A 72,089-nucleotide genomic window follows, 5' to 3' on the forward strand; every position below is an offset into this window, starting at 1 on the left:
TGAGATATTGTGGGATGAAATGCTTAATTACAGTATTATTTTTACATTCATAGAGGACAAAACTACTGTATTACAGTAATGAAAATCTAATGAGAATTACCATCCAGACAAATTATGCCCAATTTAATATATATATATATATATATATATATACAATATCTAATATTAATTACAATTTTAATTATTATTAAATTAATACAAAATGCCTTTCCCGCCACAGAAGAAAAAATTTAAATAACTTTTTCTCTCACATTTCTGACTTTCAAAATTGTGAGTTTATATTTCGCAATTGTGATTCTTTTTCTCATAATAGTGCGATACAAACTTACAATTTTTTTTTTAACTTCTCAGAATTGACTTTATATCTTGCCATTCTGTCTTTATTTCTCGCAATTGCGAGTTTGTCAATTCTAAGAAAAAAAATAATGAAAAAAAGAATTACAAGTTCGTATCGCACAATTCTCAGAAAAAAGTCAGACTAGCCAGATGTAAACCCACAACTGCGAGAAAAAAGTAAGAATTGTGAGTTTAAATCACGCAATTGTGACTTTTTTCTCATAATTGTGAGTTTATATCTGTACATCTTTAAAACACACATTTGCGAGTTATTAACTTAGAATTATGAGATATAAACGTGCAATTCTGAGAATTTTTTTTCTTTTCTCCCCTCAGAATTGGACCTTATAATTCACAACTGTAAAAAAAAAAAGTCAGAATTGCAAGATATAAACTCGCAACTGCGAGAAAAAAAGTCAGAACTGCCCATTTATTTCTCGCAATTCTGACTTAATTTCTCAGAATTGAGTTTATATTTCACAATTCTGAGAAAAAAAAGTCTGAATTGGAAGATGTAAACTCGCAACTGAGAAAAAAAGTTTTTTTTATTTTGTTTATTTTTTGCAATTCTGACTTAATTTCTCTGAATTGAGTTTTCATATCTTGCCATTCTGACTTTATTTCTTGTAATTTCTTGCAATCTCACATTTCTGAGAAAAAAAATTGCAAGATATAAACTTGCAACTTCAAGAAAAAAGCATTTCTCAGATTTGCAACATTACATCTCACAATTCAGAGAAAAAAGGTCAGAATTGCAAGTTTATATCAAGCAATTCTGAGAAAAAGTGTCAGATTTGTGAGACGTAAACTCGCAATTGCGAGAAAAAGAATTGTGAGATCTTTGTGAGCAATTACCTTGTTTTATTTTTATTCAGTGGTGGAAATGGGCTTTCATAAAAAACACAATCAATCAAGAGAACTAGAATCCATTTTCCTTAATAACTATTGAAATTTCTGGAATCACAAAATTAATTATGGAAATTAATATACCTATATTGACAGTTCCCCAGTTTTTGTTAATAATATAGTGAAATGAAACATAGTACTTGAAGCCCCCTACATAGTATAATATTAACAGAACTATATTATACTACGTAGGAGGTATTAAACTCAAAACATCAGAGAACCTCTGCATTATGCTAATAAGATTTTGAGGAGAAACTGCATTTAACTTAATGTTTTCATGTAACGTCACAAAAATCTTTTGATTGTAGGGTGAAAGTGATCTACATTTTATCTCTGTGCATCATGTTATATAGGTATTTTTAATGCACAGAAATATTCTCTCAATATAATTCATCATACCATATTATAAAAGGACATATGAAGAGATTCAGTCACATGATGTGTCAGTGCTAGTTAAAATGGCTCCGCGTTGAGTGCTTGTCCACCATCCAATCCACAGCACTTCTCAGCATCAAAGCCTGTCATGGTGAGCTCACGATTGCGTCGTGACAAAGCGTCGGCATCCCCTTTTCGCCACCAATATGAGCCAACGTGTGACAAGCTCTCAACGGTTATTTTTAATGCACTATTCCGCAGTCCCCTCACTGACGGCCCTTGAGCAAAAGCTGCCAATGTGGCAAAACTACTCACAATGACAAAGGACAAAAACTCCCTTGAGAGTTCCCTCCGAGGTGTCTGAGACAGGTCGGTGGGAAGGAAATAAGCGTGACGTAATGGGAGACCTCTGGAACTACCCATGGCGACAGATGCAAACACGCACACATCCGCCATTAATATTCATTACGGTAGTTAGCCTAGTTTCTACGGCATTCGCTCAGTCAGAATCAACCAGGCCCTGAACTGCAAGCACAGTCAGCAAGAAAGTCTCACGTCACAGCGGCTAAATATATCACAGTCATATTTTCCCATACTACTGCAAATGACTTTCTCCTTCAGAAACATGCTCGTAACATTCAACGAGGGAAAGAAAAAAAAAATCAATCCATATGCTGCGCACTTTGAATTCAGCACAGAAATAAACCCACACGCTGCAAGGCCTACAACAGTCAGCGAAAGCTCCCAGCCGAATGGATGCTGATTCATCAATAGATTGCCAACGCAAAAGGTCATCCCATTTCCCATAATGGCATTTCCTGCTCAGAAACGGACAGAGGGCCTGAGAGGAACCTGCAAGAACCAGTTCAGCAAGATTATAAGGATTAGAAGGGGTTCTCAAGAAAAAGGGCACGGTACTCACCAGAGTTGCAGAAAGTTGTGGATCTCAGGACATAAATGGAGATTGGACAGACGAAGAGGGGAAGAGAGCGCAGCTGTGTCGCTGTGCGGATCAGTTCATCAGCCTTTAGACTTCTTTCCAGGTTGATAACCGGCCCATTCTGCAGGCAGAAGGGCAAATCAAAACAACACACTGTGTCGTCATGTCAGTTTAAGCCACGTTCGTCAGTCATGCGAGGCTGCCATACTTTACACCTTCTCCACATCAGGGTCTCTCTGTAGCGAAAGGGGGTTTGCCTCAAGAGCACGGGTGAAATCACACAAGCCATATGTGTGCTGATTTACTTATCTCACGGTTAACTGAATCCCTCATTAGGAGCATCTTGTAAAAAAGAGGCCAAATGCATCGGCTTCTAGATAAGTGGTTGAATTTCTCTGAATACAAACGCAAAAAGAGTGTTTTGAAATGTATAAAATGCTGTCACTAACCAGAGAGGGATCCTAGAAGTCTCTTGGGTTTTCTCTTCCAGGTCATGTGACCACGTGCTGCCACGCTTCCAGAAGACTTGGGAGAGTTCCGTCTGTCCAGTGTACCTCACCCTTTTCAGAAGATGTAGATGTGTGAGAAAACACTCTAAAATTACAATTACTTACAACTGAATGCAATCAGTGCATTACCTGAGCAACCCACTGCTTCTCTGCACAAGAGCTGTACTTTTTACTTTTATTTAAAGGTTTTCTTTTGCTCTTCCAAACCAAGATTCTGTAAGAAGGAACGGGACAATTTTAGCAGATTATTTTAAGTAATAACTAAATGTTGGAATTTATACTACTACTACCAGTCAAAAGTTTTTGAACAGTATGTTTTTTTTTTTTTTTTTTTTTAAAGAAGTCTCTTCTGCTCACCAAGCCTCTATTTATTTGATTCAAAATACAGCAAAAGCAGTAATATTGTGAAATATCTGTACTATTTAAAATAACTGATTTTTATTTGGATATTTATTAAATGTAATTTATTCCTGTGAACAAAGCTAAATTTTCAGCATCATTACATCAAAGTCTTCAGTGTCACATGATCCTTCAGGAATCATTCTAATATGCTGGTTTGCTGTTTAAGAATTATTTTTTTTTTTTTTATCAGTATTTAAAACAGTTGAGCACATTTTTTTCAGGATTCTTTGATGAATAGACTTGGAGTCAGTATAATTTTTTTTTTTTTTTGGAAAGAAATTATAGAAATTACTGCTTTTATTTAGCAAGGAACGCTTTCAATTGATCAAAAGTGACGATTAGGGCTGTCGCGATAACCGCAATATCGCAATACCGCGCTATTGACGTGCATAACCGCAGAGGAATGCAACAACCGCAGCATTTGCCTGTTTTCTTTTTTCCTAAGGATTTGCCCTTCTCACTTAATGCCTGTGTGCTGAATATTAAATTAGTAATAAGTTAGTAATGATAACATAATGTGTTTATTATGAGGCTCAGTAGATATGCACTTAACATGCCTAAACAGACAGCGAATGAGAAAGAGATCGACTGAGCTTGTGCGATTACCTGCATCTGTCTTTCAGATCGAGTCAGGTATGTATGTGAAACTAGCTCGTCATGTCCAAGGAAAGTGAAATCTCTGTCTTAACATCGATGCTCTGGTCAGCTGAGCCTTTAAAAGTGGCGATTAAAGTTAAAATTATTTCAACATCGTGTTTCATTACATCTCTCTTTGAATAAATAAGCGTTTTTGAACGTGTAGTTGAATGAACGGTTTAAAGACTTACTCAAAGATAGTCTCTTGCCTCCATCTTGTGGCGTAACAACGAAACTGCAGTGACTGACAGCTCGTCTAGATTAGAACACGCAGGTGAAATACTAACAGAAAGTCTCTCATCCAGTCAGACCCGAGGTTGCGCGCTAACTGTTATTTACACGAAGATTTCAGATGCAAAGCCCCTAAGTATGTCTGACATTTTTCTTAAAAATTTGAATTTCTTTCAGGCTAGGTTTCTATGTAAGTACTGTTTACTTCACTTCATGTTTCAACGCGATTTGGTTTCGGTTTATTGATTTCTGAATATGACCTTACATTGTAACAGCCTACACACAATTATATATATATATATATATATATATATATATATATATATATATGGCGGTAATACCGCATACCGCGCTACTGAGCCACTCAAAATTACCGCAAGGGAAATTCCTTAACCGCGACAGCCCTAGTGACGATAAAGAGATTTATAATGTTACAAAATATTAGAAGATCTCTGAAGGATCATGTGGAGTAATGATGCTAAAAATTCTGCTTTGAAATCACTGGAGTAAATTACATTTAAAACTTCAAACAGAAATATAAATTTTTATATTCAAACAGAAAACAGTTATTTAAAATAGTGAACATTTTTCAAAATGTTATTGTTTTTGCTGTACTCTAAATCAAATAAATGCAGGCTTGATGAGCAGAAGAGACTTCTTTAAAAAAAAACATTACAAATCTTACTGTTCAAAAACTTTTGACTGGTAATATATACACATATATGTGACCCTGGACCACAAAACCAGTCTTAAGTAGCAAGGGTATATTTATAGCAATAGCCAAAAATACATTGTATGGGTCAAAATTATCGATTTTTCTTTTATGCCAAAAATCATTAGCATTTTACGTAAAGATCATGTTCCATAAAGATATTTTGTAAATTTTCTACCATAAATATATAAAAACTTGATTTTTGATTAGTAATATGCATTGCTAAGAACTTCATTTGGACAACTTTTAAGGTGATTTCCTCAATATTTAGATTTTTTTGCACCCTCAGATTCCAGGTTTTCAAATAGTTGTATCTCAGACAAACATTGTCCTATTTTAACAAACAATATATCAATGGAAAGCTTATTTGCACAGCTTTCAGATGACGTAAGAATCTCACTTTCGACAACTTTACACTTATGACTGGTTTTGTGGTCCAGGGTCTCACACACACACACACACACACACACACACACACACACACACACACACACAATACTTAAAAATATAATTACATATTTTAATCACATGAACATAACAGTAAATATTTAATTGCTTTGAGCAGATGTTATTTTTGACAGTCCTATTGTCCTATGTTTGTCAGATGCCTCACAAAATAAAAAATAAATATTTAGATATATTTCTGGGTTATTTTACATTTCTAGAAATGTTGTTTTAAACCAAACATGCATGTACTGGTAGGATATTAAATGTAATACAAACAAATTTTAAAAATTGTTTATTATCATAATAATTCTTACAATATTGTATATTATAATAACAATAATTATTATTATTATTATTAATTATTTGGTAACACTTTACAATAAGGTTCATTAGTTAGGATTAGAACATGAACAAAGAATGAACGATACTTCTACAGCATTTTTTAATCTTACTTAATGCTAATTTCAGCATTTACTAATGCATTATTAAAATCACAAGTTGTGTTTGTTAACATTAGTTAATAAACTGAACTAACATGAACAAACAATGAACGACTGTATTTTTATTAACGAACAATAACAAAGATTAATAAATAGTATAATAAATGTATTGTCCATTATTCATTTATGTCACCTTATTGTAAAGAGTTACCTATTATACTTTTTCACTAATAAAATTTGATCTTGAATTTAAGAGAATATTGTAACTCGGTTACAATATCAGAAGTCAGAAGTGGTTTTCCAAAAAAAAAAAAAAAATCTTGCTGAATAGGTTGACATTTTCCTGATACATATTATTGTAACAGTGACTATCTCTTACGTCTGTGACTGCACTGCCAAATCCGGTCTTCAACTCCAAGCAATGAGAAATCCCTTCAAAAAGACAAGGACACATTTATCAGTGCAAGTAAATGAACGTCAGTCAGTGTGAAAAGTGCTCCCTCTAACGGTCATCTTTTGCACTGTTTGACAAGACTGTGATAAATGTGCTCTCTGGCTCTGTGTGACATAGTAGAGTTGATCAAATATGACATCTATTATAAAACTGAAAGCTCAGACTTAATTTTGCTGGGACTGCTGTAAAATGCCAGTAAATGGACATTCTATATTAATTTACCAAGTAACTACATTAATCATAGTTAACACAGAATCAAACAACAATATAACTGGTGAGATATAATTATCCTGACAGGGCATGGTAGAGAAGGTAAACATTAAAAAAATGTCTTCAACTGAAACTGAACCTTGACCTGAAAAGGCGTACAGAAACACACACATCTGCAGAATTTAGGAAAGACTGCCATCTACTGGCAAACTCAACTACTGACATCGACTGTCAATCATTTTCCAGTTTGATGACCATTATGGAAAAAAAGCAGACATGTAACGTACTGGCAGAAGAAAAACCTGTTAAATATTTGCCCAGTCTGGACTCGGCTGGACCGAAAACCAATTTAGCCAATTTATTTAGGGGCTCCAAGCGGATGCAGATAAATCACTTCGTTCTTCGGCCTGTGAGCGATTGTGCAAACCAGAAGTTAATCAGTTCCTCTAAAGGCGCTTACAATCTGATCTCCTGTTTGACATGGAGCCACTTCAGAGGGTCCCAGAGATGAAATTCTATAATGATGTAGACCGAAATTCAGCACAAGGGCTCGACACACAAATCACACTGTATTAATGTTTAATGATCACTAAAAGCTTATATTCCTTTTTCGCTTTCTCAGGGTCCCGCGTCCCGGCATTACAGATTATCACCTGACCCCTGCTCAAGGACTGTCCCAATGCGATGGCCACCACACATCAGTGAGATTAAAGATCTCTGTTGTGATGGCGGTTACAGTGCTCAAAAGATCCATAAAACACAGAAGTTATCTCCTTACGACACACAGTCCAGAAAGCCAACCATACTCTCTCACGCAAGGCATCATCCAAGTGCATGTTTAACACAGCCGTTGGTTTCTTTTGTTAAGTATCTCACACATGTGGTGTTTGCATGTTTACATTTCCTTTCCTAGGGGCGATTTTTCCTATGAACTGTCTTTATAATATATTTACACATTTTCCAATACTGTAGCAGTCACTCAAATCTTTTTTCTAGCATAAATGAAATATTAATAAGATCTAAACTATTTATATTGTGAGCATTAATAATGAATTACAGCCCTTTCAACATTGTGCTTCAAAACGTAATATCAAGCCTGAGAGGAAAGCAGATATTTTTCCATTTTCATTTAGCCGGGGGGTTATAAATTAAGAGAGTCCATGCTTTGCTAAATATTGTAAAAGCACCTAATGCATTAATCAAATAAGTAAATCTTTGTGGGCGCTCGGAAGGCAATAAAGCCAGAGCAGCACAAAACGGCGCTATTGAAAAGTGTTTAAGCGTTTCATTACGTTCATTTACTAATAAATAAATGAAGCAACTCGGAGACACTCGGCTGGCTGTAAAATTTTAGAATCAAATGGCTTTTTCTTGGAGACGTTAAAAGGGGGAAAGATCTCCACAGGGCTTTTAGAGAAAGTGCAGACTCTTAACTCCGTCATGGAAAAAGTCAGCTCACTTCTGCCGGTGTGCAATTTCATTAACGCTTACATGCAGGCAGTCATTGATTTGCAAAGAAACCTCTCTGAAATGCAGGTCTAATCAATCAAACGTCTCCATTAATTTCAGCCGGGCCTGTCGCTTGAATTCACAGGGCCTCGGATGAAATTTTTATGGGTGGGCCCATGGAGGTTTATAATACCTGGAGAAAGCTATCCGTTAGCTTTACCATTCATCTCAATGACAGATGTTTGGCTAGTGAAAGACCTCCCGGAAGTATGGCCGCCAATGGAAAAATACCAAGATACAGCATCTATTTTAATTATGTGTGATTATATGGTTAGTTGGGTATTATTATTTGTGTTGTTCTTCCCTGACTATAGCATTTAGCAGTGGTTCTCAACTGTAACATTACACAATTATGAAAAAAAAAGTATTAAAAAAAGTATTAAATGCATCATTTTTAAGATACAAACAAAATTTTATTTGTAAAATATAACTTTAAATATCAACAAACGATTAACGACACATTATCATTTATTAATCTTTGTTAATGTTAGTTAATAAAAACAGTTGTTTAGTGTTTGTTCATGAACATGCATTATCAAATGTTAAATGCAATTTGGGATTTTAATAATGCATTAGTAAATGCTGAAATTAATATTAAGATGAATAAATACTGTAGAAGTATTGTTCATTCTTAGTTCATGTTAACTAATGTAGTTAACTAATGAAACTCTTTGTAAAGTGTTACCATAATAACATAATACAATTATCAATATAAATAATATAAATATATCTGTATATAATTGACTCTTTTTATTATAGAAACATACTGAATTATAAACATTAAATATTCAATTATTATTATCATATGTATATATAACACATATAAACTGATAAACCATCAATATAACTGATATAAATACAGTAAAAGTCAAAAGTTTACACTTTGCAGAATCTGAAAAAAAAGTTAATTATTGTACCAAAATAAGAGGGATCATATGAAATGCATGTTATTTTTTATTTAGTACTGACCTGAATAAGATATTTCACATAAAAGACAATTTACATATAGTCAACAAGAGTAAATAATTGAATTCAATTAAATAGTTGAATTTTTAAACTTACCCTGTTTAAAAGTTTACATACACTTGGTTCTTAATACTGTGTTGTTACCTGAATGATCCACAGCTGGGTTTTGTTGTTTTGTTTATCCTGAGCCTGCTGTTCTTCAGGAAAAAAAACATTCAGGTCCCACAAATTCTTTGGTTTTTCAGCATTTTTGTGAATTTGAACCCTTTCCAGCAATGACTGTATGATTCTGAGATCCATCTTTTTACACTGAGGACAACTGAGGGACTCATATGCAACTATTACAGAAGGTAAAAATGCTCACTGATGCACCAGAAGGAAAAACGATGCAAAAATGATGAGCCAGGGGTGTAAACTTTTGAACAGAATCAAGATATGTACATTTTTCTTATTCATAGAAACTACAGAAGATACTTACATGTTTCCCAGAAGACAAAATGACTTTAAATTTACCCTAAACTTCAAATTCAATTTTCACTCTCCGGCCCTTTTTCCTTCTGGAGCATCAGTGACTAGTGAGTGCTTGAACCTTCTCTAATACTTGCATACTAATATGAATCCCTCAGTTGTCCTCAGTGTGAAAAAATGGATCACAAAATCATAGTAATTGTTGGAAAGTGTTCAAGTATTTTTATGAAGAACAGCAGGCAGTTTAACTGCTCAGGACAAACAAGGGACTCATGAACAACACAACACAGTGTTAAGAACCAAGTGTATGTAAACTTTTGAACGGGGTCATTTTTATAAATTCAACTATTATTTTCTCTTGTGGACTGTATGTAAATGTCTTTCATGTGAAATATCTTATTCAGGTCAGTACTAAATAAATAAATAACGTGCATTTTGTATGATCCCTCTTATTTTGGTCAAATAAATAACATTTTGCAAGTTCTGCAAGGCGTATGTAAACTTTTGACTTCAACTGTCTGTCTATATCATTTGTGATTTAAGAAAAATATACATTTGTACATCAACATGCAATATTTAATTATATAGTATGAAGAAGAAACAATGACATAATTTATGATTCGTATATAAACATTAAAAAAAATTATAAAATGTATATTATTCTTATATTTTCCAGCCGTCTGTGACACAATCAAAACAGACCTGTGACCCATTTTTGGATCTCACACCAACAGAGAAATACTCACAGTTTGTCCCCCCAGCTGATTTAAACTGAGATAAAAAAAGAAAGAGATCATAAAAGCCACACAGAGGCAAGAAAAATAGACAGTAAATAAGATGTTATTTTGATGTATTACTGAATAAATTTCAATCTGAGTATTTAGCTGACACAAAGCAACTTCTGAATAATGTTTTTCGTAATACCAGGACTATACATCAAGTATAAATTCTCCCAGGAACATTAAAATCGTTGCTAACTGTATGCCACCGTGCAATAAAGAAAACACTGATGAAAGCTTTTTTTTTTTTTTGACCAGCAATGAAAATAATGCGGGTGTGATGTGTGAGAGAGTTTGGCGGTTTGCTTTCTCATGACAAGACGCTTTGAAAGTCAGTTTGAGAAGTTGAGCAAGGTTTAAAAGCGAGCTGCAGTTTCAGCAGCCCGAGCAGAGCGAATGGAGCCGACCAAGTGCGGAGGGATTACACAGGAACAAAACAAGTCAAGAAGCAGTAAGCATAATGTTAGGAGAACTGCTTATGTGCAGAAACAGTCTGACAGGGCTGTGAGAGCCTGTCACTTACACACAAACACCCAGCAAAGGAGCTTATCGAGGATCCCTTAAAAGCATTTCATCAACACCAGCGAGTATGACTTTGCCACCTCTTTTCATTCACTGCAATACAAACATGTTCAAAATGCAGATATTATTGCATAATCATGCCTTGAGTCACAAATGTAGAATACAATATCGCTACTGTTCACACAAATAACTTTCTAGGTATTATAACTGTAAGATTCAGTAAAAAAAAATAGAGACCTATTGTATATGGGTAAAAGACAATTATCCATCAACACAAAATTTGATTTAATTACTCTAAACATGCCAAGTGGAACTTGCTGGGAGATAATATAGCTTTGATTATAGACTTTGCGATTTGACTATTGTTTAAATCTACTGTATGTACATTCCAGCTACATGTCTTTAAATTCTCTTAAACAGCCATTTACTATTCAATTACAAGCCTAATTCTGATTAGTAAAATTGAGAGCAACCTTATTATGATTGAAAAACATAATCGATTTTATGAAATATTAAATATTTGACACAAATATGGTGGTACATGCCAGTATATTTTCACAGGGCTTGATCTTTTAGCCGTAATTTGCCCAGCACAACAAATAGAAACATGAAATTAATTAGGAAACTGTCTCGACAAATTACTAAATCTCTAAAGGCATCAAAACTAAGGTGTAAATGTACTCTTGAGGGACTGCCTCTGAAAAACTGAGAAGTGTGACAACCTAATCTAAAGTTTGTGAAAAAAGTAAATGCTGAAAGCTCCATTAATTCTTGAAACCATAACTTTCTTAGTTAATACATACTATTGTTAAAACATTTGGGGCCAGGTTTTTTTTTTTTTGGGGGGGGGGGGAAAGATATTAATATTGTTATTCAGCAACGGCACATTAACTCAGTTAAGTTTTAGAAAACCCTTTTGCACTGTTACAAAAAAATCTAATAGACTGTTCCTTTAGACTTAAAAAAATACATTTTTAAAACTGAAAAGATTAATTGCAATTCCCACAAAATATTAAGCAGACCAATGGTTTTCTACTTTGATATTAATTAGAAAGATTAATTTTAAAGGATCATATGACACGTATTCATAATAGGAATAAATAAAACTTTAGAATATATTAAAGTACGAAAAACTGTAATAAAAAATGTGTAATACTATTTCACAATATTATTGTTTTTACTGTATTTTAAAAAATGCAAGCCTTGGTGAGCATAAGAGGCTTCTTTCAAACGCATAAAAAACCCTCTTCAATAGTAGTCTAAATACTAAAACGCATTAAATTAATAGACATTTCACTGTGCAAGTCAAAAAAATAATACAACAGCTATAAAAGGATTAATTTAATATGAAAATGGCTAAAAACATGCTCACAGCCACACAAATACAGTCTTTCCTCACCCCTCTCAATGTGCTCTACATGCAAATAAGATAAAAGGCTTGTGCGCCAATTTTCAATAGCTGTATCAGCTATCCGGACACACGCGTATTACCCAGACGAGTCATTATACTTTATATGCCCTTGGCATTAATTGAGAGCTAAGAGCATTTCATAGATATCCTTTATTTGACCCCTTTTGTGCTGAGCGGCTTTTGTATATTGCGGTTTGTGCTGAGCCTCAGACAAGATTCGGTCCCCCAGAAGCCCCTTATTCCACCTGGGTATCTATGCCTGAGGGACACAGTTGTCCCATAATACCCTTCACAGTGTGTGTGTTCTTAACATATGGGTGGAGTTCTTCTGAAGTCGCTCGCACAATCTGTGAAAGGGCAAAGCTAAGGACTCAGGCCAAGAGCCACGCAGAAAAACTCTATGAAATGCTATTGTAAAACACAGAGCATGAAGGAAGTAGCCGCCCACGTCACAAAACATTAGTTATTGTAGTATTTACGATTATGATATCACATATATTATTGATCATCGACAGCTGATTTAAAAACTTCAAATGCTTAAATGTGCATCTCATTGAATCAATATGACTGCATTTGACTATAGCTGATTAATTATGACATTGCAGTTACACAAACTGACACGCTTGTTTTGTTGAAATCCATATGGCATCGTTTAATAAACACTGCAATCAGTCGGGCCTTTAATTCTTGAACAAATAGTTTAAGAACTAATAATTTATCTACCCTTGAGCCATTTCAAACCTGTATTGTTTTCTTTCTTCTGTCAAACAAAAAAAGCAGATGTTTGGTGGGATGTTGTTTTTATACTGTGGTTTTCTATGCAATGAAAGTGAATGGGGGTTGTCAAGCTCTAAAACTAACAAAAAAGCACTATAAAACTAGTATACACTGGATGAAACATGCAATATCACAAGCCTCATGAAGACATATGATACATTTATGTGGTAGACACCAAAATAAGTCGCTATTTTCAAATGTGCTATAAGTTATTTGTACAATTTAAATATCCACATATACATACACACACATTTTTATCAGGTCAGTGATATATATATATATACCTTGTGTGTGTGAGAGAAAGACAGGGGCATTTTCTTCTGAGGAGGCAAGGGAGGCGGTCTCTCTTTAAAATATTGGATGAGAAAAAAATTTGTAGTACAAAAATAAAACAACGGCAATATTACAAAATATAACAATAAAAAGTGTACAAATCATTTGGTTTACTAAAGAAACATTGTCCAACAGCAACACCAGCAAGTAAAGTTACAGCAGGAGTCTGCGTCTCTCTCGCCTCCCTTGAGCCCAATTTGAACAGACCCCATAAAGCGTGCAGTGAGTTTGGTGGGGGGTAATTGAGAATGAACTGGGGAAAGTCACATCACGTTGTTTTCGTCAGCATTCCACATTCACAAATTAGTCTGAATGAACAATATAATGGCGTTAATGGGAAGAATAATTTTAAAAAGCAAGTAAACAACTCACTAAGATATAACCACTTTGTTATGTCAAAATAAGACTCAAAATGGCATGAAAACATAATCAGTGGGAGTTTTTTGTAAGAAATCATTTTTGTGAAATTTTAAGTAAATCTTCATGTCTGTGACCAATATTTACCGAGCTTTGGTGACAAAAATAGTTCAACGTTAACAGCATAATTCACAAATAAAATATATTGTTTAAATTGTTACTGCCTTGATTATTATTTTGGAATTAATGTAAAACAGATTTTGACATGAATTTACTTTTTTTTTTTTAAACTTCGCCATATCATTTCAGAACACCACCCCATATCACTGGTTGGTGTGTGTGCGTGCGCGTGTGTGCGTGTGTGTGTGTGTGTGTGTGTGTGTGTGTGTACCTGGTATTCATCACGTTGTGGGGACCAAATGGTTACTATCCCCACAAGGATAGTAATACCAGTAGATTTTGACCTTGTGGGGGCATTTCTCAGGTCCCCATGAGGAAACAGGCTTATAAATCATGAACAAGGAGTTTTTTTGATGAAGTAAAAGTATGCACAATCTCCTGTGAGGGCTAGGTTTAGGTGTAGGGTAGGTGTAGGGCGATAGAAAGTACGGTTTGTACAGTATAAAAACATTACGCCTATGGAATGTCCCCATAAAACATGTAAACCCAACATACACTGATACTGTAAAATCAAATTCCAGAACTTTCAATAACTTTTCAAGCTTTTCAATTAGAGATCTTATTTGTCTTCTACTTTAGATTAAAAAAAGAGAAATAGATAAAAATATACTGATAAAAAAGGGCAAAAATAAAGTGAAGAACATGCAAAGTATTACCACTAAAGTATTACAAAGTATACTACACTTTTACTATAGTAAAACCATGGTTAATCTTCCGTACCTTTCTTTTTTCGTTGTTTTTATAACTGTACTGCCAAGCCTATTGGTTTGATGTTTTCTACCGTTTAAAATATTTTTTTAAAAGTATTACCGAAATCGCTCCAAAATCCTGATATGAAACAAATAATTTGCGAACCCATACCAAAGTCCCAATCTGAATTAAATGATTCGAGCTCAGAAGTTCCAATACAAAGCTAAAGATTTGTGAAATCGCTCCAAAATCCTGTTTTGAAACTAATGATTTACAACCAGCACTGAAGTCCCGATCTGATTCAAATAATTTGCGATCCATGCTCTGAAGTTCCAATCCAAAGCAAAAAAGTCAATTCACTCTACAGTTCTGTTTTAAATCAAATGATTTACGATCCACGCTCTGAAGTTCCGATTTAAAGTAAAAGATACGCAAAATTGCTCAAAAATCCTGATCTGAAACAAATGAATCATAAACCCACACTAAAGTCCCAATCTGAATCAAATGATTCGCAATCCAAGCTCTGAAGTTCCATTCTAAAGCAAGAGATTCACAAACCCGCTTTGAAGTTCCTAGCTAAATCAAATGATTCGCAATCCATGCTCTGAAGTTCCGATCTAAAGTAAAAGATTTGCGAAATTGCTCCGAAATCCTGATATGAAACGAATGATTTGCGAACCCACACCAAAGTCCCAATCTGCATTAAATAATTTGTGCTCCGCAGTTCCAATCTAAAGCTAAAGATTTGTGAATCTGCTCCAAAGTTCTGATCTAACTCAAATGATTCACGATCCAGGCTCTTAAGTTCCGATATAAAGCTAAAGATTCGTGAAATCACTCCAAAATCCTGTTCTGAAACTAATGATTTACAACCAGCAGTGAAGTCCCGGTCTGATTCAAATAATTTGCGATCCATGCTCTAAAGTTCCAATCCAAAGCAAAAAAAGTCAATTCACTCTACAGTACTGTTTTAAATCAAATGATTTACGATCCACGCTCTGAAGTTCCGATTTAAAGTAAAAGATACGCGAAATTGCTCAAAAATCCTGATCTGAAACAAATGAATCATAAACCCACACTAAAGTCCCAATCTGAATCAAATGATTCGCAATCCAAGCTCTGAAGTTCCATTCTAAAGCAAGAGATTCACAAACCCGCGTCGAAGTACCGATCAAAATCAAATGATTAATCAATATGCGATACGTGATTCAATTGGAGCACTTTGTGACCTATGGTTTAACTGATTCTGAGTTTCGAAAAAGCTGTTTCACCCATCACTATATGACATTACTGACATTAACTGAAATAAGCAAAAAGGAATGATGTTTTTTGAATTGCATGAATTTTGAATGAAAAGATGTGTGCTTATTGACAAAATTAAACACATTGTCTTTCAATAATTCAAGCACTTGTCTAGTTCCTCTTCAGGAATATTGGCAGGCCTTTCAGGCCTTAAATTTCAAAAAGTCAAATTACAGTACTTAAGCAATTTTTTACAAACCCTGGTATTAACATGAAGGTGAATAACTAATGGATAAATATAGATGATGATACATAAGATCAAATAAAAAAAATATCAAAAGTGACAGTAAAGACTACTACATTGACAAAAAAAAGCATTTATATATTCATCAAATAATCTATAAAATTATTATAAATACATTAAAATAGAAAAAAGTTATTTAGAATTGCAATAATATTTCACAATATGTACACTTTTACTGTTTTTATTTTAAATTCTAATAATATCTCACACTATGACTGTATTTTGATCATAGAAAATCCTTGGTGAGCAAAAAAGTCTTTCAAAAACAAAAAAAGATCATCTCACAGAGCCCAAACTTTATATATCCGAGATATGTGAAGTCTGCACATACTTTATGATCTTTTTCTAATTATTAAACTGTGTTCATTTAACACAAATATGTGAAAGACTGCAAATTAGCTTTGAAAATAGACAGGAGAGACTTGCAAAAATGTTTGACAAAACGCTTGACACTTTCACACCTTTATGATTGGAGGGGTTCTCGTTTAAATGCTTTTAAGTCTTAATCCGGCAAAAAGGCTCCATCAGAAATTCAAAAGCACGCTGCACATTTGAATATCTCCACAGCACTGTACCTCCCCCCTCCAGAGAAGAGCAGATAGCGCTATCGCGTGCTTTACCTTCGCTGCGGAGGTATTATTGAAGTTAGGGATAGCGTTGTGATGTCACAGACAGTTCTCATCAGGTTAAGATTGAGGGGAATTAGCCCGATAGATCAAATCCCTCAACCTCGTGGGAGAAATCACAGCGCTAACTAATCTGCGGCTCAGATTTTCCTGCAGGAAGCAGATTGAGCCTCAACTTGTGATGTGCTGTTAAAAAAAATGTCAAAATCTAATAGATCCTTTTAATTACATTACACTTAAATGACGTATGCGTCGGCCACACTTTCAGTTAATAACTTGTACCATGGATGAAATCCTGCTCATCTGGTTCGCGTAAATGTTTCCAAGTCATCAAATAGAAAACGCATACATTGCAGATTATACATGGGTTTAATGTGTCAACGGTATCATATGGCCCTATTCCGACTACTCTGTTTGTTAAGTCCTCCTCTTATTTCAGATCATTATTGTCTTCTACAGTTATGTGGAGCATAGCATAAAGAATCAATATTAGCTCTGCACTGGTCTTAACAATGACAAAGCTGTATGTGAGGGTATATTGACTAAGCTTTTATTCACAAAACAAGAGAAATGCCTACCTCATAAGAATCCTGGTAATACTTGCTAATTCACAATATTTTGTTTAACCATTTCAGGCAGTTCAGTGAAAACATGAGTTCAATATTTGCCCTGAAAACACAGAATTTCTTCTCACTGATGGGTTAGACTGGCCAATAAAAAAGTAGGAAGATAAATATAATTAATAGTTAAAGTAATAACAGTGCGTGTGTTTGTGCATGTATAAAACATTTAGGAAATATAAAATAAATTAACATTTATTTATTTACACACACACACACACACACACACACTACCATTTAAAAGTTTAGTGTAAGATTTTTTTTTTCTTTTAGAAATGAATACCTTTATTAGGCAACAATCCATTTAATTGATCAAAAGACATTTATATTGTTACAAAATATTAAAATTGTAAATAAATGCTGGTCTTTTCAACTTTCTATTAATCAAATAATCCTGGGGGAAAAAAAAAAAAAAATCACAGTTCCCACAAACATTTCTGCAACACCAAATCAGAATATTGTAAAATATATTAAAATAGAAAATATTTCTTTAAAAAAGTTAATAATATTACACAAATATTAACATTTTTACTGTATTCCTGCATATTTTAAATATATATTATGTAGTATTTTTGTATTTGTGAAAATAAAAGACTCAATTATTTATTTATTTACACTACTGTTCAAAAGTTTGGCGGATTTTGGAGATTTTTTTCAGATTTTTAACAACAATGCCTTAAATTGATAAAAAAAATGACAGTAAAAAGACAATTGTTACAAACCATTCAAATATTAAATAATTGCTGTTAATTATAATTTTTTTATCAAAAAAGTATCACAATTTCCACAAAAATCAGCGTATTAGAATGATTTCTGAAGAATCATGTTACAATGAAGTCTAGATTAATGGCTGAAATATCAACTGTGATATCACAGGATGCTCAATATATTAAAATAGAAAGCATTTATTTTAAATTGTAATATTACACAATATTATTTTTTTTACTGTATGTATATCTTTAATATATATTTATGTAGTATTTTAGGGTACTTTATTGTAATTAAAAAAATAATACCACCTCTATTAGGCATTAATACATTGATTAAAAATGACAGTTAAAAGACATTAAAAGAAATTTTAAATTATTGCGGTTTAATTCAGAAAATCAAAAAAGTATCAGTTTGCACAAACATTTCAGTAAAAACAAGTCAGCATATTAGAATGATGTCTGAAGAATCATGTGACAATGAAGACTGGATTAATGGATCCTAAAAAGTTAATTTTTACGTCACAGGAATAAAAATAACCTGTAAAATATATTAAAATAGAAAATATTTATTTTAAATTGTAATAATATTACTCAATATAATGTTTTTTACTGTATTTATGTATATTTGTAATATATATTTTTGTTGTATTTATGTATTTGTGAAAATAAAAGTCTGGGGGGTAGGATTTTTGAGAACTGTTTCTGATTTTTCTTTTTTTTTAAGAAATTAATTCCTCTATTAGGCAACAATGCACTAAACTGATAAAAAATAACAGTTAAAAGACATTTAAATTGTTACAAAAGATTCCAATTAAAAGAAATGCTTTTTTTAAAAACTTTCTATTAATCAAGGAATCCTGGAAAAAGTTTCCAAAAACATTTTCGCAACACCAAATCAGTAAATTAGAATGAATTCTGAAAAATCATGTGACAGTGAAGACTGGATTTATGGATGCTAAAAAGTCCATTTTGACCTCACAGGAAAAAATTAAACTAAAATATCTTAAAACAGAAAACATTTACTTTACATTACAATAATATTACACAATATTCACATTTTTACTTTATGTATATTTTTTAGGGCCGGGACTTTAACGCGTTAATTTAGATTAATTAATTACACAAAAATAACGCGTTAAAATTTAACGCATTTTAATCGCACTTATTTTTGCACTGCGGAACGTTTCTCACTGGATGAGTTTCGGCAGACAGATTATACTGGAGCACCAACTAGCGTTCAGACAAAAACAAACCACAGTGAAAACGGACAAAGAAGCTGATGAGACTGTGGATGGGAAATTTTGTTATAAAAAACGAATGGATGGAAGATAAGAGCATGGTTGTGTGCAAGCTATGCAACAAGGAATTCGCATATCATCGCAGCACATCGAGCCTCGAGTATAACCTCAATGCTAAACATATAGCAGCTAGCGTGGACGTTAGCCCGACTCCGACTACAAGGACCCACACCCTATTGCTACACTTAATGGCAATATTGCACTGGTCTGTTGGACTTGGTTGAACAAAAATAAACAATATTTTGTTGCTTAAGCTTATGTATTCAGTCATTATTCAATGGTATACTTAAAAATCCATATGAAAAAACTTAATTCTCACTGTTCTAAGGTCAAATATTTATATGCGATTTAAAATGCGATTAATTTCGATTAATTAATTACAAAGCCTCTAATTAATTAGATTAATTTTTTTTAATCGAGTCCCGGCCCTAATATTTTTTACATTTTTTTTTGTATTTTTACTTTTTTTTTTTTAAATAAAAGACACCTAAACACACTTATTTACACTACCATTCAAAAGTTTGGGGTAGGATTTTGGGGAATTGTTTCAGTTTTTTCTTTTAAAGAAATGAGGCAACAATGCATTAAACTGATCAAAAATGACAGTTAAAAGACATTGAAATTGTTACAAAAGATTCCAATTTTAAATGAATGCTTTTGTTTGTTTGTTTTTGTTTTTGTTTTTTAACTTTCTATTAATCAAAGAATCTTGGGGGGGGGGGGACACCAAATCATATTAGAATGATTTCAGAAAAATCATGTGACAATGAAGACTGGATTAATGGCTGCTAAAAAGTACATTTCGACATCACAGTATAATATTTAACTAAAATATAGTACAATAGAAAACATTTAATTTTAAATTCTAATAATATTAGACAATATCGAAAGTTATGCATTTAAAAAAATATATTTCAAAAAAAATATTTAATATATATTTTGATGTATTTTGTATTTTTTTTTTTTGCATTTGTGAAAATAAAAACATATAACCCCAAATTTCTGAATGCTATCTTTACTCACATATATATGATTTTTAGTTATTTATATACACACAAACTTTGAGTAATGCCACCAATTTGAATTTTTCTATCAATTTACTAAGACAGTTTCAACTGACTCATATCATGCTGATGTCTAAATAAACACACTATTGAAACACCACAGTCAATGAAAGATCGCAAAACTAATCTAATGACGCAGTCTTTAGGTAAAAAGAACAGCAGAAACATCATAACTATATTGTGAATGTTTCATATAACACCCAAATCCTCTGAGGGCAAATTTAAGGACACAGAATTCAGATTTCCAGATTTACATACAGTACACCGCACAGAGCTGAGAGGAAACTCGTGCCTCTTCCCTCAATCTGTGCATCCCCAGAACACAGCACCGTTACTGCTGACTTAGCTGCGCAGATGCTTTGGAAGAGCGAACGGCATCGGCTCAGGAAAGTGTGTCAGGCAAGCATATTTGTTATGGAGAGGGGCAAGCCGAGAGCTATCCTAAACAGACGACAACAACAAAAAAAAGAGCCAAGGTGAACCCGCAGTCAAAACAAGGCCAATGTTCACAGGTTTAAGATGGTAAATGTCAAAAAAGACTAAAAAAGACTTTTCAAGCAGCAGGTCACACCTTTCCCCTCACACCCCGCCCCGCTGGGTTCAATCTGCCCATCTCCGCGGTCACAACACTCTGGAACGGAGGCCTTGCCAGGGAGCAGGTGGGAGGGCATACACAAACACCGAACATGAGGCAGAGCTTTTACTAAAAGCTCCAGAGGCTCTAGATTTTATTAGAACGCATTTGCACGGAAGCGGTCTTCCTCTCTCTCCTCCTCGCAACGCCGCCGATCACTCTCCGTCCGATAAGAGGGGCGAGGCCGCTGAGAAAATGCTGCATCATTCATGGTTGGGTGTCTCCTCGCGTCACGCCATGTGACCCGCTGACACACTCCCATTTCGTTGGGGGTTGGGTATGAAGGCAAGCAGGAGCATGGTAGGAGAACCTGACCAAAGCCTCGTGCCATAGTGACACTCAGCGGATTATGTCTAAATAAAGCCTCGGCACTGCATGAATCACTCTGCTACTGATCCCACTGCTCAATGAGAAAGGAAGAGAGGAAAAGAGAGAGAGGGAGGGAGTAAGAAAGCAATGTAAAAAAAAAAAAAAAAAAGGCGAGGGAGCGGGAATGTGAAGTGGAGAAGGCGTTCATCACTGGAGTGCCATGGCTTAGCCTAAGAGGCTTGAATAATCAGTGGTTAAGCTGTCAGCCCTTCTCTTGCACCTAGCGTGTGCTACAAACTCCTGTGCGCTTTTAATCAAACAAAAACGCTGAGATCCAGCCACGCTGCCAAGACAGCGCTATAAGACAGGCTTCAAAGTCTCTTTAAGACTTATCCTGACATATTATATTCCTTGCAATGCACAGGCGCCATACGGCAGACATCTTCTCAAGTCTCTGACGCAAAGTCCAAGTCGAGTTTCAAGTCTTTGAGGTGAAGTGCAAGTCGAGTCTCGAATATCTTTTCTGAACAGTTTTCCACTACAGGTTGGTTTTCTAAAGGTTTTTGACCGGTAAGCAATTTCGCTATCATTTGGAGTCCAAATCAAGTCTTTATTCCCAGTGGTAACATTTTTCTATAAAGTGCAGGTTAGTTTAATAAACCTCGTCCAAAAACTTATTATGTTGCTCAATTTAAAGTCCAAAGCAAGTCTTCAAGTTTTCAAGTATAGAGGCTTCTCTAAACCACAGGTTAGTTTTATAGACCTTGGTGCCTTGGTGTAATCAATTTAATCAATTTTAGGCTGGCAGTATGGCCTGCTATGATAATAACTTTTAGATTATTTATTCTTATAATTATTTAACAACAGTTATAATCAGTGTTGGGGGTAATAATGCGAGTTATGTAATCAGATTACTTTTTCAAAGTAGTAACGGCAGTTACTTTTTTTCACCCATTTATTAATTGAAAGCTATGGGAGCCTGTTTCCGCAACTAAATAAAAAAGGTTATTGCGACTTATCTAACAATTCTGACTTTTTTTCTTAGAATTAAGTTATACAAACTCGCAATTCTCACTTTTTTCTCAAATTTGTGACATATAAACTTACAATTGTGAGTTAAAGTAAGAATCGCCAGATATAAACTCACAATTCTGCGAAATAAAGTCAGAATTGCATGATATTAACTTGCAATTCTGAGAAATAAAGTCAGAATTGTGAGATAAACTCGCAATTTTGTAAAAATATAATTTTTTTCTCCTCAGAATTTGACATTATAACGCGAAATTGCGAGTTTATATCTCACAATAACAAAGAAAGTCAGAATTAAGAGATACAAAGTCACAATCACTAGAAACAAAGTCGCAATTGTTAGAAAAAAAAAACAATTGTGAGTTTATATCTTGCAATTCTGACTTTATGTCTTGCAATTATGACTTTTGTAACTCACAATTGTGCGTTTATATCTCACAGTTCTGAGAAAACAAGTCAGAATTGCGAGATGTAAACTCTCCATTGCGAGAAAAAAAAGCCAGAATTGTGAGATAAAAAGTTGCAATTACCTTTTTAATTCAGTGCTGGAAACGGGCTTCCATAAAAACTCTCCTGTCCCATGGTTGAGAGAAATCGGGAATAAGTTGTTACTTTAGTTTTAGAATAAATGTGAACATGCATTAATTCATCTCACTCACACACACAAAAAAAAATATAAATAAATAAATATTCAGTATTCCTCAAAATGAATAAAAACTGTGAAATGCCATTCAGAATATAATGCAAACACGTAATTATTAAATTTGTTAAATAGTACAAATATCCTTTAGGTACTGTAATTAATCACATTTTATTAACCAGTGTCTTTTCTGCTGACCTTCGATGATCTAATTCAAGATAAACTAACATTTGTTCTTTTTTATTCCGAAGAGTGTCAAACCTTCTTCTTCTGCGTTCTACTGTACAGATATTAGTTTACTTTTCCTTCAGCCTTTTGGTGTAAAAGGGCTTTTACATTTGCCAAAAATACAACTTTTTATATTAAAAAGAAACAAGCAAGCCCTGCTCAGATTTACAAAGTATTAAGTATTAATTCATCTCGCTCACTAAAAAACAGATTCAGTATTCGTCAAAATGAATAAAAACAATGAAATGCAATTCAGACTACTGTTTATTATATGGATTAAATTACTCAAGATAGATAAACTAAGATTCATTGTTTTTTTTAATTCCAAAGAGTGTCAAACCTTTTTCTTCCACGTTATACTGTACAGACGCGAGTTTACTTTTCCTTCAGCCTGAGGCTTTTGGTGTGAAAGGGATTTTACATTTGCCAAAAAAAAAACCTTTTAAATTAAAAACTAACAAGCAAGTCCTGCCCAGATTTAAAAAGTAACACAAAAGGAAAGTAACACATTTTTTTTTACAAAAAGTAACTAAGTTACTTTTTAGGGAGTAAAATATTGTAATTCATTACTTTTAAAAGTAACTTTTACCAACACTGGTTATAGTAATAAAAAAGTGATCCCAATGATATCATTCCCCTGTATTGTTATCTTTATAGTCCTAGTGTGAACTCTGCTATGCTCTTAAATTTGAGAAAAGCTGAGGCTTTTGGTGTGAAAGGGCTTTTGCATTTGCCAAAAATCAATTTTTTTTATATTAAAAACAAACAAGCAAGCCTTGCCCAGATTTAAAAAGTAACAAAAGTAAAAAACACACTACTTTTCACCAAAAATAACTAAGTAATATAATTAGTTACTTTTTTAGGAAGTAAAATATTGTAATGCATTACTTTTAAAAGTAACTTTTCCCAACACTGGTTATAGTAATAAAAAAAATATTAAAATCTAAAAAAAATTTTAAATGTAATTAAAAAAACTTATGAAATATATAATATTTAATAAAATAATGTCCCTTTGTTCATTATTACTTTACCAACAATAATAATTAAAATATTGACAATCTTAATAATAATAACAATATATACTGTATATATTAATAAAATAAAATTAACAATTAAGGAAAAATTAATTCTAGCAAGTATAAAAATTAGCGCCGTCAAATTGATTAATCACAGTAAAATAAAAGTTTGTGTTTACATAATGTGTGTGTACTGTGTGTATATATGTGTGTGTGTGTGTGTGTGTGTGTGTGTGTGTGTGTGTGTGTGTGTGTGTGTGTGTGTGTGTGTGTGTGTGTGTGTGTGTGTGTGTGTGTGTGTGTGTAAACATTTTTATTTTGGATATGAATATTTGTGATTAATCGATTTGACAGACATACATGTAAGGTTTTATTAGAGATTCTATTAATCGATTTGACATTTATATGCAAATTTTATTTGAAGATTTGATAAATCACGTTTAATAGCATCCTTAATAAAACCTTACATATAAGGTTTACATGAAGATGTTATTAATAGCACCCTTAAAACTTTACATGTAAGGTTTTATTAAGGATGCTATTAATCGCGAATAAAGAATATTACAGCCCTAATAAAACGATATATTTCGAAAAAAATAGCTTTTTTGTTGCTAAAAAGTCAGCAGATCCACAAATCTGTGAATTTGGAAAAGCAATGTTTCCCAAAACCTTTCCAGAACATCTCAACTAAATCACTGGAAACAATACAAATAAACACAAAATTTTAAAACAATAAAAATTGCCAGAAAACATCTTAGAAAAGAAAACCATTCCTTTGTGGAAGGTCAACAGAAAAAAAATCCTTGCTGTTGAGCCCTGGATTTTGTATTTGGAATCAAATGCAAGTCTTAAGTTGATTGCCTGCATCGAAGTGAAATCTTAAGCCAATTATTTTATGACTCAAGCACAACTTAAGTCCAAGTACCTTCACTATAGCAACACAGAGAGCAGCACATGGTAACTATGTGTATTCAGTCTATAGCTTGGACTCCATGACTGATTAAATTGGATCACTGATAGATTAACAACAGGATGACCTGACTTAATCAAACACCCAGCTGCATCAGAAGCTTACACGACCCACGTATCTACGAATTGCCAACAAGCCTGCAATGTTTCCCTAACCTTTTCCAGAACATCTCCACTACATCACTGGAAACAATAAAAATAGCCTCGCTACCCAGTCAAGCATTAAGAACGACGGCAGCGGGGGTCCAGGGCCGGTTCGACTCACTCCTTCCCCAACCCCCTCAGCTTCCTGGGTCCTGATTGATCTCACGGCCCATCGGCGGGTTAAATTACACTGCAGAGTGGCTTTGCGGAGAGACAAAGGGCCCAGGATTTCACAGGCCATAATTCTTTCCGGGCCTTAACTTTGAAAAGGTGCAGCATTCAATTTCAGCCCTCGGCAACACTTTGCATTCGCTTATGAGTTATGACACAGCCATGACGTTTTTAACTTACTATACCGCCATGCGGAGGAGACCTGCGTACCAATCAGACCAAATGGAGGAACAACACACAAACTCTCTGTCAGCACAGAGCATCAGTTATAGCGAAATTTAATACAGTAAATAAAAGCGGCTCATCTTCTGGCTGAAGACGAGCTGGATGCTTTCCACATCCTACTCGCAGAAAGCACTGAAGTAACGTCGCCATGAAATGATTTACATGTACATTCATGTTTGGATCTCAGTCCGAAGTCACATCCAGGCTCCCATAGTTTCCTGGCACGTAGGGAATGGAGAGGAAGCCCAGGGAATGGCAGAGGCCTTTTGATACTGCAACTCTGCCGAACCAGCAACTCGGAAGCCAGGACAGCATGAGATCCGGAGAAAAAAAAAAAAAAAAACAGCCAAAGCACAAAAAGACCAGCTGCTTCGAGATCATGGGCGTCAGCGGAAAAAAAAAAAAAAGTCTTGTTAGAGAGAATATAATTGAACTTGTCTGGCAAGTAATAGCTTTTCCTAAAACTTCATGCATCTGTTTCACGCTGATGAAAATATACAGTGAGGTAAATATGCAACTGAAACTAATCTCAAGTGGTTTAGGAGATATAAGTCCTCATCGATGACATTTCCAATTTACTCTAGCTTAAGAATCTGCCCATATTTGTAATCATACTACGTGATAAGCGTAGCTTTCCAATATAAGTCCACAAGCGAATTGCTAAAAAAGGCACCATGCTAAAATGCAAATCCGGATTGCCTGACAGGAACATTTCAAAACACTCAAGCTGTCAGTGAAACAACTTCGACATCCAAGAACCTACTACTGTAGATCTAAAAGTCACACTTCTTTATAAGTCAAGCATTAAGGCACGTCTTACTTCTCAGGAGGTGCCGCTATTTGTGCAATTGTTTAGAAACAATATAAAATCAGCAATATGAAACCGCTGAGTTGTTTTAGAGTAAACATGAAGGGCAGTTAAAAGTCACTGCGCAACATCATTCAGCATCCTTCTGAAATGCAAAAAGTTCTGATAGTTTTCTAATTGCATCTGAGGACTTTTGATGAAACCCACTTTACAAGGACTGATTGGAGACAAGAAGCTATAGAACTAAAATCAATGCTCAATGCAAGTTAAATAAAGTGGGGTATCATTTTTCATTCCTGCTATTCTGTCTTTGTTAGTTGAAGATCTGTTTATTGTTTGAACACTCACTCCTTCTTTATTTTCTGCAGTTGGAAATAGGCCAACAAGGCAGCAAAGGAATAATGGTGTTAATTAAGACACCTGTTCTTTTCTAAATTCACTCACCTAAGCGCCGTTTTCAATAACCCCCGAAAATTCTGCTCTACATTTCAAAACTGCTTAATAAAGAGAATATACACAAGCATGATGGGCTTGTAAAAAAGACCAATCGTTGGGGAATGTAATGATGTTAATAAGATTGACTTGAAACGTCTTTATTACTTTGCTAAAGTGCTGGAGACAAGTTCAAGATCTGTCAAACCATGGGCCGGTACTGATGTTTGCACCATTTCAATCTCACGCAGCACCCATTCACATTAAAGCACTGAACTGGATGAAGACCTAAGCAGTTTTTTTTTGTCTACTGTGCTCTGTAGATTTAGACCTGAAATATACTCTATGCAAGTATATTAACGCTAATGCTTCTAGCTACTCTATTTCACGCGTCAATGCATTCTGGAATGCAAGTCCAAACTTCTAATGGTCAGTTTTTTCCTTTAGGTCAACAAATGGAGCAATAGTTTCTTTAAAAAGAATTTTAGAAACATATCAACAACTCTTTGTATTCCCTCTATTCTCATTGGACAAGGATTAAAATGTGATTTAAAGGGATATAATCACTCAAAAATGAAAATTCTCTCATTTACTTACTGTCGTGATGTTTTAAATCTGTGTGAATTCCTTCTGTCAAGCCCAAAAGATGATACTTTGAAGAATATTGGTAACCAAACTGTTTTGGTTATCATTGACTTGTATAGACGCACACACAGACATTTCTCAAAATATCTTCTTTAATGTTCTACAGTAGAAAGTCAGTCATACAGGTTTGAAATCACGAAGTTGAGGAAATGATGATAGAATATTCATTTTGAAGGGGATCTTTATAATAACTCGCTTTTTGAATGTTTATTACTGCCAAAGTTGTGCAAATATGCATCTCAAATGTAAAATGTGTAATGGCACATTCAAGTCATGTCAAATAGATTGTATTAATGAAGTGAGAGCATTAAAGGTCATTGCACAACGAGTCGAAATTTTTTGCACGTTAAAAAATAAATACGACCTCACGTTGTGTCAATCAAGTTTACACACTGCCTCCGAAACTTTCGTCCGTCATAAAAAAAAATAAAAAATTTGATTTTCTACGTTTTTGCATCAGTAGCCAACAACCGAAAAAAACACATACAAAAATTTCAGACTCAGTGTAAAAGGACCTTAAGAGTGGGAAACGATGAGCCCAGAATTTCTGAGTTGGGGGTGTAACAGTAAGAAAACATGGCTGACAAATTTGTAAAAAAATTATTTTTGTATAAATATAAAATGTACAAAAAAAACTAGTTAAGCTACATGTACAATATACCACAGTTTTGCAAATATTTGTATAAATGTTCCTATTTAACAATTTCATTCACAGCACCTTCATAAAGTCAAACCAAAAATTATTCAGACACCAGATATAACTTGTTTTTTTACTAGTGGTTGCAGGACACTATAGTTAATTTATGTAAGTGAGGATAGCAAAATAAAGTAAACTGTGACATTATACACAAAAAAATCTTCATACAGTAGTCTACCAGTAAAATTGATACAAATTTGGGACCAAAAATTTGATTTGACACTTGGCCTGACCATATTTTGCTCTAAACCTTTCTATCAAAGTTATATGACATTATCAAGATGAATTTGTTCTGATACAGTTGAACTCTTGAGTTCTTGTAATATTGTATTAATATTTTCTAAACTATAGCGAATAATTTGAGAAATTTTGAAGGTCGCTGAATACATTGGACTATTATTCATTTGTTCTGACAGTTTAACACTTGAGTTCTTGTCCTATTTTATTACCATTTTCTAAACTGTAGCGAACAGACTGTGACAATGTGAAAATTGTTCAAGGTGTCTGTATAAATTTTGGTTGGACTGTATATTGAAAGAAATAAAAATACACCTGATATGCATACTTCATTTTGAAGAAGGAGAGTTTAAAAGGTACATTGCCATCCTGTTCTGACCAAAGTCATTTGAACAACCCTGACATCATAATTACGACTTCCCAACTCATAAATACAAACTTCCCCGGAGAATTTGAACGCACAGTAATTTCTGTCCCATTTGTGTCAACAAACACTGAATGTTTATAAATGCTTCCTCAAACTATAGGTCGGAAAAATAGACCATGCTGCCAAATACTGAACAAATGTTGGGCTGAGTAAAAGTAAAAGTGCAGTGTTTACACTTTATCAGAAAAATCAGACTACAAATGTGACCCTGGACCACAAAACTAGTCTTAAGTAGCACGGGTATAATTGTAGCAATAGCCAAAAAATACATTGTATGGGTCAAAATTATAGATTTTTCGATTATGCCAAAAATCATTAGGATATTAAGTAAAGATATTTTGTAAATTTCCTACTGTAAATATATCAAAACTTAATTTTTGATTAGTAATATGCATTGCTAAGAACTTAATTTGGACAACTTTAAATGTGATTTTCTCAGTATTTTGATTTTTTTAAATAGTGGCATCTCAGCCAACTGTCCTGTCTTAACAAACCATACATCAATGGAAAGCTTATTTATTCAGCTTTCAGATGATGTGTAATTCTCAATTTTGAAAAATTGGCCCTTATGACTGGTTTTGTGGTTTTAAAATATTTACAACAGTGTCATTTAAAACTTAAAATGATTAAGCTTTTATAAGTCCGTGGCTTTGCTGTAAAAACCTTCCATTTTCAAAAATACTAAAAATACAAGCACCTGCATTGTGCGTTACGTTAAATGTTTGAATTAACCGTGAATACCTTGTTTGAATAAGTCAGTCCAGCAGTTACATCATGACATTGGTAATCCTATCTGTAAGTTTCCTTAAAACACCTCAGCATTAAACACTTCTGACACACAGAAAATAAACTGCTGCAGGGGTCAAGGACAACACAGAGAAAGCATGTGAAGCTAAAGTACACACTCGGTTCGTGGCGCGGAGCATCGGTTTTCTAGCGTATCGGTAGCCGGTGGGCATTACACCGCTCCAGATAAAGTCTTAGATAGAGGAAGTGGTAAGCACTCTGTGTGAACTGAGTTTGGGCTCGAAAACAGTGACCTCACAGATTCTAATCCCTCATCTCTCTTTGCATGCTTCCCTTTGAGAGGAACTGCCAGAGGGGAAAACTTGAAAGCTAAAGAGAGTGAGGGAGGGTGCGTGAGAAAGCGCGTGTGTGAGAAACAGAGACAAAATGACATGCGGAGAGGAAAGAGTGTAGAGAAGAGGGAAGAAAAAGCACAACAAAGTCACAGTGAGGTGCTGGCTTACCTGCACTCAGTTCACAAGACGGGACGGTGAAGTGAGGATAGTCAAAGGGGCTGTGGGAGGAGGGTCCGGGCGGGTTGATCCAGCCGCTGACGGGTGGTCCGGGAGGGAGGAAGGAAGGATGGAGTGACAGGGAGCAGGGAGACGGGGAGGCCAAAGGGGGGATATGAAGCACTAGTCCTCTGTCTTTCCCTCTTTATCCCTCTGGCACAGAGGCATAGAGGCAGACACCAGTACCTACAGCCACTCAAATAACAGGAGAGAAAAGAGTGCTCACATCCACACACGCTCCAGCACAAGGAGGAAAGAGAGAACGCCCCTCCCACTCCTTCCCAGGACCCAATCGCTCGCAGACTTCACTGGCAACGAATGGGAGCGCAGGCAGCCGGTGCCATGCCCTAGCCAATAAGTGCAATTGCTCATATCCAGTTGGAATAATTAGTCCGAGAGCAGAGCGGAGCGGCTTCCCTTCTGAAGGACAGACAAACGGGCGCACTTACCCAATAAGTGTGATTTAAGACCGCAACCGACATTAGAGTAATTAGATTGTGCCGCACTTAACCTAGCAGAATAACGCTGCATGCTCCACTGCAGAACTGGCAGAGGCGCAGGCTACACGGGAAGGGCTACGGAAAGGTGCAATGATGTTAAGCAGGCAGAAATGATGCGTACAGAGCAGGAGGAGGAATGGGAACTTTTAACAAGGTGAACAATGTGCATGCTTATCATGCAGTGACACTTTCAGGTTTGGCACTGAGCTCCTGATATTCATAATCAGTAAAGAAAAAAACAAACTTAGTATCCAAATAATTCCAAATGCTGGCCAGAACATCATAAATTCTTGTTATTTTTAAATTATTATTATTATTATTATTTATTTACAGCATCTCACATAGTTCCTAATGGCTTCTGGTTATGCGTATTATCACCAACTGTAAAATATGAGTTCCTTTTATGAACTTTAAAGGAACACTCCACTTTTTTTGGAAATAGGCTCATTCTCCAACTCCCCCCCGAGTTAATAAGTTGATTTTTTACCGTTTTGAAATCCATTCAGCCGTTCTCCTGTTCTGGCGATATCACTTTTAGCATAGCTTAGCATAGATCATCGAATCCTATTAGACCAATAGCATCGCGTTCAAAAATGACCAACGAGATTCCATATTTGTTTTATTTAAAACTTGACTCTTCTGTAGTTATATCGTGTACTAAGACCGGTGGAAATGCAAAGCTGCGAGTTTCTAGGCTGATAAGATTAGGAACTACACTTCCATTCCGGCGTAATAGTCAAGGAAGTTTGATGCCGTAATATGGCCGAAGCAGGCGGAGTATTATCAGAAATGAGTTCCCAGCTAGTTTAGCATTTGCACATGTGCTGCGTGGTATTACTGCTCCTGCTTCAGCCTTATTACGGCAGCAAACTTCCTTGACTATTACGCTGGAATGGGAGTGTAGTTCCTAATCTTATCAGCCTAGAAAATTGAAACTTTGCATTTCCACCGGTCTTAGTACACGATATAACTACAGAAGAGTCAAGTTTTAAATAGGACAAATATCGAAACTCGTTGGTCATTTTTGAACGTGATGCTATTGGTCTAATAGGATTCAATGATCTATGCTAAGCTATGCTAAAAGTGATATCGCCAGAACAGGAGAACGGCTGAATAGATTTCAAAACGGTAAAACTCAACTTATTAACTCGGGGGGAGTTGGAGAATGAGCCTATTTCCAAAAAAAGTGGAGTGTTCCTTTAATACAAAGAAATACAATTACATGACACTGACAATTAAGTTAATACTTTTATATTTAGCAAGGATACATCCATTTGACCAAAAGTGACAGTAACATTTTTGTAATATGTGACCCTGGATCACAAAACCAGTCTTCAATAGCACGGGTATATTTGTAGCAATAGCCAAAAGCATACATTGTATTGGTCAAAATTATTGATTTCTCTTTAATGCCAAAAATCATTAGGATATTAAGCAAAGATCATGTTCCATGACGATATTTTATAAATTTCCTACTGTAAATTTATCAAAACTTAATTTTGGATTAGTAACATGCATTGCTAAGAGCTTTATTTGGACAACTTTAGAGGCGATTTTCTCAATATTTAGAATTTTTTGCACCCTCAGATTCCAAATTTTCAAATAGTTGTATCTCAGCCAAATATTGTCCTATTCTAACAAACCATACATCAATGGAAAGCGTATTAATATTAGCTTTCAGAGTTCAATAAAAAAAAAAAAATAACTTCAATTAATTTCAATTTGTGGTCCAGGGTCACATATTACAAAATATATCTATTTCAAATAAATGCAGTTCTTTTCAATTTTATTTAATAAGGAATATTGTATTCAAGAAAAATGCATAGTTTCTACAAAAATATAAAAAAGCAACAAAATAATAATACATAATACTAATAATAATAAATTAAAAAGCAACATAATAATAATAAAAGTTGTTTTAAACTGCAATAATATTTTACAATATTATTGCAGATTTTTTTTTTTTTTTTTTTTTTTTTATTTATTTAATTTTTTTTTTACAAAAATTTTGAACTGTAGTGTTGTTTTAATTGTTTTATGTATTAATATGGCAGTACATTTTTATTTGGCTATTTAAAAAAAAAAAAAAAAAAAACATGCCACCTTAAAGGAGTAGTTCACTTCAAAAAAAACAAAAAAAAATAACTGATAATGTACTCACCCCCTTGTCATCCAAGATGTTCATGTCTTTCTTTCTTCAGTCGTAAAGAAATTATGTTTTTTGAGGAAAACATTTCAGGATTTCTCTCCATATACTAGACTTCTATGATGCCCCCAAGTTTTAACTTCCAAAATGCAGTTTAAACGCAGCTTCAAAGGGCTCTAAATGATCCCAGCCGAGGAAAAAGGGTCTTATCTACCAAAACAATTGATTATTTTCTAAAAGTCGATGATTATTTTCAAAAAACAAAAAATGTATATACCTTTTAACCTCAAAAGCTTTTCAGAAATGTAAACTTCAAAATGATCTTACATCGCTGTTTTATGCCTTTTTTGTAAACGATGTTTGACCTTCTTTGCATGTTCACTTTGTAAGATGATTATGAAGTTGAAAAAGAAAATGAAAATGATTTTTTTTTTTCTTGATTTTTCGACATACCCTAACTGTCATGAACCAGAATACACAGAGTTCACGCAGAGCTAGACAAGACGAGCATTTGAGGTTAAAAAGTATAGAAAGTGTACAATTTTTTTTTTTAGAAAATCAATTCTTTCACTTGATAAGACCCTTCTTCCTTGGCTGGGATCATTTAGAGCCCTTTGAAGCTGTTTTTAAACTGCATTTTGGAAGTTCAAACTCGCGGCCACCATAGAAGTCCATTATATGGAGAAAAATCTGAAAACAATTTCTTTACGACTAAAAGAAAGACATGAACATCTTGGATGACAAGGGGGTGAGTACTAGGGGTGGGCGGTACACCGGTGTCATAGTCATCACCGGTGTGAGATTGCGCCACGACATGGATTTTCTAATACCGTCAATACCGGTATATTTAAAACAATAAATTTTCTTCAAACGTTCAGTTGTGGTCTGAATACCTGTCCTTATACTATATATCTTGTTGTAAATAAAAAAGTAAAACATATTCGTATCAGCTTTGCAGGTGGTAGGTAAAAGGGGAGTGGCCATTAAACGACTGGTGAAACATCGTGAAGAAAGGTCGGGCCTGTAGCCTATACCAGGGGCGGAGTGGCAATCGGGACGACCGGGACTTTTCCCGGTCAGCCGGCCAAAGGATTTACACAGCGGATCACAAATTGAGCGGCGCGAGGCGAACGCGACCGGCCTGTTTACTTTTACTTTCGATTTTGTAAAGGGAGCAGCACATCTTATAATAGATATTTGTCAGTGAGTACAAGATTGCAACAAATCCTCCAGTCTATTTTTGTCATCTCTCTTTACTTTCGACCCGTGATCATTCAAATCTAAAGGTCATTGTACACTGAGTCCGATTTTCGCATGCGTTTTTTTTTTTTGTTTTCTCATATTCGCCGTCCTTATCAAAATGCTTATTATGGATGCGAAAATGCATAAAATCAAACACGATCCGAATTTTTTTTATGACGGACGAAAGTTTCAGAGGCAGTGTGTAAACTCGATTAACATAACCTGTATTTTTTTTAACGTGCAAAAATGTCGGACGAAAATTTCGTACTCATGTGTGCAAAGACAAACTCCAGCAGCTCGTGTTGGATGCAGGGTTGCCAAGTCCGCGTTTTCCCCCACAGAATTGGTCTACTTATAAACTAATTGCCATGGGTTGATTTCCCCCAGTTATTTAAAGGTTTTAAATATTGCAGAAATTAAATTTCAATAAAAAAATAATTTTTGTTTTGTTGTACACTGTTAAGTAAGATCTTTATGTTTTTTGCAAAATAAATATGTTGAGAATGCATAATACTCTCCCATGTCTCTTTTTGATAAGGATACCTACCATTTACTTATTATAATATAAAAATATTAACTTTATTTACATACTAAAGGGACAGGACAGGCTACTCCTCCCAAAATGTACCAAAAAAAGAAATACCGTGATATTATACCGTCACCGTTCAAAAGATGAAAAATACCGTGATATTAATTTTAGGTCATATCGCCCACCCCTAGTGAGTACATTATCTGTAAAATTTGGTTCTGAAAGTGAACTACTCCTTTAATACCATTAAAAATGTACCTTAAAGTCAACTCTGGGGTGGCTAATATTGTCTATTAATCAAAAAGTTATTTTCTGACTCACTTTCTCTGCATAAAACCAAAATCATAGACCCGGAACGGAGCTCATTTCATAAGACCTTTTTTCCTGTTTTCCAGATCAATACTCTGGCTCAGGTCTTGGCTTGAGAAATGATCAATGGTGAACTGTTAGAATGACGAATGAAAAGCACATCGGTCGGCACTATCCCCTTCACAGCAGGAAGGGCCGATGTGGGGACAGAGATGTAATAATGTCCTATTAACAACCGCAAAGAAGGCACCTCTATATACTTTCAGGATGACAAGGTGGTGCTCAAAGTGGCGAAACTTCTCTTAGCACCCGATTCTGCTGACGTCCGAGCGACCGCGCATTATTTCAGGGTCGGGGCTTTCTCAGAAGAGTACGCACTTCTGCTCAGTGAATCTTGTGCGCCGGTGAAATCGATGCACCTATCGATATCATGCATCATAACATGGCCCGATATGCATAAAACGAGCAAGCACAAACCTATGATGATTCAGCAGGTGTTCACACAGCTGTGATGCCCTCCCAGACATCACCAGAGCCGGACAGTAACGGAGTACATTTACTTGAGTACAGTACTTAAGTACAATTTTGAGGGATCTGTACTTTACTCGAGTATCATTTTTGGGGAGTACTCATGACTTTACTCAAGTATATTTGAGAGGCAAATATTGTACTCTTTACTCCACTACATTTCTATCCATAACCGTGAGTACCCATTACTTCTTCTAAAAAAAAAAAAAGGAAAAAAATCTCAGAAACCCTCAATTTGTTGTTTCCCTCTCAAACGCGATTGGATTGTGCAGGCGCCACTGATTGGGACAGCCTATCAGCAATCACCTTCAGGTTTCCGCCAAAGTCAACTCCACAGTCAGATAATGATTTATATGACGAAACCATGGACCAAACAATGGATGAAGACGCAGCAGGTCCATCCCGGGAATGTGCCAACCCGTGGCCCCAGTTAAGAGTTGTGTCAGAACATTGCTATATTGCCTTCTTTGCTGGTTTAGGTTTATTGATTTGATTGATAAAAAAAAAAAAAAACAGAGAAACTCACATGTACACACAATTGTTAGCTGAATTTTCTTTTCAGATATTACACATTAATGTAAGCTGAGCATTTGCTTTAGTCTTCTTGAGTATGCGGTGTGTTTAACACAGTCAGGTTCAAATGTGGGTGCAAAAAATCCATTAAAACTCCAAGGTATTAACATTAACATTTTTCATAACTCCATGTAGGACGTTTCTGTACATAAATGTATACACTGTGGCAGTAGTAATGCAATATTTAGAAAATGTACTCTTAATACTCAAGTACTTTTAAAAACAAGTACTTGAGTAAAATTTAGCAAGGGGTATCTGTACTTTTACTCAAGTAATGAAGCTGTGTACTCTGTCCGCCTCTGGACATCACATACATCAGCGTACCAGTATTTACAAGTAAAGCAGTTTAAGTATGGAGTTGACAGCGACGGTGAAATGTGCTATAGACTGTGGCACGCTACAGAGTGCAGGGCTTCCTCCAAGAGGACTGGGTGGGAGAGGAGGGCCCATAAAAAATGCATGAGCAACAGGAGGAGATGTCACATCGGATATGTTTCCAGCTGCAGAGATACTGGTGTGTGGAGAGCCGCGAGAGTGAAAGGTACAAGTGAACTCGGATCTAAGAAGAGAGAAGAGAGAAGCGAGGGGAAAAAAGCACTTAACTTCCACCGCTAAACCTGCCAAAACCATTGCCGCGCTGTGCCAGCAATAACAGAGATTTAGACGGAAATCCATTGATGCACAAGAGATTTAATGGCTTATGTATGACTTGATGCATAAATATCTACAATCACTATAAAAAAAATAGTATTCATTCAGCCTGTATATTGAGGCTGTCATCACACTTACTGCCCCAGTGATTTACATTCACTCTGAGACACAGATCTGTTTCATTATAAACGCATTTACAACAATGGGGTTTCGAGAGCATGGCATACCACTGCCTTAGTCTACAATTTCAGAAAGATATCTCATCAAATATTCATTAATTCTGGAGTACAATCATGCTTTAAATGTCATGCTTAGCAGGGGAGATGGGCACCGCTTAGGCAAGAGGATTTATAACATGTGGCACTTATAAGTGGATGTCATTATACTGGGGTTTGATGTCTTTAAACAGTGACTGACAAAGAAAACAAACATATGTGGGCATCAAATAGAAATAAACAGCGGTTTGTAGTTTTAAATAAAGTGGAATAATTGGTTATTGGCCTGTTACGTTTTTTAAGATTTGCAACAAACCCAAATAAATCCAACACAGGCTCTTTAGAAAACGTGCATGTGGCGGCATTTCTGCAAAATGACGTTACATTGGATCTTGTACATTTTGGGACATTTTCAAAGAAAAATGTGACCCTGGACCATAAAACCAGTCATAAGGGTCAATTTGTTTTTTGAGATTTATACAGTACATCATCTGAAAGCTGAATAAACCTTTCCATTAATATATGGTTTGTTAGGAAAGGACATTGTTTGGTCAAGATATTTGAAAATCTGGAATCCGAGGGTGCCAAAAAATATTGAGAAAACTACAAAGTTGTCCAAATGAAATTCTTAGCAACGCATATTACTAATCAAAAATTAAGTTATGATATGTTTACGGTAGGATATTTACAAAATATCTTCATGGAACATGATCTTTACTTAATATCCTAATGATTTTTTGGCATAAAAGAAACATCGATAATTTTGACCCATACAGTGTATTGTTGCCTATTGCTACAAATAGACCAATGCTATTTATGACTGTTTTTTTTGTTTTTTGTTTTTTGGTCCAGGGTCACAAATGTCCTTGGTTGTGCTAAAAGCAATGTTACATTATGTTTATTTTTGTACATATCATGGCAGTTCTGAAATGAAATGTCTGAAGAGTGGCTCTAAAAGATTAACCAACCCCATCTCATGGCAATTCGTACATATTTTATGAGGTGGCTAATATAAATTTACTTCCAATTTAGGTAAATGATTTCCTATTTTTAGTAAATCGTATGTATTTTACAAGTTCCCCAATTTTTATGAATTTGTAAGATTTTGGGAGAAAAAAAATTGGAAGAAAATTTAAATTAGCCACCTACCCGTAATCCCGGCCCAAAACCTACCCATCACTAGGGGTGTAAAAATTAATGCAATGTCGACTCAAAATTTGGAGACGAATGCTAGGGCGTCCCCCGCAGGCGACGCGCGTCGTCCTCGCCCACACCATGTGAGAAATGGATGAGGGCTACCCACCAGAGAACAGGGTGGGCTAAAGAAGCGTGTTCAACTCCGCCTTGGTACCATCAACATCGGTACCATGACTGGTCGCAGTCGCGAATTGGCTGACTCACTCAAAGCACGGCATGTCGACATCGCCTGCATCCAAGAGACAAAGTGGAAAGGGAGGAAAGCCAGGAACATTGGCGAAGGCTATAAATTCATTTGTAATGGAACCGAGCCCCAAAACGGCATTGGAATTGTGGTCAGCGAGAGGCTCCGGGACAGTGTAGTCGAAGTCATCCGCACCTCAGATCGGCTCATGTCAATTAAGATCGACACGACCTCAATGGCCACGTTGGCCAAGAGCGAATGGGATATGAGCGGTACCATGGTGGTCAAGGATTCGGACCGCGCAACCACGATGGCGCACGAGTATTGGATTTCACCGAAGCACAAGACCTTGCGGTGGTCAACACGTTCTTCAAGAAAAAGCAAGAGCACAAGATCACGTACGCCAGTGGCGGCCGCGAAACCCAAATCGACTACTGGCTCCTCCGAAGACCACACCTCAGGCTGGCCCGCGATGCAAAGGTGATCCCATCGACTAACATCGGCCCTCAACACCGGCTACTCGTCATGGACTTGCGTATGGACCTTGGCCAACGCCGACCAGTAAAGACCACAACCACTGAGAAGATCAAGTGGTAACGGACCCTTGAATGCAAACCGCAACTCAAAGAAGCATTGGGACGTGTGAACGTGGACCCGAACCAACCTGTGGAGGCCGTCTGGAGCACCCTAGGTGATTCGAGAAGCGGCGGCGACAACTCTTGGAAAGACGAAACCCTGGAAGACGGTTCACCATTGGTAAGTAAAATTGTATGTACTGTAATGTAACAGGCTAACTTGCTAGCAAGCAGCTAATCATGTCCCCTTAGTGACACACGACAAGCAGACGTGGTGGTGGAATGAAGAAGTGCAAGAAACTGTCACGGCGAAGAAGCTCACCCTGAAGAAGTGGCTGCAATCCCACGATGACATTGATTTCCAACAGTACAAGAACCTGAAGTCCGCGGCGAAACGAGCAGTTGCTTTGGCGAAGAATGCGCACTACGACCAACTGTACGACGAGCCGGAGCGAACAAGATCTACCGCCTCACCAGCATGCGACACCGCTCTACTCAGGATATCGGTCAGGTCAAGCACATAAGGGACTGCGCGACCCGTCCGCCATCCTTCAGCGGTGGAACGAATACTTCTTGCGGATCAGCAATGAAGAATTTCCCCACCCACCAATACCAAGCACCGACCCTGTCCCAGGCCCAGTCCCGCCGATCACGGTTGCAGAAGTCGCAGTCGCCATCAAGAGGATGGAGAACGGAAAGGCACCGGGTCCTGACGACATTCCTGCCGAAGCCTGGAAGCTTATGGGTCGCAGCGGAGCTGAAATGCTGTGCGCACTTTTCAACAAAGTCGTCATGGAAGGAGCGATCCCCTTGGCGTGGACCACCAGCGTCACAGTGCCCATCTGGAAGGGCAAAGGTGATGTGGCCGAATGTTCAAACTATCGCCCAATTCGCCTCTTGTGCCACTCCATGAAGATTTGAGCGAATCTTGGATGCCCGCCTCCGCCACCTAATCACCATCACACCGAATCAATGCGGCTTCGTCAAGGAATGTGGAACGACTGACGCCATCCATGCTGCTCGGCTCCTTTTGGAAAAGCACCGGGAAAAGAACAAGGGCGTCCTAGGGCTGGGCGATTCTTTCGATTTTTTCAATTAATTCGAATTTACGTTTTAAGACAATTTAATTTTTTATAAAATCGAGGTATCGCGATTTTTTTATAAAAATATTAGATACATTGTAATTACACCAATGGCAGAATAATTAAAAGGCAATATTGTCCGACCACATGATGGCGCGCCTAATTAACCGCTGTATTCAGAACGGAAAACAAATAGCGCGTTCTGATTAAATAACGTGAGTCACTAAGGGGACATGATTAGCTGCTTGCTAGCAAGTTAGCCTGTTACATTACAGTACATACAATTTCACTTACCAATGGTGCGAATAAAAAGAATCTTAGGTCGCACCGGTGCGACCAGCAGTTCAAGGGCAAAAAAAAAAAACTACTGCGTACGACTATGAAAAAATATTTAGGAGCACCATGTGCGACTGACCCGACCAGCATATTTGTATTTGCGCTGAGTGGAGCTTCAAAGGTTTCCATGTGTTTTGCACGTTGACTAATGTATCTCAAGTGTAGAGAGTGTAAATAAGAGACTGAATGGGCAGTAGCTTCGTTTATTATAATAGAGCTTTGTGAGATTGCGAACTAAGATGAGTGACAGCTTTTAATCATTTTTAAGGGAGTTTGTAAACGAGATATTGATTTATGATAACAGTTAAATAAACAAGAAGTTATTATTAAGTGACTTACATTGTCTGACTATAACACTATTGCCTGATTTTGCACTATTTCGTCATCAAAAGTGGTCTGAAACAAGTCACAGCTGAGCCGCTGCGCATCTCCACTCAAACACAGCGGTGTTTCATTTATGAATGAACGTGCGTTTTTAAACGACTCTAGTGAAATGATTCAATTTCCCATTCATAAAGAGTCACTTGCTTTATTCCTGAATGAACCATCAGTTCAAATGAATCAAATTAATTATATGATTCAGTAATTAAATCAGTGTTAACACCACCTGCTGGCAGATCGTTTGTCATTTAAATCATTTAATATTTCTGTATTCAAAATTGTATATTTTTGTATACGATATAAGTGCAAGAGAAAGCATGGAAATATATATTTTCCTCCCATCTCATATTTATTTGTCTTACAAACATTTACTGTGTCTGGTATGATAAGAATGGGGCCTGGTGGAAAGCGATCACTGATGCAGTTGCAATGTATATTGCAAAATATATGGTGCCCATATATGTGACCCTGGACCACAAAACCAGTCATAAGGTTAAATTTTACAAAACTGAGATATATACATCATATGAAAGCTCAATAAATAAGCTTTCTATTGATGTATGGTTTGTTAGGATAGAACAATATTTGGCCGAGATACATCAATTTGAAAATCTGAAATCTAAGGGTGCAAAAAATCTAAATACTGAGAAAATCACCTTTAAAGTTGTCCAAATTAAGTTCTTAGCAATGCATATTACTAATCAAAAATTACATTTTGATAGGTTTACAGTAGGAATTTTACAAAAAATCTTCATGGAACATGATCTTTACTTAATTTCCTAATGATTTTTGACAAAAGAAAAATCAATAATTTTGACCCATACTATGTATTTTTGGCTATTGCTACAAATATACCCCAGCGACTTAAGACTGGTTTTGTGGTCCAGGGTCACATATATTGTGGAAAAGCTGGGGTTTCTTTACATGCTAAAAGTAGTAGGGGGGGGGGGGGGGGTCAATTTAAATCGTAAATCGGATTTTTTTGTGGAAAAAAATCAGGTATTTAATTTTAGGCCATATCGCCCAGCCCTAGGGCGTCCACATGGCATTCCTTGATCTGGAGAAGGCATTCGACAGGGTGCCGCATGACCTCATTTGGCACTCCTTGAGGTCACACCACGTCCCCGAGGCGTACGTGAGCTGGGTGAAACTTCTCTATACAAATGTCACTAGCATGGTTCGATGCCCCGTCGGACTGTCACCATCAACGTGGGCGTGCACCAAGGATCGGCCTTATCACCACTACTGTTCATCCAATGTTTGAACTCCGTTACCGCCGACTTGCAAGCACCCCACCCATGGACTCTCCTGTATGCTGATGACGTCCTGCTCGCAGATGAAGACCGTGCCACGTTGCAACTCCAGACGCAGCAGTGGAAATCCCTCCTGCACACCAATGGCATGAGACTCAACACGAAGAAGACTGAGTATATGGAATGCGGGGTGCAGACGGACGGCACAATCAATGTTGGGGGCGAAGACCTGGAAAAGTCAACCAAATTCCATTATCTCGGATCAGTCCTCAGCAGTGACGGCGACCTCCTCCCGGACATTCGAGCGAGGGTGAATGCGGCCTGGGCGAAATGGCGACAAGTCACCGGGGTGCTCTGCGACTGATGCATGCCAATACGCCTGAAAGCAAAAGTTTACAAGACCATCATCCGCCCTGTGGCCCTCTATGGAGCAGAATGCTGGCCAGCCACGGCGAAACACGAGCGAATCCTGCACAATATGGAGATGCGGATGCTCCGCTGGTGCCTGGGCCTGACCAGATGGGATTACGTCATGAACACCAACGTCAGGAAGCTCATGGGAGTGGCCCCAATCACGGAGAAGATGCAGGAAGCAAGGATGCGGTGGTATGGCCATGTAGTCAGGAGCGGCGAGGACTCAGTGGCCAGAACAGCGCTGAGACTCAGCCCCCAGGGCAAGTGACAACGAGGACGGCCCAAGAAACGGTGGATGGATCGCATTAAGGAAGACATGAAGATCGTCGGCGCAGAACCAGAAGACGCCATCACTAGGGTCTAGGGGTGTAAAAATTAATCGTTTTTACGATGCATCGCGATGCAGACAAGGACGATTCGGTATCGGTTCAGTAATAGACCATAACCGATTATAACAGACTCAGTCCAGGTGCCATAACACGCGACCCGGGTATAATTTCCGGGAGGGGGGTTGGGCTAATGAGGGGAGTACTCTATATGAATAAAATAAGTCTTCAGATTTTAACAACTGAAAGGAAATTGCCACTTTCTTTACACACCGGTGCATTTAACAAACTAACAAACATCAGTGTGTATTTAACAAATGTCTTTTTTGTTAGTAATTCATTTAAAAGACTGAAACATTATTTTTATTGGTTGAAAAGACTGGCTAAAAGCACTGAGCACGTCTATCTGGCTCAGCACCGTTTTACACAAATATAACGTTTTGTTGATATTGTGAGTGCACATAATAATAGTAGACCTTTTGCAGTTTTGAATGAAGTAGAACTCTTACTTTTATCAACAAAAATGGTGTATTTTAGGTTTCCACTGTTATTAAGAAAAAATGCAAGTGATCGTGATTCGCGTTTGAGTTTCCATGTCAGCTGCAAAGCCCGCTTTCGCTTTCACTCTCCGCACAAACGATTGTAGGGCTGCAACTAACGATTATTTTAATAATCGATTAATCTGTCGATTATTTTTTCGATTAATCGATGAATCGGATTAAAAAAAACAAGGGATTTACAACCCTTTATTCAAAAACAGAACTAAAATCTTTAGAAAGTGCACGAACATGTTGCTCCTTGAACTGTTATAATAATAATAATAAAATAAAAATGGACTAACACAAAAAACATACACATGTATGCTTTACATCTGCCAAATATATAGACTAAATAAACTAAAATTACTATCCGTCAAGACAGCGGCTTGCTGTGGTGTACATGCTGCATTTCCCATCAAGAAGCCTCTCAAATTAAATTCCTCAGTGCGCATTAAAAAAGTCATGTGACTTTGCACGCTGGAACGGGATAACTTGACTAACTTTCTGCTACATTCATTCTGCCATGGCGGTGTTTAGTGTCCTGCCATCAGCAGCGACCAGCTGGAAGAGTTCCGCATTCAAATGCACGCAAAACTGGCCTCAAAGCCCCAGCAAAAGTAATTACCATGAATGTGTCAAGGCAAAAATTAAGAAAATATTCGAATTACTTATTAATAAACTAGTATTTTCTGATTCAGTGTTGCAAAGATGAAATTGACGATCCTGCCATCTGCTCATTAATGCCTAATGCATCTTTATGGATTAGCTAATGAAAGAGTTTTGTTTTCGATTTTAATTATTTCGTTTTATAGTAAAATAATAATTTAAAGCTTTCTATAGATATTGTGTTTGTGAGGCAATTACCTGGGTTTCGGTTAATTATTGTGAAGCGCTCCTGTTTAAACCAAAGATATCAAGCGTATTCTGTTTGTTTTCTTTAAGAGCACATTTTGTTGATACTGTTAGTAGTACACACAAACTAAGGTAGACCCTTTACAGTTCCGGCCCGGGTGGTAAATTACTCTTACCTTTATGAGCAAAAAAGAAATTCCACATTGCACTGGCGTCTCCATGTCCTGCAAAGCGCGCTTCTCTCCGCACAAACTTTGGAATTATCTTGATTGAATGATTAAACTAATATTGGGATATGTTTTAAGTTTTTTATATCAATGGATTTTAATTTAAATCGCGATGAATTAAGCAGGCTTTTGATCTGTCTGCCGTTGTTTGCTAGGTCATAACTTTAAAAAACAAAAACTTGAATTTAACAAACAAAAAGTGTTCCAAATATATATCTAAATTAACTTTATAAACTAAAGGAACGAAAATAAATGTAATCACTTTGCTATTAAAAACAGCAGCTGTGTAATGAGGAAGAGAAAGAGAAAAAAAGACAGTCGGACTGGAAATTCAGTCGGCCAAAAATTGATGAGCTGTCGGACATTTTTACAAGGAATGTTTGTTTAATAGCCTATTTAATACTCTTAGGCTACTTTCTTAATTAAATATATTATTTCTTTGATTTATTTTAGCGTTTTTTAGGCTGCTTGTTCGCTGACTGAAGTGTAGGCTATATATAAAAAAACAACGTGCCACCGTCACAGCCCTATTCAAAACTGAGACGATTTCACCTCAGCAGAGCTCCTCTTTCTCCTTACGGTTGTGGTATGTTTTCGACACATTATACAGACAGACAGTGTTACAAAAACTATAGAAGTAGTTTTCTCCATCTCCACTATCCAACGACCCGTACACCAGCTGTTTTGCGATCGAGCATTGGCTGCTGTGAAAGTAAGCTAGCCAAAGTAGGCTTAAATATCAAACATGTTTGATATAAATCGGGGCAGCATATATATATAATGTAGAAACGGTGCTTTATGCTCAAATGTTCCAGTTTTGCACATAAGTTAAATTCGCATTTTTGGATGGAAACACAGCTTATGAGGTGCCGAACTCTGCTGGCATCAGTGCGGGAGAGAGACCGAATGTGTCCAGTCCGCTCTGCGCTCAAATTTTTTTTTTTATATATATATATATATATATATATAATAACAACCAAATGTCTCTGCGTCGCGCGACACAACGAATCGATTATGAAATTCGTTGCCAACGCTTTTAGTAATCGATTTTTATCGATTCGTTGTTGCAGCCCTAAATGATTGGATATGCTCTAACTGCGCACATTTATCTAGGTTAAATGTTTAAATTAATATTCTGAAATGCATCAAGTGTTTTATTTCTATAGATTTTATTTAATGCAAGTCGTGTTGATTTGAGAAGGCTAAATTTATCAAACATGCTCAACTCATTGCCGCTGGCCGCTTGGTCATTAGGTCATTACTTTAAAAAAGCAAAAGCTTCAATTTAACAAACCTAAAATGTTCCAAACATATTTCTAAATTAACTTAAAAAGGAAACAAAACGAAATCTGGCCACTTTGCCATTAGAATCCAAAACTGAACTATTTTAATTGATGCACAAACTGTTCTGATAAATTGTCGGACAAGGACGGGGCTCGGGTCTGAGAGTCAGGCTGAGCTCGTGCAGGACTCTATTCGTTCCCTCGTTTCAATTAAATAAGATCTGAGCGATACCTCTCGCTTGAAATCGTATTCGGTTTAGTTTTTCACATTTAAAATGACAATAGCGGCAGCTTTTATAGCAAAAGATTTACGGCCCTTTTCTGTGGTGGAAAACCCCGGGTTTCGCCACCTGTTAAATACACTGGAGTCGCGATATAAGCTTCCCTCACGCAGACACTTTTCAGAAAAGATTATGCTTATGAACTTGTAACGCGCCGAGTCGGGATAGCTCGCCTAACTCACGTTGCAACAGAAAATTAACCAAACCGCACATGGGTCGCATTCCACATCTTGAGCTTTATTCTCCTGGCAACAGCATTACTTATTAAAGACGACAACTTAAATGAGCAACAGAAATTAGAAGTAAAACCATCGCACCCGCACACATGCGGTACTCATGGCATATAGCTGCAGACTGTGCACAGAACGGAACTCTGCTCTTAAAGGAGCCACAACATTTTCACCCGTTACAAACTCTACAACGAAACCAAAGCCCAGGTATTTACATTTGTGTATTTATTCTAAATGTTGCTGTTGTGTTCTGTGTCCAGACTTTAGTTTTGTTTGATACATTCAAGAAGTGTGTTTTTTTTTTTTTTTGAGAAGGTAAGATTAAAGTTTCAGTTCATACATCTGACTGTTTGTATTTATTAAGACAATTGTATATATTTGAAGTAAAATTGAAAAATGAGTATGCGTCGTCAATGCATCGTGTATTGAACCGAATCAATGACATGATAATCGTAATCGAACCGAAATCGTAAGACCAGTGTAGGTTCACACCCCTACTAGGGTCTCAACAAATCATACAAAATTCATCACCTCGTGAAATACATACAAATTTATTGTGAGATAGTGTTGGAATATAGCTCTATAACGTTTAAAATTAACATACTATAAACCTAACTGAATCCACAGGAAGTGGCGAAGTCATGCAGTCCGTGACGGACAGATCGTTAACTGCTAGTCTATGTGGTGATACAGTACATCGAGCAGGACATCCAAAAGCTTGTCTATCATTAATCAACCTCAAATTTCAGCAGATGGCGCTCTAATCTAATTTTTATCCGTACACTCAAATGCTCATAGTAAATCTTCAGCACCTGCTTTGAGATGTAGTAGCATGTACTACACAGAGCCATAGTTCACAGAAAAGCTACACTATATCTCGGTCATTATCGCAGACGATTTAATTGCGCGGTAATGACATCAAAAGAAATCTTTCTGTGATAATGACAGCTGTTTGCGAAGCTTCTTAGTGAACTACGTCTTGTGTAGTAAATGGCGCTACATCTGAAAGCACGCGAAAATTCATTTTAATAATGTTTTAACGGCAGCGGCAGTCAAACTCGTGACTTCCCACCCGTGAACTCGTACTAGATCGATGTACTCCCAGTTCCGAGCTCTGACATAACATAGCCTGCGAAACAACAATATCAGCCTCTATGGGTGCGGTTTTTATGCAAGTAGTACACGGTGGAAAAATAGAGCTTAGGACAATATACCGTTGCAGTCAATTTAATAATAATATAAAAATAATAAATGTGCCCAGGCAGTTTGCCGTGACTTGCCTGGAATAGGGATGCTCATATTGACCGTTTAACCGTTAATCGACAGTAAGAATTTTAACCGATTATTACTATCAGTTGAACGGTTTAAAAGGGTTTTTTTCTATTCTTTTTATTTTTTTACGTTTGCTGCATGGTGAAAGAAATAATGCTATTTGTAAGTTATCTGTTTACTCACGCGCGTCGACACGTGCAGTGTGGCTGTACAGACATATTTCGCTTCACCTTGTAACGGTCTGGGTGTCTGTCCCTTTAAGGCTCGGGTTTTTTCTGGGAATTTCCCTTGCACGGCGCTCAAGTGTATATGCGTGAGGAATCCTCCTCCTAATCGTTCTTTTGTTGTTTCTTCCTTTTTAATAATAACCCTTTTTGGTAATGGTAACCGGCTTCGTGTGGTTTTTAATGCACAGTAGGTTACAACCTTTACTTAGTAAACAGATGTAGTATATGCAACTCAATGACAAGTGGCGTTATTGGGTTATTAGAGAGTGAATCCGTGAGTGAATGTATTCAAATTCTGAATGAATTATAGTCTAGAAAGTGCGCAATAGGCGCTCCGTTACAATCACTGGAAAGCTATCACTTATCCTAGAGTTCATCGCAATCTCAAAGTTATTAAAAAGTAATAAAATAACCTTTACACTGCATAATTAATCTCTTATTTACATAATGCCAACACTTTCTTTGTTTTAATAAGAGAGTTCGCGAAAGTGTAGAAATCAGCAAAACTGAAACCGGCACTTTGGTTGGTGAGTGGATTGTAACATAGCCTCCTCTGATTGGCCACAGTGATAATCTAATCAACATACATGTCTGTGATTGGCTATTGCTGAACGCTGTAAAACACGCGCTTCTCCACACGCATATGACAGTGGATGGAAGTCCCGAACCGCAAATTGAAAGGGTTTTTGTGATGGTGTTTTTTCGCGGATCTAAGCGTTAACAGGCAGCGGTCCTGCCTATCCGTACAGCATGTGGACATGGTAAAAACTAGGCACACTGAGGTATTGGCTGGCCTGCTATATATTTTTATGTCCGACGAGAAGAATAAGACCGGTACAGTTCTTCAAAGCGCATAAAAGGATTCAGTGTGTTTTAGTTTTGTCATCTTAATTAGGTAGTTATTTAATTTATACATATTTAGTGTAGGCCTATTTATATTATTCTTTTTTTTTTTCATTCAGATTTTCTCTGTTCTCAGAACCGCTGCTGATGCGTGATAATTTAAGTATATGTCAATACAGTTTTTGTTGTTGCTCTGTATGCTGCTGTTTGCACGTTAAAATAAAACATTTGCTTGTATTTTTAATGTATCATCACAGATACTCGTGCATTCTATTTTTATTTTAAACTAATTTATTATTCTAATTTTATCAGTTAACGGTTAATGTTCGGATAACGAGCAGCGGTTGTCGGTCAGGAAAATTAACCGAAATGAGCATCCCTAGCCTGGAACACTACAAATTCGTGAGTCGTGGTTTGAAGTCATGATTTACGGGCTCAAAAACCTGCCTGGAACACAGCATTATTTCAAACTCACTTCTTAACATCAGTTGAGTGTTTGAAATAAATCCTTCTGTGAGATGTGGCTTCTTACACAGAATGCACCACATATTTCATAATATTCTAAGCAGTGATGAAGGCATTGCATTATCAATATACTTTAATATAATGAAAATTATATGAAGAACTCAGATGAACAATAAATTGTCATAGTTGTGTTTATTAGTCACGTTGAATCAATGAAAGCAGTTAAATCTTCTGTTTATTCAAGCAATATGCATTTCCTAGGTTTCTTTTTTAATGCGTATTTGGCGTTTCAATGCAAGAGCGCCCTCTGGCCTTTGGATGAAGATTTTCTGCTAATCACAGATCTGTGCTTCAATCGCAGCTTCTGTCTTATCGCAATAGTGATTTTATTTCAATTTATTGTGCAGCCCTAAATTTTACCTCGGCTCTGAATTCTTTTATGATGCAGCATTGTAAACGCAGCCCACTTTAAACACCCTTGTAATTTACTTTAAAGGTTGTATCAGCGATTTCTAGCCTAAAACATAGTGTCAATTTCAGCTGACCTTTCTTCACGATCCGCTCGCTGCCTGCCCCATAAATTGTTTGTGAAAAAAACGCGTCTCTCTGGTCAGCCTAGGGTCCGAGATATGCCAAAAAAACAATCTGCACTACCAACCTTTCCACAGATAAACAAACAGTGTTCCAACCAATCAGCGTCTGTTTGTTTATCTGTGGAAAGGTTGGTAGTGCCGATTGTTTTTTTTTTTTGGCATATCTCGGACCCTAGGCTGACCAGAGAGACGCGTTTTTTTCACAGACAATTTATGAGCGAGCGGATCGTGATGAAAGGTCAGCTGAATTTGACACTTTATGTTTCAGGCTAGAAATCGCTGATACAACCTTTAACCTTTTCCAATTTTAGGAACGATTATTTTAGGTTTAAGAGTGTGTGTGTGTGTGTGTGTGTGTGTGTAAGGATTTGGAAACAAGCGTAGTACGGCGGTACGCTCAGAATCGACTCCAGAAAGAATGCATTTGGAAAATCTCAGAATCGATGCTAATCATTTCTTGGTTCACGATGCATCAATATATATTCCCATCCCTACTAAGCTGAATAGTAGTGACCTCACTGCATGATGGTGCAGTCATTTTTGGTCATACAGATAATACATAGAGAAATAAATCCTTCGAATCTGTAAAGACTCTACAATTAATTGTGTGCCCTCACAATGACAACTAAACATTGTGCTTTTGTAAAATAATGAAAGAAACAGGATGTTCTTTCTGCCATCTCGATATCTGTGAACTTTAGCGCAAAAATGTGTCTATAACAGACATGACGAATAAATAGAGAGTGAAATTTCTACTTTCAAATGGAAAACAAATACTCTCAAATTATAAAACCCATATGAAACAAGCATACAGGTGCATCCCTGCTGTGGAAATGACAAGTCAGTGTCACCGACTTAATCTCTTAAACCAAAAACAAAGAAAGCACTAGTTTATCAGTAAATTGCTCAAATGTTAATCCTGACATTAATAATTATTCCTTCTGCTGGTGTGCTGTGGCAAGCGTTATGCATGAGATTGAGTGCTTATTAGGCTATGTAGGCAATTAGAGGTTCATTATTATTATTTAAATGGTTAATTAATAAACATGCGATTAGTCGACTAACGCTTAGAATAAAAAACTACTAGTCAACCAGAAGAATCTTTAGTCGAGGACTTTAACAAAACCAAACGTTAGACAAAAGCACATTTGTTGAAGCAACCATGCCATTATAGCTTACTTCTACAAGTCTATGTACTGTTTTATTGTGACTTGTGTTTCACAGGACTCACTGCTGTACCAGGTGAGCTATCAAGCAAGTTTACCAAATCAAGAAAAGCCATACAAATGGAGCTGATTATGTAATATTTGATATGAAAACACCAAAATGTATTAGTTTACAAATTCTGCTCCTTGATGTAACAGGAATAAAAGTTTTTGGTACTTTACTACCACTAGTGTTCATCTCAGCTGAGACTGCAGTGAATTGTATGTACAGATACATTTTTGGAGCAAAAAAGAGCTTCAAAAGTTTCATCTGACATAAAATGATCAGATGATGTTTGGGATTGGAAGTATTTTAGTAAAAGTTACAGTATGTTTTTATAGCACAATCAGTTATTTTAAACGACTTGATTCCTAATGATATGACTCCTTTAATGCTTTATTTAAACACATTTTCATGGTCTGTAAAAGTATTTATGGATCGTAAATCATCTCAGTTAACATCCACTGGCGCATGAGTGAGGCATAAAATTCATTTTGGACCCTGCTCGTATGGTTTAGTAACCTTGACAGTCTGTAGATTGCGATGACTATAATTTCATTGTTAGTGCAACAAATACGCCAATATTTTGCTCAATATAATTTTGAGTAATGAGGGCTATCATATTTCCATAGCCATTCTTGTGACATCTCATTTAAGCTGCATCTCATTGACAGTTTTGGCAGCTTCATATGCAAAGACGAGAGCGCAAGATAGTAAATGAAGCAAAAGCATAAACTACCTCCATAAAACCAACAGCGCTCAGCGGCACAGCATCTTCATTTTCAGTGACTCACAAAGACAGCATAAACACAGCACGTCTAACAGACATGGCTTTGCCTCCGCTACCAATGTAATTAAAGCCAACATCTTGTCCCGCTCTCATATCATTACCGTCTGTAGACCATTTGGATGCGCTTTGTTATTACTTACTTGCTGCTAAATATAGATTTCCTGTGCCAGCGCTAGAGATTGCAGTCAGCTGCAGATTGTTCCCCGTGTTTGCAGTCACAAAGACTTACGTGGATACTATATCACTCGACAGGGGTGCAACAAGCCCTTTTGGATCTGTTTTTAGGGGGTCAGTACAAAAAAGCTGATTACAAAGAGTAGAAAATGAAGGCTTATATTTAGGACACTGCAGCGCTGTATTAACTGTTATGCTGATATACTAGAAGTAAAAGCATGATCTTTTTCTATTATATTTGATCAGCATTCTCCACATTTTAGAATAATAGTAAAGCAAAAGTATGAAATAAGACAAATGGATGTGTAAAATTTGTGATCTGCAGCTTTAAAAGGTGCTGATTTTCCCTTACTATCCAGTCAAACTCATCCATAAAAGTTAGTTTTGTAAAAAATAAAAATGCACATGTAGGCACAATATATATTTATCCATAAAACTCAATTTAAGCTCAAGCTTGTAGATCAAAAAGTCAGAGTCATGACTCACAAGAAACATAAATTTAATCTAGTTCTTTTCCCCGCAAAACCGTGGAAAGTAGTTGTCACATTTTAATCAAGTGAATTTAGTCATATATTTGAAAGTGTAAAAAAGGCTACTGAAGAAAACTGATAGATAGATAGATAGATAGATAGATAGATAGATAGATAGATAGATAGATAGATAGATAGATAGATAGATAGATAGATAGATAGATAGATAGATAGATAGATAGATAGATAGATAGATAGATAGATAGATAGATAGATAGATAGATAGGCTTGAATTGCATATTTGAAAACAACACACTTGGACTTATGAACCACACTGAAATACAACGACAACAGAGAGAGGAACCAGCTGCTACATCACTAATGATCAGGTAAACAACTACTACAAATAACACTAAAAGTGAGTAATACATAATGAGGAGAAAATACCTGTATATTCTGGATGAACCGTCTCAGAGAGTTGGAGAAATGAAATACGTGTTTTAGAAAGGCCTACAGGCGTTACTGTAACAATCGACGAAGCCGCATCAAAGCTGCACTGCGTGTTTACACAGAAACAGCATGAACGTATTTACACAAACCGAGCTGCTGTTTGCTGGTTTATATTTTACCTGACATCCATTCTTGATTTTTTTGTTGTAGAGCCTCTTCCTTCTGGTTTAAGTCACGGTCAAGAGTTTAGGCCTACTCGTTCAAATATCCATCGTTAACCTTCAGACTTGCCGTAGCCCATCAACTTTACATTTCCCAAACTAGATTACATAAATCTAGAAATATGAGAACCATATAAAAGGCAAAATAAAGACTTCTTCTTCTTCTGTTAATTTGTTGGCGGGTTGCAATCCAACTGAAAAGGTGCATACCGCCAGAAAATAAAGACTAAAGGGAGCATTGCTTTTTAACCACCGACTGCGTGTCTGATTCGTGAACGAATTGTTCTTTTGATTCGGATCTTTTAAATGAATAGGTTGAACTTTTGCAAAATGGTCTGATTCATTTACCATTCGGAATGAATCGGTTCAAATGGTTCTCGAGTCAACATCAACAATTTACGGAGAAGCGTCTTTCAGGCAATTCCGAATCGAAATGGGTGCTAAACTGAGGATTTGAATAAATCCTGCTGTAGCCTATCAACTTTACATTTTCCATACTAGATGACATAAATCAAGAAATATGAGAACCATATAAAAGGCTAAATAAAGACTGAAGGGAAGGAGAAAAACATTATATTTAACGTTAACCACCGACTGCGTGTTTGATTCGTGAACGATTTTTTTTTTTTTTTAGTCGGATCTTAAACGAATAGGTTGAGCCTGCATCAAAATGGTCTGAATGATTCATTTACCATTCGGAATAAATCGGTTCAAATCAGGCCCGGATTGGCTAATCGGGAGGACCGGGAGAATTCCCGGTGGGCCGGTCCGTTTTTTTGGCCGCGAGGGCCGGTGTCCCTAGCTGCCTGCACTCACAGCAGTCGCCAGGGGCGGACTGTCCATCGGGAGAATTTTTGGCCGGCTACCCTCCAATTTTTATTATTATTATTTAATATTGTTGTTGTTATTGTTTTTGTTGCCGGCCTAATGTACTAAAGTGGTTATTTCAGAATTAGCCATTCAATAATAAAACTCTAATAAATCATAAATCGGTTAGTTTTAACTGGCACGCGTTTCATCTCGCGCGCGCTCCGCGCATCCGCGCGTCCGCCAAAACGACGCGAGACTGAAGTAGAAGTGCCCAGGTGGAGCAGAGAGACAAATCTGTCCTGTTTAGGACCTAAAGTGCAGGTCAGTTACATCTGTAAACAGACTATTGTAGTTTTGTCTTCGTTTACTTAAGTATTGAACTGCTAACAAATGTTAATCTATAAAAAATATCGTTTTAAAACAGGTTTAGGGAGCTACCCTTATTAAAAATTAACTGTGGTTTTACAAAACATGTTTACTATAGTTATACAATGGTTTTGCTACACTATAGTTTCACCATGGTATAAAATTGTGATTATACTAATGGGAATCAATCCTAAAAAAAAAAAAAAAAACATGGTTACAATGTTTACCATAGGCTCAATAATATCATGGTTAATTTTCCTTTGGGCCAAACATGACCCATGATAATGCAAAACATGTTTAGTTTTAAGATTTTTAAATAAAGATATATTCAAGATGTAGCTAATTTTTGTTTTAATTTTAACATTACGACAATAAATAACACATGGTCCTAATGTAGTGGCCCTCTTTTTTTCTGTTGCCCTTTTCTCTATCAAATGTTTTAGTACTAATAATAAATTATATATAATTTTGAAATCTTAGAAGCTAAAGAACCATCCTGGTGGCTGTCTCCTCCCCCTTAGCAGCAATGTCAAGTGTCATTTTACAAAATCACAACTTTTTACAATCTTGACAAAAACATGTCTTTAAAAAGGTCTCAGTATTTCTGCAATAATCTGCTGATTGTCTTCTTTAAAAAAGACCAACCTTAGATCTGTACTGTATAGGTGGTTGTAAAGGTGGAGATGTGTTTATGACAAAAGTGACAGATACAAGAAAATTAGTTTAAAAAGTAAACACACATGAGAGACAGAGAGATTTAAAGAGATTAAAAGGCAAATTGGAAGTTCAAGAGATAATTATTTTACCCAGTTGATTTCAACTTTTCTTTATGTGATGATGAAAAATATTGTTGTCCAGGGTTTCAAATTTTGGTGTGGGATGGCCTGGATAAGTGTGAGATTTCCCGGCCTGAAATTTTGTCCCAGTCCACCCCTGGTTAACGTCAAGCTAGTTAGGAGCAGTGCAAAACAACGATGTCTGCAAATCATCGTTCATGTTTATGTATCAAACTTTTTCTTGTACGGTTGCTCTTCAGCAGCAGCAGCCTCTAGTCCAGTTTGCTGCTAACAGTGAAGAGCCAGGCCCCGTAACGTTACCAAGCACCAGTCATGAGCCCAACACACTAGAATGGGCAGGTAGGACAGTGCAATACTTGTTCTATTCTTTATTTGTGTTTAAGGACTGGATATCTGTGAACAATTTTGCACAGAATATATATTCAGATATTGCAGAGAAGGACATTGTGATGTTTAAAAGAATAGTGTTGGAGATTTACCCTTTAATGTTCTCATTTATGAAAAATATTTGAACATATAAAGCAGCTGTTTACTTGAAAAAGACATGATAGTGTCATTAGAAAGTTTAATACATTTTATTTTAATCTTTATTTTATACATATAGCTTAATATATATTTGTATTTATTTGATATTTTTTCATTTCAAGGCTTGGATATTTATGAGCACTAATTCTAACAGAAAATAGATACTGATACTGTTAAACATTACATTGTGTTAACTGTTCAAATAAATCTTCACTGTGAAGCAACAATTAGGCTACTGTATTTGCACTGAATTGGAAATGACGTCATTTTAATATAGTCAGTCGTGAACTAAAGTGGGCCGGTCTAAGGCTTGAAACTCCAGGGCTGAAAAGGAGTCCCACTCCGGCCCTGGTTCAAATGGTTCTCGAGTCAAAATCAACAATTCATATTTACGGAGAAGCATCAGACAAATCCGAATCGAAATGGGTGCTGAGGATTCCCAGATGGAAAAAAAACTGCTTTTTCGTAATGTACGTAAAGTGTTCAATTGTCACGAACTAATTGTGTACTTAATATACAAAAAATATTATTTAGTAGGCTACTTCTTAAGATAAATTTTGAAGATTATCTAAGTGTAGCCTACTCAACTGTGCTATTTTTGGACACAGTGCTTTTGACATTTTATCTCTGTATTTAAAAAATGTAGGCTATATTGTTACCACTCTTGAGTGTACTAGTGTATGAAAGATGGGTTTAAGTGTACTACAAGTGGTAACTAATTCGATTTTTTTTAAATACATAGTACGTTAAAGCACATTTTAGTTCATATTCATGGTGTCCCAAAATAGCACAGTTGAGTACACTTAGATGATATTAAGATTATCTTAAGAAGTACTAAAGAATTATTTTTAGTATATTAAGTACAAAATTTGTTTGTAAAAATAGAGCACTTTAAGTATGGAAGTGTACAAATAAATTTTTTCCACCCGGGTTTGACTGATGACGCGAAAAGTCACTTTAATAGCATACATTTTAGAGATAAAACGTTAGTTTAGTATATTAGTTTCAGTTAAATTGGGCAACTTTTGTCTTTCATCTGAATAACAGAATTCTAAATTATCTAATCTAATTTATTTTCCTGGTGGATTTCCCCTTGAGGGGCCTCTTATTGTTGATGGATACCCAAATTTCACTCTTCACTCAGCTGGAAGCTTTTGAGAGAAGATTTGTGCAGTCAAGGACTTTGACCTAAGAATAAAACTGTTTTGTTTTTGTTTTTTTGTTTCAGTACAGATCACTACAAAATCAACAACAGTTAATCATAAAGACAGTCATCTTGCTGAACTCCTGCAGAGTTCCTGCTGTCTTCCTGCACTGTGTCGATCCATACTCCATCTGAAATCGTACTCCTTAACAGCCATAGCATTTTAGTTATTTTTGGCACGCCATTTTGCTTCATTTTTACTTAATCAACTTTCTCAAATGCCCATGGGTTATTTGACCACCGGCTTGGTCCACGTCCACCTGCCCGAAATGCCTGCAGAGGACCTTTAAGTCCTGAGATACAAAAGGGGCCGCTTCACCAGCTCGCTGTCAGCAGTCTCTGATTTGTGCCTTGAGGCCCTCTCAAGGCCACATCGCTAAATCCTATTGAACAGGCTGTAAAACCCTTCAGGCGGACAGAGAATCAGTGCAATAGGCACTGAGGAGGGATTGCAATGTCATCAAAGGGGCACGCTGTGCAATTTAGAGACATGCATGAATCAGGACTTTGGGGCCCTTTGCCATAGGTGCACAGAAGACGTTTGCCTGAGAGTATTTCAGTGCTTAAACAGCATTTAGCAGAATCGCATAGTTTACAATTCCAACCATTGAGAACCAAGAGCACTTATGCTGATCAAAGGTTGCTTTTATGTGAAGGATTTATACTGTACCAAAAGTCACTTAATCTTAACCTGACTGGAAGTTCTTCAAGATGTGTGTTTTGATGTATAAATGACTTAGGAAATATGATTTGTGGCAAAAAATGAATAAATAGAAAGCTTTATGAATTTAAAATCTAAAATGCAGACTTGTGAGAGGAAAACATACCTTTATTTTTTAGTAATCAGTCAGTGAACAGTAAACACATTCATGATATGAAATGGCTTGTGAATGATATCCGATATGTTAATATTGTGCATGAATAGACAACAGAGTCTAAGATATGTGTAGACAGGTCAGGTTTTAGGAAATAGGTTTTGATAAACAAGAACTAGTGCCAAAGTTAATGTGGCAAACAAAAACAAAATCATTTATTCAGTGCCTCTGAGACATTGTACAGCACAAACTGGTTTAAAAAAATAAAACAAAAAAGACTAGAAGCCCACAGGGTTGTACTGAACACATCAGTAGCACTACAGTGGATTAGGTGTCTGAAATTCCATATGGATAGAAGATAAAGTGTCTTCATAAAACACATCTGTCTCTCCCAAACAACACTGTCAGCAGCTGTTTCATCAGTGAAAAGCACCGAATGCAACTAAAGCCTCTGCAACGTCCTATGAATTATAGGACATGCAACCGCTATTTTTAGGTAACAGAATTTTTTACATTATTATGTGTTACAAAAATCTTTCAACTTCCCCTCTTTACTTAAATCAGTCACTTTGCTTTGTTTTACACTTCTGGTTGATTCCAGAAGTTTTGATAATGACACTAAGAAGAACGTCCATATGAAATTTCACATTAATCACAATAGAAAAAACACACAGTGATCCCATAAATGCAATGGAAGTATTTAAAATAATTTTGTTTTGTACAAAAACTCTTTTGAGGGATAACTGTGGAATTATTCAAAGCATCTTCTTTTTCGCAAGAGTGACTATTTTTAACTATTTCAGTGCACTTTTATCTGGAAGTATATAAAAGTGCTCACTAAAATAGAAAAAAGTATGGTTTGCAGATTCAAATCATATTTTATCTCTCTTTATTTGCGAAATAAATATTTTCTCTTTTTCAATCCTAAAACTAGAATGTCAGGTTTGCCCCTCGGTGTCCAACAAACCTTCCATGAAAATGGAAATGGTACAGACAAATAAGTGGAAAAAGTTACACAAAAATATAGCTAAAATTGGTTAAATATACCAATTAAGACATCTTCAAAAAATAGAACAACACAGATGACAAACAATTCATATACAAAATTTTATATGGATACAGTTAAAAACACTGCCTCAGTTGGCCTCACTTCTCTGGTTTAACCCCCTGAAAAAATATGTGCCAATGCCCTGAGAGAGAGCAAACACCTCCACGTTCAACCTGCCTCTTTGGCGTTACGGTGAGGGAACAGATGACTGGCAAATTCTCCTTAAGGCAGACTCAGTTCTTTTTAAAAAAAATTATAATTTTCTCTTTTTTCTATTCGTTAGATACAGGCATCTACTGGAGTGAAACTGGGCCTGTATAAACGGTTATGCTGAGTGTTCAAAGGCTCTTTAGGACGGCTTTATTTCTTGGATTGTGTCATGTAGCTGTTCTCGATGCACAGCACGATGTAAGAACTGGAGCAGCTGCTGGAGGTCTGCTGGAGGAGTTGGCCAGCCTGCAGAGATGAGGCCAAGCCTGTCACTGCACGGTCTCCGGCCCTCCATGTCTCACAGTAGTTATCCGTCTGCCTGTGACCCCTGCCATTGGAGCCATGCCAGATCATCTTCTCTGGCCTACAGAACAGAGGAAGAAATTTTTTCATTTTAGGTGATTTAGGATAGCCTCAGACAGCATTCAAAACCAGGAAGACCTTTCCAAAGTTGCAAAGTCAAATTGTGGGATCAGGATTGCACAGGTTTTTAATCCGCATACTACCAAACTACATTTTGTTTACAAGGTACCAGACAGCTATAGTACAATGAGTTCTGAAGAAGAGTGAATCATTGGACCGGCCAAAAATTGGGCACTGAATTGTTTAAAGATTTTCAGAGATGTATAAGGCACAAGAAAGAAAGAAAAAAGAAAGAAAGAAAGAACAATGGGCAGGTTGATATATAGTACAACAGAACAATAGAATCAACATAAAGATAGAACAACAGAAAGAATGATGATAGATGATAGATACGTAGATAGATAATATTTTATAGATAGAACAACAGAACGATAGATCGATAGATAGAAGATAGAACGATAGCTAGAACGATAGATCGATAGATAGAAGATAGAACGATAGCTAGAACGATCGATAGATAGACAGATAACTTTTTGAACGATAGAACGATAGAACAACAGAACGATAGATAGATAATAGATAGAACGATATATAGATAGATAGATAATAGATAGATGATAGATGAATAGATAGAACGATATATAGATAGATAACTTTTTGAACGATAGAACGATAGATAGAACGATAGAACAACAGAACGATAGATAGATAATAGATAGATGAATAGATAGATAGATAGATAATAGATAGATAATAGATAGATAATAGATAGATGAATAGATAGAACGATATATAGATAGATAGATAACTTTTTGAACGATAGAACGATAGATAGAACGATAGATAGATGAATAGATAGATAGATAGATAGATAGATAGATAGATAGATAGATAGATAGATAGATAGATAGATAGATAGATAGATAGATAGATAGATAGATAGATAGATAGATATTTTATATTGCACTCATCTCTAGCTCCAGTACTTTGAGTGTTTTTTAAAGAAAAATGAAAAGTGACAGGATGCTCTGCTGAGGCCTCTGTTTGAAGGGTTCACAGGATCAGCCAAAGCCACTGGCACTCACCAGGCACTGTCCCGCAGGACATCTCTGCCATCAAACGAGTAGATAGGAGCATTGTCCTTCATCCTGCTCTCTGAGTCACTGAAGAGAGACTCCCAGCTTCTGAAAAGGACTTGATCCTGCAGAGGAGAATATCAATGCCATGAAAAGACAAGAAACAACCAAGATCATCAAGCAAGTTCATTGGGTACATTTAGTCTTGAAGAGAAAATGTTGACGAATTGTCAAAATGATCCAAAAGATCAAATGAACACAACACAGACAATTCTACAAGCCTGAGTAGACATGCTTAAAAACTAATAAAAAGACATAAAACTAAACTTAACATGAAAGCAGAAAATATAAAATTAAAATCAAATTCAAAATATTAACAAATACAATATTACTTCATTGAAACTTCAAAAAACACTGCTACTCACCTTGAGGTTAACAATTGGTAATGTCTCTCTGTCGGATTTGCGGACGATGCTGTAGAGATCCTGAAGTTTGGAAGACAGGAAGGCTCTGAACGTTCCCTTCAGGCCCACGGCGCGAGCTTGCTGGAAGCACAGGAAGTCTGCCCCACGAATGCCTCTCATGTTGCCCACTTGTGGAGAATTCAGGGCAATAAGATGCAACTATACAGAAAAAGAAAATGCAGTCAAAAAAAGAAATAAACACAAGTGACCTGTGCAAACGTTGTAATGAATTTAACTGAACTAACCCCTGGTCCAGAAGTGTGGATGTGGCCTTCAGGTTGATTGACAGGGGGGCTTGGACGGCGGGCTGGAGTGATGGGGTTCCTCTCAGGTTGTACTGGGTATCTGTGTGGTTGTACAGGATCAGTGTACCTGTTATCAGTGTAGGGTGGGTATCGTGGATCTGGGTAACGGGTGTCAGGCGGATTGGGGTTTCTATTCTCTGGCTCCCTGCTTGGAAACTCGATCGGCGGGTGTGGTGGAGAAATCTGCTCTGCTCCATTGTTAGCCGTGTGGTCTTGGGAATAGTGTACAACAGGAGGCGGCTGGACCGCTGCCACTTCATTGTCCTGGAGGAAGAGCCAACAAGCTAGTCATACCTTCAGGAATTGATATGCACATTCACTAATTCCAACCTCCTTTGATTAAATTGTGGGTGCTTATTTGAATGTTAAAGCATTAGAAAAGAGCTTTATTCACACTGCTTACCAGCTCTCCATAAAGGGGTTTATAATCTCCAAGCTGCAAATAAAAAGAAAACTGTTTTAGAATTTAGGAATACATGTTTTAAAAAAAAAAAAAAAAAAGAGTAAATCCTTGCAATGTTCTCCTTAAAAGTCTATGACAAATATGCATGCAAAAAATTATGAAATAATTAAAATACCATGTTCCTATAAATATGTGCATTTATGTTGATTTTCTATGTCGTTTTATATTAGAATTCCATAATTTTGATTTAATAGCTGTAACAATGACAAGTGGTGTGACCAAATAAAAAAAAATGAAAACATATTTTACTACACCTGGAATATAGTTGAGTGTGCTTAAATATTTTCCAAATAATAAATAAAATAGTAATTATAACAATATAGCTGCAAGCAGTGATGATGGGCCCATGCCACCATCACCACCCCACTGTTTAGATAAAGCTTAGGTTAATTAATGCATAATTGTAAAAAATAAATTTTATACACACACACACACACACACACACATATATATTAGTGGTGGGCCGTTATTGGCGTTAACGTGCTGCATTAACGTGAGACTCTTATCGGGCGATAAAAAAAATATCGCCGTTAATCTATTCTCAAAGTTGGGTTGGGAGCTGGGTCTATACTACGCAAGCTATGATGACTTTCACCTTGATATTGTAGCGCGGATGTGTACCTAGCCGAATTGCACTGTAGGGGGCGAGAACGAGTCTTCGAACCTGTGTGTATGCCTACTGTGAAATTACCACATCAAACGAGACGTGCTAACATGGATGCAGCTATGAAGCCGCCGGGTTTGCTTCAGGGCAGGGGCGTTGCTAGACCCTTTTTACTGGGGCACGTGCGTGAGTTATAATTTACTTTGATAATCCCAAAATAAAGACATTAAACTATATGCAACAACTGAATTGACGCTTCTTAAAGCAACGCAGTTTAACCGAAGACTATGCACGCAGATATCCATGCCCTGCGCGTCTGTGTATTTAACTGCAACACGCACGTCGTGCAGCCTTTTACGCAGAAGTACATGCAGTGTAGGAATAGTTAGTTACACAAGTTTGTATAGTTAATTGTGTTGTAAATGCAATTGTCAAGCAGTTTGTGATGCATTTTGGAAACAGTAGATGAGCCCCTGGTCTAATGCGCCACCTGGCTTGAGAAACCCGTTCTCAGAGACTTACTTTTAGTCATTATTTGGGTAGCACACATATTCTGAATGCCTTCGGCAGAATTCAAATTAGCCATTTTAATCTAGATTAATCTAGATTAATTCCAAGATTACAGTGAGATTAATCTAGATTAAAAAAAATTAATCTATGCCCACCACTAATATATATATATATATATATATATATATATATACAAACACATGCATACACACATAACACTAACTAAAAAAAGATATACTAAGACATAATTTTGTTATTCCTGGAGTGCATTTAAGTGTGTTTAAATAACTATTTTCCAAATAATATAATAATAATAATAATAATAATAATAATAATAATAATAATAATATAGCTGCAAGCAGCAATGACGGGCCCAAGACCCCAGGACCACCACTACCATGATGGCATTAAGAAAACTGTGCACAGTGGGCACATGCATTTAACCCTCTGTCTGACAGTTTGGTTGTTAAGTTACAGTAATGAAAGGGTTCTTTCCAAATAATAAATAATATAATAATAATAATAATATTATTATTATATAATAATACTATTACTTTTCAAAGAATGCAGGGTTATGCCATATGCCAAACAAAACAAATCCTGACATGACATGAAAAAATTCAATTATAAGGTCATTTTAAAGAACTTACTGACTCCGAAACATTTATGATGTCGCGATTTTTAAGTCTTGATAGTTACAATACTATTTTCTGTTTTATGGTTTACTTGTCACATGGCAACAAAATCTATATGTTCTTTACATAATTTTTTTTAAGTAAAATAAATTTTTTACTTAAGATGTAAGACAAAAAAAAGATGTAAACAAAAAGGAGTGTTTAAGTCCCATACCATCACTTGTCTGACACCATCCCGAACTCTGAGGTAGAGATCATTTCTGTCCAAAATGTAAATCAAAGCACCTTCCGTCTGTCTGCGTGCCGTAGCCATCATTATGTCATAAGACCTCAAGAAAGTCACCTGCAGACACATAAAACCATGGTTATGATTAAAGTATAAAGTGCCAGGTATGTAATCATATACACTCCATTAGTAGTTACTGTAAAGAATGTGCAACTCACTCCAGATCCAGTGCCAGGAATTCCAGGTGGGCCGGGGGGACCTGGAGGTCCGGGAATACTGAGTTCTGAAACAAACAAAAATCATACAACACTGTCTGTTATTTAAATAAAATATTCTAAATGTTTTACAGATTTTTTCTTACGTGGTCGGTAGGCTCCTGGCAATGATGGTGACCCTGGAGGACCAGGGGGTCCAGGAGGTCCTGGGTTTCCTGGACGACCATCATAACCAACTCCAGGTGATCCTGGTGGCCCCTGCGGTCCAGGGGGACCTCTGATTGAGTCACCTTTAGGTCCCTGGAAAAGATGTCTTTTATGAGACCATCCATATGTAGGCTAATAATCAATTCAGGTTGTGTCCAGAAATTCCCAGTAAAACGTACAGGAAGTCCAGGGTTTCCTGGTGGTCCTTGTACAGCTCCAAAACGAGGGTCATAAAAACCACCTCCTGGCTCTCCTTTCTCTCCTTTAAGACCTGACTCACCACGCTCCCCCTTCATCTCATTCTGAGGAAACGGATGCCATGTTTTGCATTATTTAAATCATAAAGTGTTTCATTAAACATTTTCACTGATATATTTAGAGAATCACATACCTTGAAGGCATATATATCAAAGTTAGAGGAAATGCCTGTGGAAGAAATGAGAGAATATTGCATTAATTGATTAAATACCACAATACCTTTTACAATGATTTGATAATGATGTCAAGCTAGTAAGTCAAGGTACTTCAGTCACTAAAATTTACAGAGGCTGAGACATCCCTTGTTATTACTGCCTGCTATCGGCCCTGAATGTCTAGAAACAGCAACAGTGGTAAATTTTACCTGGCGATCCTGGAACACCAGGAGATCCCTGGTCTCCTTTCTCTCCTTTCGTAGCTTAAGAAAACAAGACAAGGTATTATTCAAAGTTGTCAAGAGTTTTGATTCATACATGTTAAATCAACATGAAATGCAGTTCTCTGCTGTGAGCAAAACAAGTCACTAAACGGAAATAAAATGTAGGTTGGGGCTTGATTTTATCCATTGGGAAACAATTGGATCAGTGTGAAGTTCATTACATCAGCAGTAAAGAAAAACTGTTTAAGAGGCACAGTTAAATCAGATCACTCAAGTACTTTAATAAGTGCATGGAGTACATTTGGAGTACATTTTGATTTCATGTTGACTTTAAGGACATTGTGACAAAATATCTTTCGATTATCTGCTGTGACTTGAATGACTAGTAACAACCTACCTGGAAAGTTCCTCGAATAATCTTCATATCTCTGAAATAAAAAAAGTAGATTGCAAATTATTGCGGTTGCAACCACTTCAGTTCAACATAGCCAGCATATGGAGCTCATTCTGAAACATTTCATGCATAAATTACAGCTTATTTGACACAAAAAGCACTTACACCAAATCTGTCCAAGGGCACAGGAGGTCCAGGGGGACCAGGGGGTCCTGGGGGACCAGGGGGACCCTTGAAAAGACACAAAATAACTTATGAGGGCAAGCTATCAATATAACAACCACTGACAGAACAAACAGCATTTATTTTCAAATTCAAGAGCTTGCGGGGTACTTACTGGGTAGGCATATCCAGAACCAGACCCTGGCTCTCCCTTCTCTCCTTTGTATCCATTCACACCTGGGCGGCCCTATAGTCATAAAATGTATTTATTAAGCACATAGTAAATTATGCTGTATTTTTTGTTGATGTAAGTTTATTTTTGAAAGACTTACGGGTCTGCCTGGCATTCCAAATTCACCTTTCAAACCAGAAGGTCCAACTGGACCCTGAATAAAATAAGATATGATTTAGATGTTGCTCACAATGTTCCAAATAGAGGTGTGATAGAGTTTTTTCTTTAACTTTGAACTTAAAACGTAAATAAATACAAACATACAGGAGGTCCAACTGGTCCAGAAAGCCCTCTCTCACCCTACAGAGGGTATAAACAAATTCATTAAACACTAAGCACTAAAAACCTTAAGCACCTTTAGTATTTTCCTCAAGTCATTGAAAATATAATTAAAAAAACACAAATGGATCTATGTCAATTATTTAGTGACAAAAAGTCATTGAACATATTGAAGTCATATTGAAATATCCTGGACACTTCAATATCCAATTCACTTTTCATTCAAAAATAAAATGAAACCTTTTGGCCTGTCAATCCACCAAAGTAAAGTGGGTTTCCATCAGATCCAAGAATAACTCCGGGTTCTCCTTTGTCCCCCTGCAAACAAAATTATGCTGCAGCAGTGAACTTGAGGTTTTGAAATACTTCATATTAAGCTTTGTCTATAGGTTTTTGCTTACAAACCTTAATGCCATAGCCTGGTGGACCAGGCTCTCCTCTATCACCCTTTGGTCCCATTGGGCCCTGATTGGAAAAAAGTAGATGGAGTGTAAGACTGATTATAAAACACATAATTCTGACTATATAGTTTAGATAAATTAATGCAAAATTGTACAAACAACACAAAAACAAACCAAAAAGTTCTGTAGTACTTACTGGGAAACCTGCTTGACCAGGAACACCAGCACCACCCTGAAAATTACACAAACAATATGAATATTACAAGATTTGAGGTTTCAATGCCCACAAGACAGTTTCTGGTATCATAATGCCATCTACCATACTAACAATAGACACAGAATTTTCATACCTGAGGCCCTGCTCCTCCAGTTTCATCATACTGTACAGACAAATGACAAACAGCTCAAATAAGATTATGAACCATTATAGGCAAAAAAAAAAACATTTAAATATGAAAACTTACATTTTCAGAATAGCGATAAATAATTTGTCCAGGTTGTCCAGGAGGGCCAGGTGGACCTGGAAGTCCAGATCCATCTCGACCAGGTTCACCCTAAACAGATCACGTTTAACATTTAGCAATTTCAAAATCTCAAATATTATCCTAACTACTTCAGACCAAAAGTAAACTCACCCTGTCGCCTCGGTCTCCCTTGTCACCCCTTGGTCCCTGCAGGCAAATGTAAAACATTGATATCAGCTTGAAGTACTGCACATCAGAGTGGCTGTTAAGTAAATTCGCACCTAAAAGTTTTATTAAAATGAAACGCACCTGTGGTCCAGGGAAGCCATCCAAACCAGGCTGGCCATCTTTTCCCTGAAGTCCCTCACTGCCTTTCTCACCAGGAAATCCTGGGATACCAGGCTTACCCTGAGGAACAAAATAAAAATAACTTTAAAAACTCCTCTAGATATGATCTAAAAATAATATATTTGGGATATAAATTTAATTTGAATAAATGAAGTCTTACTTGAGGTCCTGGGACACCAGGAGGTCCCTGAAATGAAATAGGATTTCAGTTAATGACCTGCTACTTAAAACTTACTGAGTAAAAAACTGACAACAATAATAAAAATGCTTCTTGAGCACTAAATCAGCATATTAAAATGATTTCTAAAGTCACGTGGCACTGACAAATGGAGTAATGATGCTGAAAATTCAGCTTTGTCATCACAGAAATTGTAAAATATATAAGAAACAGAAAACTGTTATTTAAATTGTAATAATATTTCACAATATTACTGTTTTTACTGTATTTCTGATCAAATAAATGCATCCTTAATGATCAAAGGATACTTGTTTCACAGACATTAAAACTCTTTCCAACCCCAAACTTTTAAACGGTAATGAGTATGAAGTAAATTGAATAGTGTCAGCAATGAATGACATTTGTGTCATTTAAATAGAGATTTCTAGTTGTTGAACACTAGATCTGAATACATTTTTATAAGTTAATATATGAAATGAAATAGGATTTCAGTAAATGACCTGTTATAAAAACTTACCAAGTAAAAAAATTGCAAGCTTTAAGAACAATAAAATCTTAAACTACCACATTTTGTTTCATTTAATGTCTGCACAGTATCTTTTTCTTTTTTGAAGAAGTTACTACTTTTATGTTAAATGTTAATGTTACAGTTAAAATATTTATAATGTTAAAAACATTTCAAATAAATTTGATTTTTCTAACTTTCCATCCTGAAAAAATGAATCAGTTTTCACAAAAAAATCAAGCAGCAAATATTGTTTTCAACATTAACAATAATTAAAAAAATGCTTCTTGAGCACCAAATCAGTATATTTAAACGCTTTCTAAATTCACGTGACACTGAAAAATAGAGTAATGATGCTGAAAATTCAGCTTTGGCATCACAGGAATTGTAAAATATACAGGTCCTTTTCGAAAAATTAGCATATTGTGATAAAGTTCATTATTTTCTGTAATTTACTGATAAACATTAGACTTTCATATATTTTAGATTCATTACACACAACTGAAGTAGTTCAAGCCTTTTATTGTTTTAATATTGATGATTTTGGCATACAGCTCATGAAAACCCAAAATTCCTATCTCAAAAAATTAGCATATCATGAAAAGGTTCTCTAAACAAGCTATTAACCTAATCATCTGAATCAACTAATTAACTCTAAACACCTGCAAAAGATTCCTGAGGCTTTTAAAAACTCCCAGCCTGGTTCATTACTCAAAACCGCAATCATGGGTAAGACTGCCGACCTGACTGCTGTCCAGAAGGCCATCATTGACACCCTCAAGCAAGAGGGTAAGACACAGAAAGAAATTTCTGAACAAATAGGCTGTTCCCAGAGTGCTGTATCAAGGCACCTCAGTGGGAAGTCTGTGGGAAGGAAAAAGTGTGGCAGAAAACGCTGCACAACGAGAAGAGGTGACCGGACCCTGAGGAAGATTGTGGAGAAGGACCGATTCCAGACCTTGGGGGACCTGCGGAAGCAGTGAACTGAGTCTGGAGTAGAAACATCCAGAGCCACCGTGTACAGGCGCCAGGTCAAGCCACTTTTGAACCAGAAACAGCGGCAGAAGCGCCTGACCTGGGCTACAGAGAAGCAGCACTGGACTGTTGCTCAGTGGTCCAAAGTACTTTTTTCGGATGAAAGCAAATTTTGCATGTCATTCGGAAATCAAGGTGCCAGAGTCTGGAGGAAGACTGGGGAGAGGGAAATGCCAAATGCCTGAAGTCCAGAGTCAAGTACCCACAGTCAGTGATGGTCTGGGGTGCCATGTCAGCTGCTGGTGTTGGTCCACTGTGTTTTATCAAGGGCAGGGTCAATGCAGCTAGCTATCAGTAGATTTTGGAGCATTCATGCTTCCATCTGCTGAAAAGCTTTATGGAGATGAAGATTTCATTTTTCAGCACGACCTGGCACCTGCTCACAGTGCCAAAACCACTGGTAAATGGTTTACTGACCATGGTATTACTGTGTTCAATTGGCCTGCCAACTCTCCTGACCTGAACCCCATAGAGAATCTGTGGGATATTGTGAAGAGAAAGTTGAGAGACGCAAGACCCAACACTCTGGATGAGCTTAAGGCCGCTATCGAAGCATCCTGGGCCTCCATAACACCTCAGCAGTGCCACAGGCTGATTGCCTCCATGCCACGCCGCATTGAAGCAGTCATTTCTGCAAAAGGATTTCCGACCAAGTATTGAGTGCATAACTGAACATAATTATTTGAAGGTTGACTTTTTTTGTATTAAAAACACTTTTCTTTTATTGGTCGGATGAAATATGCTAAATTTTTGAGATAAGAATTTTGGGTTTTCATGAGTTGTATGCCAAAATCATCAATATTAAAACAATAAAAGGCTTGAACTACTTCAGTTGTGTGTAATGAATCTAAAATATATGAAAGTCTAATGTTTATCAGTACATTACAGAAAATAATGAACTTTATCACAATATGCTAATTTTTTGAAAAGGACCTGTATAAGAAACAGAAAACTGTTATTTAAATTGTAATAATATTTTACAATATTACTGTTTTTACTGTATTTCTGATCAAACAAATGCAGCCTTGATGATCAAAAGAGACTTGTTGCACAGACACTAAAACTCTTTCCAACCCCAAACTTTTAAACGGTAGTGTGTATGAAGTAAATTGAATAATGTAGTTTCTAATAGGAGATTGCTAGTTGTTGAACACTAGATCTGAATTAATTTTTATAAGTTAATATATGAAATGAAATAAAATCAACAATGGTAAATAAAAGCACAAAAAAAACAACAAACCTGGATTCCTATTGGTCCTCTTACTCCAGGAACTGAACTGAAGTGAACACCAGAGCCCTCCATATCATCCTGAACACATACAGAGAACTCAATACCTCTGCATTTTTCCTAAAAGATTGTGAGACATGAAGTATGACTGAGCAATACTTACAAAACCAACATTATAGCCTGGGCCAGGAGGACCAGGTGGCCCTGGAGGTCCAACAGGTCCCATTGGTCCTGGAAGACCAGCAAGTCCACCCTCTCCAGCAGGGCCAGTGGAACCAGGAGAACCTTTGGCACCCTTTAAAAAAATAAATAAGAAAGATAAACAATAATAATAATAATAATAAAGATAACAAAATAATAAACAAGGCGACTACTAGATCAAGTCAGCTTTCAAGATACCAAGATTCCAAGTGCAAAACTTGTTCGTTGGCACATTTTACAAAGCAATATACCAGAGTCCACACTACTATCACCAAAATAATATATAATGTTACTATTCAAATATAAGAACTGTATGGTAGAAAGATGTGATGTTTGTAAATAAAATCGATTTCCACACTCAAGGCCTGCTACCTGCCACCCTGCAGCTTTAGAGAAGAAGGATGAGGTAGAGTAGGAGAGAAGATCATAGAGATAGCTGGGAAAGTAGGAGTTTTGCTACAGAGACAGAAACATAAAAGAATCCTGAGTGGGTTCGACTGTTTCAGAAAAGGTTGTTTTCTGAAACAGCTTTCCACACAGTGTCCTAACTAGGCGTGACACAATAAAGCAATGCTATTCTTCCATTTTTCTTCAACGACGGGCACTTTTAATAATGAACAACTGCTCTACAATGTCATTTCCACTACATGTCAAAGTACGCACTGTGTTTGAAAGCAATCTTTGGTGGAAATGACAGTGATGGAAATTACATTTTAAAGAGTTCTGGATTAAACTGACTTCTTTTATGTATCTTTTACAGTGTTTTTTTTAAACAGCTTGATTGGAAATAGTGCACCATTAGTTTATTAGAATAGTTGGAAAGGTATATACACTACCAGTCAAACGTTTTTGAACAGTAGGATTTTTAATGTTTTTAAAAGAATTCTCTTCTGCTCACCAAGCTTGCATTTATTTGATCCAAAGTACAGCAAAAACAGTACAATTTTGAAATATTTTTACTATTTAAAATAACTGCTTTCTATTTGAATATATTTTAAAATGTAATTTATTCCTGTGACTAAATTTTAGCATCATCTCTAGTCTTCAGTGTCACATGATCCTTCAAAAATCATTCTAAAATGCTGGTTTGCTGTTCAAGAAACATTTATTATTATTATCAAAACAGTTGAGTACATTTTGTCAGGATTCTTTGATGAATAGAAAGATCCAAAGATCAGCATTTATCTGAAATAAAAAGCTTTTGTAACATTATACACTATACCATTCAAAAGCTTGGAGTCAGTATAATTTGTTTTCTGGGAAAGAAATGAGCAAGGACGCTTTAAATTGATCAAAAGTGATGATAAAGGCATTTATAATGTTACAAAAGATTTTTATTTCAAATAAATGCTGTTCTTCTGAACTTTCTATTCACCAAACCTGAAAAAAATCTACTCAGCTGTTTTCAACATAATAATAATAATAATAAGAAATAATGCTAAAAATTCAGCCTTATAATTACATATAATATATTCAAATAGAAATCAATTCTTTTAAATAGTAAAAATATTTCAAAATTGTACTGTTTTTGCTGTACTTTGAATCAAATAAATGCAGGCTTGGTGAGCAAAAGAGACTTCTTTAAAAAACATGAAAAATCTTACTGTTCAAAAACTTTTGACTGGTAGTGTATCTAAATCATTTTCATAAAACAAATACTTAAATAGTTTTATTAATTAACTTTTATTCAGTTTAGTACATATTTAAAGTAATTATGATTTTTTTTAGATAGATTTTAATGTTTTAAAACAAAGTCTGGGTATTGAAAAAGGGTCAAACTAAATAATCTAATGAAAATAGCAAAAATAGCAAGATCAAATAATCAAAGGCATGGTCAAAAGTTTCAATGTGAGAAAAAAGTAGATAATCTAATTTATCTGATTTATGTTTTATAACCTCTTGAAAATGAAAGGACATTTCTGAAGTATCACCTGTACAAAATCCTACTCCATATTACTATATATTATACATCAAACATGTTTAATGATCATTACTGTGAAGACAGGCAAATTACTTCTCTCTGGATCTTGCTGCGTCACGCCTGGATAGGACATTGTGTCTTTTTCATTTAATAATTATTTAAAGAAAACAGAGCATTGCAGATTGCTGAGCTTGTACAGAACATTTATACACAACATTCAAATATGTAATATGCAAACGAACATATGCATATTATGCACAAGTATTTCAGAGGTTTTGCACGATTACGCAAACTGACCTTCTCTCCCACAGGTCCAGGAAGGCCCAGCTCACCG

At 36.2% G+C, this 72,089-nt stretch overlaps 1 protein-coding gene and 1 long non-coding RNA gene across 2 annotated transcripts in view; both read right to left on the reverse strand.

The window, feature by feature from the left end:
• Positions 1-3,194: 3,194 nt before the first annotated feature.
• LOC141340417 (uncharacterized) lies at positions 3,195-30,497 on the reverse strand. The gene is made up of 3 exons (XR_012356575.1): positions 30,316-30,497; positions 6,314-6,366; positions 3,195-3,280 (listed from the first exon to the last, which is right to left on the reverse strand). It is a non-coding gene; the product is annotated as an uncharacterized lncRNA (long non-coding RNA).
• Positions 30,498-57,437: 26,940 nt separating this feature from the next.
• col18a1a (collagen type XVIII alpha 1 chain a) overlaps positions 57,438-72,089 on the reverse strand; it is a 26,704-nt gene continuing 12,052 nt past the window's right edge. The window contains exons 14-40 of the mRNA XM_073845073.1: positions 72,053-72,089; positions 69,797-69,928; positions 69,646-69,714; positions 66,848-66,874; positions 66,649-66,747; positions 66,511-66,546; positions 66,340-66,429; positions 66,226-66,255; positions 66,072-66,107; positions 65,880-65,939; positions 65,715-65,792; positions 65,460-65,495; positions 65,296-65,349; positions 65,139-65,210; positions 64,967-65,032; positions 64,805-64,835; positions 64,393-64,446; positions 64,162-64,196; positions 63,950-64,072; positions 63,710-63,863; positions 63,567-63,631; positions 63,337-63,465; positions 61,314-61,346; positions 60,851-61,174; positions 60,567-60,764; positions 60,151-60,266; positions 57,438-59,066 (exon numbers count right to left, since the gene is read on the reverse strand). The exon at positions 72,053-72,089 is cut by the window's right edge and continues 8 nt beyond it. Of these exons, the coding sequence (XP_073701174.1) occupies positions 58,853-59,066; positions 60,151-60,266; positions 60,567-60,764; positions 60,851-61,174; positions 61,314-61,346; positions 63,337-63,465; positions 63,567-63,631; positions 63,710-63,863; positions 63,950-64,072; positions 64,162-64,196; positions 64,393-64,446; positions 64,805-64,835; positions 64,967-65,032; positions 65,139-65,210; positions 65,296-65,349; positions 65,460-65,495; positions 65,715-65,792; positions 65,880-65,939; positions 66,072-66,107; positions 66,226-66,255; positions 66,340-66,429; positions 66,511-66,546; positions 66,649-66,747; positions 66,848-66,874; positions 69,646-69,714; positions 69,797-69,928; positions 72,053-72,089 (2,398 nt within the window). The 3' untranslated portion in view covers positions 57,438-58,852. The remainder of the gene's footprint in view (positions 59,067-60,150; positions 60,267-60,566; positions 60,765-60,850; positions 61,175-61,313; positions 61,347-63,336; positions 63,466-63,566; positions 63,632-63,709; positions 63,864-63,949; positions 64,073-64,161; positions 64,197-64,392; positions 64,447-64,804; positions 64,836-64,966; positions 65,033-65,138; positions 65,211-65,295; positions 65,350-65,459; positions 65,496-65,714; positions 65,793-65,879; positions 65,940-66,071; positions 66,108-66,225; positions 66,256-66,339; positions 66,430-66,510; positions 66,547-66,648; positions 66,748-66,847; positions 66,875-69,645; positions 69,715-69,796; positions 69,929-72,052) is intronic.

This window comes from Garra rufa, chromosome 8 (genome assembly GCF_049309525.1).
Source record: "Garra rufa chromosome 8, GarRuf1.0, whole genome shotgun sequence".
In the NCBI taxonomy this organism is placed as follows: domain Eukaryota; kingdom Metazoa; phylum Chordata; class Actinopteri; order Cypriniformes; family Cyprinidae; genus Garra; species Garra rufa.